A 72,089-nucleotide genomic window follows, 5' to 3' on the forward strand; every position below is an offset into this window, starting at 1 on the left:
GGTAGTCGTTGATGCTCATATTTTCTCTTTGCACATTGTGCAACTCTTGCTTGAGCTGCATTTTCCTGGCTTGCGTATTTGTGCTATACATTTTTGACAAAGTATCCCATGCCTCCTTTGGCGTACTTGCATCCTGAATATGCACAATCATAGAGTCTGAAATGCTGATAGACAGCCAATACATAACTTTCCTGGCTCTCTCATGCCATGCTTTAAATGCCTGCATTTGCTGTTGATTGGGAACATCAGGAAGAACTGGTTCTTCTTCATTTCCTGCAACAAATTCCCAATATCCTTTTCCCATAAGGAAATTCGTCATTCTAAACTTCCATGCCTGGAAGTTGTTCTTGTCAAGCTTTTCAGTGACAATCTGTGAGAGAGAATCAGATGCCATTACAGAATACTGCAAAAAATTCTGTCACTGCAAAAAACACAGCTTCACCCTCACAAGGGCAAATCTGCAAAACTGGCGAAAGTGGTATTTGACCACACAGTCACTTCCTAGTGACGATTTTGCATCAACAGGCAACAAGGATGATGAGCTCCACAAGTTTGCACACCTACACTTAGGGAATGCCCCACACACAAGGACCCAATCTATGCAAAGCTTGGAATGTAATTAATATGTAAGTGTATGTGATTACATAGATAAATGTGAGAACACTAATTTTAATTCTTCTAGCAATGCCAAGCTATAAAGATAATTGAAATTTCCTAAAAAGCTTTGCTACTTATATTTGTTATTTTTCCATGAGGCATGAGTAAATCTGTAGCACTCAATAATGGGAGATATTGTTTTCTCAACATGCCATGTAATGAACGGGGATCACGCGAATATGGCATGGGAACATACCAGTCACACTGATGGTATATAAGGTGTAAGAGGGTATTTTGAGGCATCACAGAAATTATCAAGAAACTCTCTTTTCACCTTCTCAAGCTTCCATGGCTTCCTCTTCTTCCTCCTCTCTCCCTCTTTCTCTCTCTTCTTCTTGCCTTTCTCTCTCCTCTCCCTCTTCTTCTGCAGTCCTTCTCTCTCTCTTTCCCCTTAGTTGGGATAGTTAGGTCTCCTTCATTACAAGTGGTATTAGAGCTTTGTCCTTGATCCTTCTCTTTCCCCTTAGATTTAGGGCTCTCACAGTTTCCCACAGTTAGAAAGCTCCAGTTACATCTCTTTCACAGGTACACAAGAGTACTCAGGCAGGCTGTCAGCCCTCTTGAAGACTGTGGCAGCCTTTCTTGGAGCTTTCCCAAGAACCATGGACAAATCTGGAGGCGGCAGACAAATTTGACAGGTCGTCACTAATTTTCATGCAAGTTTTTTAGGGTTTTGGGTAAAAAGGAGGGTAGCATAGTTAGAAAAGGCCAAAAACTCAATTACTTTTCAAGAAGACCTTCTCTCTCCTCTTCTCCCTAAGCTGCCATGGAAGCTCCAGCCCAAGAAACTCAGAAATCTTGCTCTCCCTCTTCTTCCTCATCAAGATTGTCTTGTCCCAAGGTCTCCCCCTTAGTTGGAGCAGCACATTGAGCAGCAACACCCTTGGTTTTCCCTGCTTGTGGCCCCCCAGGAGCAGCACGAAATTTGCAGTGCAAAAAACGGGGCAAGAAGGGCAGGATATGTAGTGTGGAATTGTTCTCAGCAATGAGTTATGGATGCAAAGAATGTATGGCTTTATGGGGCATTGAGAGCCACCATGGAGGCCCTGGATGTCTGGGATAAGACCCTCACCATTGGGATAAAGTATGCTCCTTGAGGGAGCCTTTGCAAGATATTGCAGACAGCCAGTCCTACACAGTCAGCCCGCAAGAATTGATTATAGCAAAGCCTTCTTGTGTGACTGAGCGCAAGTTCTATAGCTTGATTCAAAGAGGGCATATTCCCCTTCGATCTGAGGTAAAAACCTCCCCATTCCGCCCTATGGTTTGGGATATACACTCAGTTTTGTGCTCAGAGGTACTGTGGGACAGGCAGCAGTCCTACACAGTCAGCCCACAAAAACTGATTATATCCAAGCCTTCTCATGTGATTGAGTGTGAGCTCTATAGTTTCATTCGAAGAGGGTATCTTCCCCTTCAATCTGAGCTAAAAATCTCTCCATTCTGCCCAACGGTTTGGGAGATACACTCAGTTTTGTGCCCAAAGGTACTGTGGGACAGGCAGCAGTCCTACACAGTCTGTCTAAAAAAAGTGATTATAGAAAAGCCCTGATCATTTACTGTCGGAGTTATTTTTACATACTCTCGTAGAGGGGATCGAGGGCTTTCATTTGAATCAGAAAGTTTGGCAATCGGAGTTCCCTAGCTCAAGTTATCATCATTTCTGTAACAAGGGATCTGGTAGACTGCACTTGGGATGGAAGGCCAGAAGGGTAAAGCAAAGGCCCAGGAGGAATTTCAGCATGAAATAAGGGGCTCCCGTGCCTCAATGAATGATCCTAGCTTAGCCAGGAGGATCGTGAAGACTTGTTTGAAGAAGGTGCCCCCGAGATAGATCGTTTGTCTCTGCTCAACCAAACCCTATGCCAACATGCCGTCATGCTGAACGACATCGAGAGATGGAGCAACACCACACGGAGATGGAAACCTGCCAAGATCAGCGTCATTCTGAGATGATGGGCAAGATGGACTTACTCATAGAGCGCATGGGCGCCCTCATCCCCGCCATTGCCCCCCCCTCGGATCGACCCAAGGAGTATGTCCCTCCCCGTGAGGCTAACTGCCCTCCCCCCTTGGAGATCGGGTGCAGCCCACAAGGTCTTGGTGGTACCCATGGCATTCCCCATAGCACTTATGAGACGGGTGAGCCCTCCACTCGACATGATGAGCCCCTTCTTCCCGCCCCCGTTACGAATTCTTCCAGCCCATCATTGGCACCCCAATTCCCCCGTAACGGAAGCTACTTGCACACTCAAGGGAATGGCTCCAATGCAAACCTTGGGCAGCATGGAATGCATGGAGTGCATGGGCAGCATGCATATGGCAATGGGCAGCATGCACATGGCAATGGGCAGCATGCATATGGCAATGGGCAGCATGTATATGGTAATGGGCAGCATGGACATTTCGGACAGCAAGGTCCTAATGGGAAATTTGGTCCTCATGTAATGCACGAGCAGCATGGCCCCCATGGGAATTTTGGACAGCAAGGCATGTATGGGCAGCATGTAGCACATGGCATTCATGGACAACCAGGCCCAAATGAGCTGCGTGACAAGATTGTATTTACAAAATTCAATGGGCAATCCTCAAATGGACCTCTAAATTGGAAGCCTATTTTCTCATCTACCCCCGTACCGATGAAGCAAAGATCATTTTTGCCTCCCTTCACTTAGAAGGTTTTTCCCACACATGGTGGAGACTTGTTCAATGAGAAGACTAGCAGTTTCGTGATTGGGAAGAGTTCAAGATGCATATGATCTAAGTTTTGTCTCCCCGGTGGAAAAAGAACGCTTGGCTAGGCAATGGTATCAGTTTGATTAGCGAAATCTCACCATGAGGGAGTACATCAACTAGTTTATGAACCTATCCATGTATGTTGAGGCAGTTAGTGATGAGGCCAAATTGCATAAATACATTTATGGGCTGGATGCGCATCTCTTAGCTGATGTAATGGCTCAAAATCCAGGCACCTTGTTTGCAGCCATAGAATTGGCCGAACGCTATGGTCGAAAGTACCGCCGCAATGAGAGCACGCAGCCCATTGCAGGACAACAAAGATACCCTATTAGGCAACCCCCATATGCTAATAATTATCACAGCAATAATGTAAGGAATGGCAGCCCCAAAATTCCTACTTACCCCACTTTTAATGCTGAAAGGAAATATGGGAGTTTTGGGACAACACCACCCTCCAAAAGTGACCCAAAGTATGCTGAAAATAAGACCAGGAATGGCTTCGGTCCCAACGGTCAAAAAATTCATTCCTCCTGAAGTTGTCAAGGATAGAAAAGCCAAAGGCTTGTGTTTCAAATGCGGGGATAAGTACACGACTGATCATGCATCCAAATGCCCCTTTAAGAATGCCACTGTCAAGTTTAATAGCATGTATGTGCTGGAAGATAGTGGCAAGCTGGAAGAGGACATGCATGACAACTCTCAAATAATGGCACTTGCTGAAAATGCTGAATATGAGGAGGATATTGATCCCAATCAATTTTATGACTCACCGGGCGGGTTCCCTTTTGACCCCGGTGGCTGCCCCGTTGATGACATGCTTGGGAATGACCCTTGACACCCCTCATTCACCGCTATATCAGCCTGGGCAATCTCCATGGATGCATGGACCAGCTCTAGGAGTCCGAACACCTTACGGGTGCATGGTAACATTGATGGCAAGAGTGTATACATCCTCATAGATAGTGGTAGCACACACAGCTTTGTAAATAAATCAACTCTTAGCCGTTTGACATGTGTTCCCACTGAATTACAGCAACCCCTTCGGGTTCAAGTGGCCAATGGAAATGAGGAAGTGAGCTCCCATGTATGCACACAAGTGTCTCTCATGCTGACTGAAAATTACACAGCAAAGGTGGACTTGATTACCCTTGATATGGGCCCCATAGATGTATTGGGATGTGATTGGCTTCAGCAGTTGGGAAAAATTTCTATGGACTTCTCTCAGCTGTATATGGAGTTTGTAATGCATGGGCAGCTTGTACACTTGGAGGGAATCAAAGAAAATACAGATTTTCAGCTTATAACAGCAAGACAACTCAAAAAGGAATTCAAGAAATGCTCCCAAATCTTTGTCTTGCATTTGCATAAGGATAATGATGACCAACACACCTTGGGGAAGCAAAATGCAGCACTAAAAGCACTTTTGGCTGAATATGAGGACCTATTTCAGCCTCCCACTACCCTTCCCCCTAAAAGATTGGTGGATCACCCGATTGACTTGGAGCCCCATGCCAAGCCCATCAATAAACCCCCATATAGACTCTCTGAATGTGAGAGAGAGGAAGTAGCAAAGCAAGTCAAGGAGCTCACTAAGATGGGATTCATAGAGCCTAGCTCTTCCCCTTATGCCTCCCCGGTCCTATTGGTTAAGAAAAAGGATGGATCTTTCCGGTTGTGCATTGACTACCGTGATCTCAATAAGATCACCGTCAAAAATAGATAACCCATCCCTCAAATTGATGACTTGTTTGATGAACTCAAGGATGCATGCTACTTCACTAAGATTGATTTGCGATCCGGTTACCACCAAATCAGAATGAGGGCGGGTGATGAAGTCAAAACAGCCTTTCGGACTGACCATGGCTTGTACCATTTCCTTGTCATGCCATTTGGGCTCACAAATGCACCCGCCAAATTTCAAAGCTTAATGAACAAGATATTGCAGCCATGGCTTTTCCAGTTTGTGTTGGTATTCTTTGATGATATACTCATTTACAGCAAGTCAATGCATGAGCACTTGAAGCATGTCAGGCAGATTTTTTATGTACTAAGAGAGCACCGCCTCTTTGCCAAAGAAAGCAAGTGTGTCTTTATGCAAACAGAGGTTGAGTACTTAGGACACATCATTAGTGAAAAAGGCATCCAAGCTTATCCTAAAAAAAGTGCAATGTGTCCAGGAATGGCCCACCCCCACTACCACTACCTCCTTGCATGGTTCTCTTGGTCTCTCCTCCTTTTATAGGAGATTTATTCGCCATTATGCCACAATTGCAGCCCCGTTAACAGACAAGCTGAAAAAAGAGGCTTTCCTATGGGATGAATTGGCTGCCCGCAGTTTTCAGCAGCAGCTGAAAGACTTGCTCACTTCAGCCCCCATCCTCGTATGCCCCGATTTTTCAAAGGATTTTACTATCCAGTGTGATGCTAGCGGACAGGGTATTGGTGCAGTTTTGTTGTAGGAACATGGGGTAATAGCATTTGAGAGCCGAAAATTGGATGATAAAGAGAGAGAGTTGCATGTCTATGATCAGGAGATATTGGCAATCATTCATCCTATCAAAAAGTGGCATCACTACTTGTAAGGCAATAGATTTAAGGTGAAAAGTGGCCACCGTGTGCTCAGATATTTCTTGACTCAGCCCAACCTCACTCCCAAACAACGTAGATGGGTGGCGACACTACAAAACTATGACTTTGAGATTACCCACACCCGTGGCAAGGACAATGTAGTGGCCGATGCACTCTCTCGCATGTGGGCATGCAAGGTCTCATCCATCACTGAACTTCACCATGATTGGATTGAAGAGCTCCAAGAGGCATACTTGCTTGATGCTGAATTCAGCCCTCTTTTCTAGAAATTACAGCAAGGTGTCATGGATGACAATTCCCAATATTAGCTCCATAATGGCCTCATTTGGATCCATGGCTGTATTGTGATTCCCCATGCCTCTCCCTTTGCCCAAAGGATCCTTGAAGAGATGCATTCTTCACCGATTGCCGGCCACTTAGGGGTCTTCAAAACATATGATCGAGTTTCAAAAAGCTTCCATTGGAAAGGCCTATGGCGGGATGTAAAAGACTTTGTGTCTAGATGTGTGCCTTGCCAACAAAATAAAGATAGCTCTCTTAAACCGGGTGGCTTGTTGCAGCCTTTACCTATTCCCGAAGGAAAATGGACCCACATTACCATGGATTTCATCACTGGTTTACCTACAACCAAGAAGGGTTGGGATAGCATTTATGTGGTAGTTGACCGACTCACTAAAGCAGCCCATTTCATCCCTACAACATACCAGTTTACAGCATCCCAAGTTGCCACTTAGTTTATGGAGCATGTTTTTAAGTTGCATGGCTTGCCCCAAGTCATAGTACATGACCGGGACACCAAATTTATGAGTCAGTTTTGGCAGACCATTTTCAGCTCCATGGGGACCAAATTGGCTCCGTCTATAGCCTATCATCCCCAAATGGATGGGTAGACCGAAAGAGTCAATAAGTGGCTTGATTCTTGGGATGTATGGCTACACTTGGCTAAATTTTCTTACAAGAACTCCACTCATTCAAGCATTGGAGTCTCTCCCTTCAAAGCATTTTATGGTTATCGGGTGCCCCTTCCTACCGTGATCTTCAATGAAAAGCTCAACCCCTTGGGAAAAGAAGAGCTGGACCGCATGCAAGCTCTACTTCAACAATGCAAGGTAAACCTCAAAAGGGCTCAAGAGCACATGAAGCTCCATGCTGATGCAAAAAGAAGACCCCTTGACTTTCAAGAGGGGGAAATGGTACTCCTCAAGGTCCCCAAGTCCCGTTATGCCACGCTAAAGGACGGCTCTTGCAACAAGTTGGCACACTGTTACTATGGGCCCTACAAGATCATTAAGAAGGTCGGGGACTTGGCTTACCGCCTCCAACTCCCTCCCACCACTAAGATCCATGATATCTTCCACGTGAGCCAATTGAAACCTTTCATTGGCACTCCCAAAGATCATGTAGAGGAGCTCCCACCCATAGATGAGGAGGGCCTTATTCAGTACATTCCGAAAGCGGTCATTGGGCAACGTGAAAAGAAACTCCGCATCAGTTCCATACATGAATACATGATCAAATGGCAAGGCCTACCAATAGAGGAAGCCTCTTGGCGCCCAACATCTATATTGGATGAATTTCCACACCTCAAGGAGGCTGTGTTGGCTGGCACTTCACCATGACCCCTGTTTTGGGCTATAGTCTGCATCTGGATAGCCACCTATTTTGTACCAGATTTGGTCTTGGTCCATTCTCAGCCCCATCCTCCATACATGGGCTGAAAGTATACCTCGAGGGCTCCGTGTGGACACCTTACTTGCTCCGATCGGAGTTCCCTAGTGGAAGTTATGGTTGTTTTTCTCAAGCCATACCATCTGGGACTACACACTAGAAATTCCTGGACAGCCCTTTATTTTGTACCAGTTTTGGTCCTGACCTGATTGCAGCCCTACCTCACCCACATGGGCTGAAAGTACATCTCATGGGCTCCGTAACGACACCTCAATTGTCCCATTCGGAGTTGCCCACACAAAGTTATGGCTGATTTCCTACAGCACACTCTTACAGTCCATGACTACATCCCTTGTTTTTTAGGACAAAAACTTTATGAGACAGGATGGTTTGTAATGAATGGGGATCACGGGAATATGGCATGGGAAGATACCAGTCACACTGACGGTATATAAGGTGTAAGAGGGTATTTTGAGGCATCACAGAAATTATCAAGAAACTCTCTTTTCACCTTCTCAAGCTTCCATGTATTTTCCGTGTCCTACAACTCATTAAAATGGTTATAATGTAACATGCCTATTTGAGATCAATGGGCTATAGCTCCACCTTGATATTGTAATTCTCTTATAGCTCCATGCAATACACCACCCCCACTAGAAAGCCCAAGATGCACTCAACCCATTTTGCCATTCTTAGTAAGATGATGTGTATAGAAGGCTATTTAGTGATCTGGATGTGCAGGGAGATGGTCATTAACTATCATTCATTGTAACAACATGAGCAACATATACGTAGCTAGCATGGAACCCAATGTTGCATGCTAGGACAAAATACATTGAGGTGCATTAGCATTTTGTGAGAGAGAATGTACTTGTAAGAGAGATTGACTTGATATATATTAGCATATAGGATCAAATAGTTGACATTTTCACAAAGCCATTGGGTGCATAGAAGCTTCAAAAATTTTGAAGCTTACTTGAAGCTGTAGAGATACAATTGAGCTTGAGAAGGAGTGTTGGGATGGCAAGCTCAACACATATAGAAATTGATGATGGACCACCCGGTTAGATAGGTCTACATATCTACATTTAGCATATTGGTGGTCGTTATGATCCTCATATAGCCACTCACTTATTACTTATTATATTTGGTTTATTGCACCTACTTACATGTGGTATAGTTATAGTGCCAGTCGATTAGTATAGTCAGTTATGCATTGTTTGATTTAATAGGCCACTTTCTTTTATACTATATCTTATCTATACTTTGTCTACATTGTATTGTGTGTAAAAGAAAAAGAAAAAACCAGTAAGAAAATGTTTTGGACTCCATCTCTCTTCTTGAATTTTTGAGTCTTTCTCTTGTGTGTATGGTGCATATTTAGCATAGCAACTCAAGCAAGTCCCCCACCATACGATTCATGACATTATATCTGTGAAGACCTACTCCTTACATGGTGATGAGACTTCTCCATTCCTTGGGTGAACCAAATCAACAAACACCCAAGCTACCTTACAAACTATGGACCATGACTATAAATAATATGGTCTACATAAGAAAATAGATGTGGTTAGTTAAGAGCTAAATAGTAAGTTCAAGGCATAGAAAGCAAATAGTCAATGGTCTTCTTGAAGGTTAGGAGATCCTCCTTGGACCAAAGTATTTTATCACAATACATGAATACTGTAGACTTCAACTTTTCTGTTCCTTGCTCTGTCATCATCCCTATGGTCTTTGACTACATTGTGTAGCACTTTCCATTGTTATACTGAATGCGAGAAGAACCTTTTGTGGAATTTCTTTTTCCACCCTCACCATGGAAGCCTAAAAACCTTCTGGCCTTAAATCCACATATTTAGGGTTTCTTAAGAACACTATTCCTATTTTTGGATCTTTGAGAATCTCTCTCGATCACAACATGACCCTGATGATGACTAATGTCTACTAGAATCTTCTTAATAGTAGGCCTAACAACATCATCCTTGGTCTTTTGAGATTGCAATTTCCATGCAAATTCTATGTAAAGATGCACAAATTTTTTTACTATTCTACACAAGCTATACAATGTGTACATCTAAACATTTATTAAAGGAATAGCTAGAATGGCTTGAAATCGGTATGTCTATCAAGTGCTTTATTCCAACTCTAACACTGTTGCACTTCTTGGCCATAGCCATGCAGTAATTGTAAGGACTCTTAGTAGTAGTACATCTTGACACATTATACATGAACTTTGGTGTCTCTAAATCTATGGTCATGTGCCACTTCACTTTATGTTGCCCAAATCCTTCAACACCTAGTTCTTCCCTTGCTTGTTAATTAGTCATCGCCTCAAGTATAGAAGTTTGTTTAAACACTCAATGCCTAGAGAATTCATTATATATATACCCTCTATATCACGTGCGTTTAAGGTCTATTTATAAATATTCTTATCTGTGAATTTTTTCTTAATGAAATATAACTTTTTTCTATTCAATTTATAAATAACATATTTACATGAGACCTTTCTGTATGCAAAAAATGTGTAAAAATGATACTTTTAAAAATCCCTTATGTTAAACCCACGTGATACATACATATATTTGTGAATGATCTCCCAAGTGTATCTTCATCTAATGGATTATTTAGGATGGCTTGCCCCTTTTTTAGAACATAGTGGTGATGAGAAGAGAGAGTATGTGGTGATGACGTTAGTGGTGATGATGGCTCTCAGCGACACAACAAGGTGGTGTGGCACTAATGACAATGGGCACAATAGGTTAGGTTCTCCAGCAGGCTACATGATGAGAGCGATGACTTGAGCACTGCACCACACATGGGTACATGACTACATGGTAGGTGGCAGCAACTCGTAGCCACACGGTGGGTAACAACGACCAAGCTCTAGGCATGCACGTGGCTCATGGGCTAGGCAACACACATTGAGGGACCAACAAAGATCAAGGAAATGAATATTTCAATGCCTAGGGAATCCCCTAAGCCTATGTACATTATTGAGGACCTCAATGCAAAGGATAAGGAACAATTAATTAAGAATATTGGGGTGTTTTCATTTGGAACTACTCTGACCTTATGGGTATACCACTACAAGTTCTCACCCACACAATCTCTCTTAAGGATGATCCTAAGCATGTCAAGCAATGACCCTACCCTATGAATCCTCAATATGCCCATCATATTAGAGAAGAAATTGATAAGTTAAAAAAGATGGGATTCATTTATGAAATCAAGCATACCAATTGGATGTCACCGATTGTCATGGTACTCAAGAAATATGGAAAAAGTCAAGTATGCATCAATTACAAGAATTTAAATAGCGCAGCCAAGAGAGATTCTTATCCACTTCCATACACTTCTCATGTGATCAAACAAGTAGCAAGAAAGGAAACCTGCAACTTCTTAGATATGTTTTCAAGATATAATCAGGTATGAGTCCACCTAGATGATAGACCAAAAACTACCCTTGAATGGGGGGTGTTTGCTTAGATTGTCATGCCATTTGGGTTGAATAATGCACAAACAACCTTCCAGAGGCTCATGTGCACACTCTTTAAGGACGTCTTGTGGAAATGGCTTGAGATGTTTGTCAATGACTTGTGTGTCTACTCTAGTTGGGAGGACCACCTTGATAAACTTCATCTAATCTTTGAGAGATGCATGCAGTATAACCTATCTTGAATCCTCTAAAGTATCAATTCAAGATCAAGCATGGCATATCTTAGGAAAATGAAATCACAATTGACACTACTAAAATCAAAGTCATCATAAATCTCTCTCTACCCACATATCCAAAGGGGAAGCAATCCTTCCTTGGCCATACTAGGTATTATTGTCACTTTGTGCTAAACTACATGACCATTGCATGGCCATTCTATAAGCTATTGATTATGTGGGCTTAGACAAAGCAGATATAGTCCTATCTAGCTAATCAACAAAAAGTAACTCCTTTAGGGTTACTTTGGAATGTGGAGTTTGCTATTGTTGGTTCGGAATTTTATGTAAACTATTTATGTTAAGAATTGCATGGTGGGGGGACTTGCTTGAGCTACTGTGCCAACAAATACACACCACACACACAAGAGGAAGCTCACTCAAGAACACAAGAAGATAGAGGCCAAAATATTTTTTGTTGAAGAAGCTCTAAATATTTTTTTGTTGGTTTCTTCTTCTTCTTTCACACACAATATAATATACACAAAGTATAGATAAGATACAATGTGAGGAAAAGTGCCATGCTAAATCAAACAATGCATAACTAACTACCCTAATCAACTGGCACTATAACTATACCAACTATAGAGGTAGGTGCAACAAACTCAATATAATAAGTGATAAGTCAATGACCATGTGAGGATCATAATGACAACCAATGTGCTAAGTTTAAACGTGCAGACCATCTAACCAGGCAATCCATCATCAATGTCTGCACCTGTTGAGCTTGCCATCTCAACAATTTAGTGGTCAGTTCATCAGCAAATATTTCCTCATACCTTGTTTTTTTGGGATGGCCCTAGTTATACCGATATCTCTCTCTTTTAGTTTGTCTCTCTCGTTTTCTATTCTTTCTCTCTCCTCATCTCTATCTTCTACATCTCTTCTCTCTCTTCTGTAGTCTTGTCTCTCCTCTTTCTCTCTCTCTAGTCCTCTCTTAGACAAGTAGTATCAGAGCTACTCAACTTCCTGATCCAATTAGTCATATTTCATTTAGTTTCTTCTTTTCGGTCACACAAATCCAAGAACTTTAGGTACACAGGTACAGACATGGCATGGAGCATTGACTGACCAATGGACATTTCCAAGAATGAGATAGGTAGCATCAAAGAATTTTCAAAAAATCTAGAGGAGGATTAAGTCACAGTTAACTTTTGGGAAAGTTGAGGTTCTCCTTTCTCAAACTTTCAAGAGAGATTCCATGGATGAATCAACTCCCACTTCTCTGGATCTTGGACTTCTTTTCCTTGGCTACATCAATTGCCACTACCTCAACCAAATTTGGAGGCAGTGCATCCAAGTAAGCCAGCACACGTTTGATGTCATTCACCAGATGTTCAGTTAGTGTGCATCTGAAGTCTTCCCTAATCATTACCCTCAACAAGTTCACGTCCTGTGCCATCTATAGCCATTGTGTTTTGCTATGGTAGGATTATTGAACAAGGTAGTCTATGGCATTGGTCCATGGGACATGGTAGAAATCACCAAAATCAAGTCTCTACAGAGATGATGCTTAGAGGATGACTTACAACGCCTCTTGCCCTGCATTTGCACTATAGGAGGCATTCTACCATGACACCAACAGATTCTGCAAGCTAATAATATGCCACTATGGACAATCAAGCATGAAAACATGGCCAAGGATTAGCCATTTTTTTTCATGAAGATGTTTCTGTGCTTTGAATCAACCATTCTGATTGCCATTGTAGTATCCTTGTCTTAGCACTACTAGAGATCCAGAGGCTCCTAGCGCTTTGAAAGAAAATGAGCACGACCATAGATAAAGACATGACTATCTTGAACCTAGAGCTACTCTAGAAACTAAATGCTTGCTTTGAGATCCTGATCTATAGCTCAGTGCTTCTCCACCTGTGCTTCAAGTTGTTGATTTTTCAACTTCAATTGTGAAGATATTGATCACAACTCCTGGTTCAAAAAAAAAAAGCATAATGGGCTTGTGTTGATGATGTTATTACTGGGGGCCAAAACTTGACCTTCCCTCTTGGAAGGCCATTGAATCCAAAGAAGACATTGCTACATGCACATATTCTTCAGGATTTAATCTCTTCATACAATGGGCCGAGACTCTCCAAGATTGGATCTCTTGATACAACCATAGTGTCTAGATCTCGCCTGCAAAATCTTCCTGGACATGATGCTCTCTCTGACATCATGATCCCTCCTACCTCTCCTGAAATGATGAATGCATTGCGTCAATCTCATCCAGGGTTTTTAGCGGTGCAACTCTAGAATTTAAGCCCTCAAAGTCAATGAACTCAACCTCAAAAACATCACCATCTGAGTTGGAGTTCTACTTCTCCTTGTTCAATTCATCTTGCTATTTTAACTTCACTTCGAGGAGTTGTTGTTCAAGAGTTTTCATTTGAAGACGCTCTAGGCATATTTTTTCTCTCGAAATTCATATTGCTAAGAAAAGTTTTGATCCAAGCTTCTCATCTGGATGATCCAGAGAATCCTTGTAAAAAAATTGAACAGGAGAATGTTGTACCTTCTTCAAGCCTGAAGGAGGGCACACAAAGATCCATTAGGAGCTGAAAAGAGAACTTTAGGCTTCAACTTTGCCAAAGAAACTTTTGCAAAACCCATCAATTTATCTGCCTTCAAATTGTCTTCATCCATCACCTAAAGTACAAGTGCCTATGTTTCTTGGTTCTCTACATCAAACTCAAAGACCTTGTTCCATATTGGATTCAAGTTGTTCTTAATAGTTTCAGTATGATCTTTGAACAGAACATGAACATAGGCAATGACATCCGGGTCTGATTTCCCAATCATTTCTATGTTCTTTAATGAGAGCCCCTTCAAATATGTAATCCTTAGTCTTCCTTGAAGTTTTAGACTGTAACGTGCCTGCCTATCAGCTGTCCAAGCATGTTTTAGCAGTCCATTGAGAAACGATTCTAAGTGTCACTGCCTGGCACTCCCATGGAATGTTTCAGGGTTTGTCGCCTAGGGTTTCCCGATTTCGCCTCGCAACGGAATGTGCAAGCTGAACCCACTAGGATCGACTTCAAATTTGGTTTCCTAGAAGACAAGGTCTCCTAACAGCATTCTAGCGTCGGGTTTTAGACATCCTACTTATGTAGAGATATCCAATCCAAAGCAGATCCATACCACACTTGGTTCAAAGAGATTAAGAAGGTGAAATAAATTTGAGATGGGAGAGTGTAAGAGAAGATGGCTAAGTCGCGGATCGAGATAGAGGGAATTGAGCTAACTCTCTCCCTTGCAGCCTCTCGGGGTAACTATTCTCTCTCTTTCTCTCACAATCTCTTGGATGGGTATCCTTCTCTCTACCTCTCTCTTGCAGCCTCTTGGGGTCTCCTTATGCTTCATTGTGCCTCCCTTGTCAAGAATCGTGTGGTGGGGGGACTTGCTTGAGCTGCTGTGCCAAACACACACTGTATACACAAGAGGAAGCTCACTCAAGAGCACAAGAAGAGAGATGGAGACCAAAACGTTTTCTTGCTGGTTTCTTCTTCTTCTTCCACACACTATACAATGTACACAAAGTATAGATAAGATACAACATAAAGGAAAGTGGCCTTCTAAGTCAAACAGTGCATAACTGACTACACTAATCGACTGGCGTTACATCTTTGCCAGCTGTAGGTAGGTGTAACAAACTAAATATAATAAGTGATAAGTCAGTGGCCATGTGAGTATCATAATGACCACTAACGTGCTAAGTGTAGACATGCGAACCCATCTAGCCAAGCAATCCATCATCAATGTCCGTACATGTTGAGCTTGCCATCTCAACACTCCCTCTCAAGCTCAATTCTATCTCTGCAACTCCAAGTAAGCTTCGAAACTTTCGAAGCTTCTCTACACCCAATGCCTTTTTGAAAATGCCAGCTATCTGATCCTATGTGCTGACATATACCAAGTCAATCTCTCCTGCAAGTACCTTCTCTCTCATGAAGTGGTAGTGCACCTCAATGTGTTTTGTCCTAGCATGGAACACTGGATTCCTAGCTAGTTGTATGCTGCTCATGTTGTCACAATGAATGACAATTGGACCATCTCCCTGCATATCCAAATCACCTAATAACTTTTACAACCATACCACCTCACATGCTGCCATAGCAATACCTCTATACTCAGCCTCTGTACTCGATAAAGCAAGTGTAGGTTGCTTTTCGCTACTCCATGTAACTGTGCACTACCAAGGGAAAACATGAATCCACTTGTAGATCTTTTGTCTGACATGCTACCAGCCCAATCTGCATCTGTGTATCCAAAGACCTGTATGCCCTTACATGCCTCATAAAAAAGTCCATAATATAAAGTGGACTTCACATACCTCAATATATGTTTAATTGCATCCAAATGAGGCTTTCTAGGCATTTGCATAAACTGACTGACAAGGCCAACAGCATAGCTCAAGTCTAGCCTTGTGATAGTCATGTAAATCAAACTCCCTACTATCCTCTTGAACATAGTAGGGTCTTCTATCTTATCCCCAACATCAGCACTCAACTTCACATTTTGCTCCAATGGTACTGAAAGAGGCTTGCATGTTGTCATAACCGTACTTGGATAACATATCCAAGCCATACTGCCTTTGGGATAGCCATATACCATCATCACATCTGATCACCTCAATACCAAGAAAGTATCTCGGCTCACCCAAATCTTTCATCTCAAACTTCTTCTTCAAGAAGTCCTTAACTTCAGCAATCCCATTGTCACTGTCACCTGTAATAATCAAGTCATCCACATAGATGACTATGATGACCAAATCTGCATCTCCCTTTCTCACATAAAGTGAGTGATCAGCATCAGAAATACAAAATCCAATATTGACAAGATACTCTCCAATCTTGTCAAACCATGCTCTAGGTGCTTTCTTGAGCCCATAGAGCGCCTTCTTTAACCTGCACACATATGTGGAATGCTCTAAATCCTCATAACATGTTGGCTGCTCCATATACACTTCTTCTTGCAATTCACCATGCAAGAAGGCATTCTTAACATCCATTTGCTGCAAACTCCAACCTTTGGCTACTGCCAAGGCAATCACATACCTAACTGTTACCATCCTAGAAATTGGACTAAATGTCTCTTCATAATCTATGCCATATGTTTGAGCATAGCCTTTTGCAACCAGCCTAGCCTTATACCGACTAACTAAACCATGTGCATTATGCTTGACTTTGTAAACCCACTTACAACCAATAGCTTTCTTACCTTTAGTTAAGGGTACCAAATCCCAAGTCTTATTGGCTTCTAATGCAGCCATCTCCTCATCCATTGCTGCATCCCAATGAGCATAACCAACAACATCCTCAAAACAAGTGGGCTCAACATCCTCAACTAGTTTCACCATATAAGCATAATGGTGAGCTGCATAACCTTCAAAACCAAATCTTTTAACAGGGTATCTGACCCTGCTAGATCTGTGTACCATCGGATCACTCAATGGATCCTTTACATTACTATGAGCTCTCTGTATACCTGGTTACCTGTGACTGAAGGAATACCAAGCTCATCATCCAAACTCTCCAAACCATTAGAATCTCCATCCAATCCCAATTGATTAGTAGATGCATAATTACCATCCAGCACTTTCTTCTTTCCTTTGTCCTTCCCTGCAACACTTATAGATCCACCTGAAGATGTGGGACTACTCCTTAGTCTCCCAGACCAAGGGCTCACTATAGGTACAGTACCAGATGATGTTTCTGGTCCACTAAGACTCTGTGATTCTTGATTTTCTTTTTGCACATAGCTATCCTGATCATTATCATCATCTAATGCATCACCAGTAGGTGCATGCCAGCTGCCCATCTCATCAAAGATAACATCCCTGCTCACTCTGAACTCACCTGTGACAGGGTTATAACAGCGATACCCTTTCTGCTCTAAAGAGTACCCAATAAAAATAAAATTTTCAGCCTTTGGATCAAGCTTCTTCTGTAGCTCATCTAGCACATGAACATATGCAACACATCCAAATACCTTCAAGTGTGATACATCGGGCTTCTTGCCAGTAAAGCACTCTTCTGGAGTCATCCCATGAATTGCACTGTGGGAGTTCTGTTCATAAGGTAGACAGCAGTATGGACAGCCTTAGACCAAAAATGTTTGGGCATATTCTTTTTAGTCATTAATGCCTGTGCGACTTCTGCAATATGCCTATTTTTTCTTTCTGCAACACCATTTTGCTATGGGATATACCTGCAAGTAAATTGCCTCTTTATCCCATGAGTCCTCAAGAAGCCACTGAACTCATTAGAGAGGTACTCTCCCCCTCCATCTGATCTCAAGCACTTCACTTTTAAGCATGTTTCTGTTTCAACAACTGCCTTAAAAGATTTGAAGTGCTCAAACACATCACTCTTTTCCTTCATGAAGTATACCCATAACTTCCTCAAACAGTCATCAATAAATGTGACAAAGTATTTGTTGCCACCAAGAGATACATTTTGTGTAGGTCCCCAAACATCTGTATGCATTACATCAAGTATTTTTCTACTCACTTCTCTATCATGTGAGAAGGGTTATCTTGCCTGCTTACCAAACTGACATGCTTCATAGACTTTATGCAATTCTGCAACTCTAAAAGAAGGCAACCCTGTAACCAATCCTCTGGATTGCATTAATTTCAGCCTTTGCACATTTGGATGTCCAATACGTTTATGCCATATTTCAATATCTGCAACTACTCCTTTTCCTTTAGCATACATAGCAGCATCCATTGCAAGAATTCCAGCATCTAAAGTGAACATTCGGCCAACTCTACTTTCTTTTGCGACCAACTTGCACTTATCATTAAAGTCTTCTACAAAATAACATTTTGCATTGAATCGGACCTGCAACCCCTACTCTACCATTTGGCCAATAGACACTAGATTCTTTGTAATTGAAGGCACATGTAATACATCTGTTAGACTCTTTATCTAGCCATCATACAAGGACAAGGGAACCTTTCCAATGTGTGAAATTGGGTGGCATGAATCATCACCCGTCTGCACATAACCTGGATTTTGTAAGTCCTGAATCTCTCCAAACCATTCAACATGACTGGTCATATGATTAGATACACCTGAGTCGATATACCATACATCATCATGTGTCCCCTTTCCTATAACTGCATTCATCATATGCTGCATAATAAACAGACGCTCATTTTTGTCTTTATTCTGTCATGAAGACGATGCATAGTTTCCTTGCTGCAATTTGCCGCTGTGAATATCATCCTTCTTAGCATAACAACTGGCTGCAATATGTCATGTTTTGCCACAATAATGGCAAATAATAGCAGAATTTCTAGAGCTTCTGTTCTGCCATCCACCTCTTTCTCTAGAGCTCCCCCTGCCTCTAAAGTTTCCTCCAGAAACCTGCATTTCACCAAACTGTTGATTGAATCTGTTTTGCTGGTTATCACCAGCACATCCCATACCACGGCCTCTCGAAGAGGATCTACCACATCCGCTTCCTGAACTCGAGTAAAATGCTTGGACCTGATCACCATTTCTTTCAGACGAATCACCTTGCATATTGATCTCTTCAGTAATCATGAGAGAGATCAGCTCATCAAAATTTGAAAATGGCTTCCGTATATATACTGAAGTAACAAATGATTTCCATGCCTTCTCATTGTTAAGGCCACTCAGAGTGGATGAAACCAAATCATCATCATCCGGCATTGCATCAATCGCTGCTAAAGCATTTGCAATGCTCCTCACCTTCAACACATACTCATTGATAGACATTTTTCCTTTCTTCAAGGCATTCAACTCTTGCTTGAGTTGAATCTTTCATGGCTTTGTATTTACTGAAAACACGCTCTCAAAAATTGTCCAAGCTGCATGTGAAGTTTCTGCATTCCTGAGATGTCCTAGCATAGTATTATCAATGACTACAGATAGCCAGTAAAAGGCTTATTTGTAGAATATACAGTGATCTGCTCGCACACCAAATCTCACAGCAATATGAGATTTTTGCTCGACCCTACTTTCGGTGCCTCCACAGGCACTATCCAAGAGAGAGAGTGAAAGAACAGGAGAGCTTCTTACCCGTTGCTTGCTTGCTCGAACCTTGCTTCTTCTCCTTCACTTCAGCCTTCAAAATTAGCCTCTCTTAGTGGCCCGGCTCTGATACCATGTCAAGAATCGTATGGTGGGGGGACTTGCTTGAGCTGCTACGCCAAACACACACTGTGTACACAAGAGGAAGCTCACTCAAGAACACAAGAAGAGAGATGGAGGCCAAAACGTTTTCTTGTTGGTTTCTTCTTCTTCTTCCACACACTATACAGCACACACAAAGTATAGATAAGATACAACATAAAGGAAAGTGGCCTTCTAAGTCAAACAGTGCATAACTGACTACACCAATCGACTGGAGTTACATCTTTGCCAGCTGTAGGTAGGTGTAACAAACTAAATATAATAAGTGATAAGTCAGTGGCCATGTGAGTATCATAATGATCACCAACGTGCTAAGTGTAGATGTGCGGACTCATCTAGCCAAGCGGTCCATCATCAATGTCTGCACGTGGATGTTGAGCTTGCCATCTCAACATTCATATGTCTCATATTTATAATGAATTAGAGAAGAGGGGATGAGGCTAAGAACAAGAGTTCTTGGTGGAGGGACTCTTGGAAAACTCAGTGATCTGATGCTTAACTCATAAATCTGATGGTTCCATTGGCTCCAAAAGGGAGGGTAAAACCCCAAGACACTTGGTTGGAGAGCTTTCAAATCGCTCATTCTTTCTGTCCCTATTCGAAGTGATGTCTACTATCTATAGACTAGGATCACGGCACCGTGATTTTGCGAATCACTCTCTTTATCTTTTTTCTTTTTATAAAATCTCCAAAACTAACTAAAACATGACTTGTCTTTTCTTTTTAAATCACATCCAATTCTAGAAATCTCCATATCTATTTAGGATAATATCTAAAATATGCTATTTTTTGCCCAAAAATCTAATAATTTTTTACCATCCATACTATACATATTAACACTAGTGATTAATATGGCTCATAACTCTCACTCACGTTGTAACTTCCGTGAAGGGTGGCTATGGTTCTTGTTAATTCGAGAAAATAATTGAATTTATGACTCTCCATTTTTTTAAAATATATATTTTTAATTAAATAAAAATTATTAGTTATTAATGTTAGTTAGTTATTACCTTAGTTAGTCTTTATTAGTAGTTTTACTAACTTATTAATTGACTAACTAACTTTAGAACTACCCAACTAATTTTTAATTGCGTAGAAATATTACAACCTCCTTTCCTTAGAGAATTCGAGATGTCCTCATCTTGAGAGAAACCGGGGGTATAATTTTGGAACCTGTAGGTTATGGGCCCACCATGCTTTCAGTGCACTACTCTGATCACTTACAAGCATGCGGTCTTTCGAAACAACAACCTATTGTATCTGATATATCGAAGTCTAGCCAACTAGCTTAAGTTTGGCTATCATTGCTTGATTGGTAGAGGCGGTTCTTGAAGCAAAGAAATAATCATCCATTGACTCAATCCATATCTCCGCCTATGTTGCGATGCCTATTCCTCTCCCATCAAACTCGGGTGCCTTAACTTGCTTGAGAAGGAATTTCTTCTCTTGCATGTCAGCATTCGTGGGTGCATAAGATACATGGCAATCAAGCCATACCGCTTAGGTTATTTTGTTTAGGATATGTCTACGAACCAAACATTAATCAATCATGTAGCATTACAAAGTTTCACTCTAATACCAACTGTAATGTGCCCGCCTATCGGGTGTCCAAGCACGTTTTAACAATCAATCGAGAAACGATTCTAAGCGTCACCGCCTGGCACTCCCATGGAATGTTTCGGGGTTTCTCGCCTAGGGTTTCTCAAGTCCGCCTCGCAACGGAACATCCACAGCGAACCCACTAGGATTGACTTCAAATTTGGGTTCCTAGTAGACAAGGTCTCCTAACAGCATCCTAGAATCGGCTTTTGGACATCCCACTTTACGCAGAGATACCCAATCCGAAGCAAATCCATACTGTACTTGCTTCAAAGAGAATGGGAAATGAGAGGGATGCGCCGCTCAACCTCTCTGCCCGTAGGGCATAATCCCATTCCGGTCCCCTAAAATGACATGAATCGGGTTCCAACCTAACCATACCTAAAGGTCAAATGACAATAAAACCTTGTGAGAAGCCTCCCAGTTCTATAATGAAGCAAATTATCAACATGAGAGTTAAAGCCTATTCCAAGTATAAAACTTTGTAAATACTTGAGCCTAGAAAAGAGAGATTAGGTTTTAGTATAAAAGGGCAAGAAGTGCTAATGTAGCATCATTCATTGGCATTATCCAAAATTTCATCATTCTTGTCTCTCATATTTTTCTTGTACTTGGATGACAGTCCATGGCTACATTGTGCTATGGTAATGGAAGTTTTTCCATGGCATGGCCATGCTCGAATCTCAGTTTAGTTCATTTCTTATCATTTGTAGCTTAGAGTATTTTGATTTCTTGTTCATTTCCATTGTTAGATTAGTCCTTCTTTACATTGGTATCGGAGCATTAGTTTAGATCCTATCAGGAGTCATTTTCATGCAATAGATTTAGTTGCAGTGACTAGGGAGTGAAAACCGCAGTTAAAATTTAGTCACAGGAGTTAGTTCTTCCATAACCGTGGTCTAACATGGAGATCTCTTACAAATCGAGACTATGATGGAGGTTCTTAGCATGAATCAATGGACAATGGCGGGCTCCAACCAATTTGGCAACTCGTGACCAAGTTTTGGACCAAAAATTGGGGTAAATTGGGCAAAATGAAGGTTACAAGACTTAGTTTGGTTCAAACTTGAGTTACTTTTCAAGAACAGGGGTTTCTTCCTTTTCCCTTCAAGCTTCTCTCAAGAATCCATGGCCAAAGGCTGAGCAAGATCTCTTGCCCGTGACTTCTATCATGCAAAAGGACTTCATAGCCTTGTCCTCCATCCCTCAAGCTTTCTTGCTAAAGATGAGCTATGGAGCTCAAGTTGCTTATGATTCATGCTCTGAAGCACTTGACAAGTGATCTCCTTCAAGCTTTGGCAAGATTTCTCTCTATTGTGGACTCTCCTCTTTCCCATGGAACCCTGTTATTGACAGTCTTGGACAGCAACTGAAAATCTCTGATTTCTTGAAGCAAATGAAGGGAGTATTGGTGGCAAAGCACTCCTGGAGCTTGCTTATGCACGTGGCTTCAATCCATTGTTAACATTGAAGCATCCATGGGCTTATTCTAATCTATGGAAGCTTTGGACAGCTTGTATCTTCAATGTCAGTAAAATTCATGGTTCTCTTGCCAATAATTGGAGTTTTCAGCTTGTATTGGAGTTATTCTCTACTATCTTCCAAGTTCTTCATCAAATAGAAGAAGATTATTCCTTCATCAACCATTCTTGAAGTATGGAGCAACAATGGAGTCCAAATGAAGTTGCGAGTCCATATGAAGTTGGGAGCTTATGCTACATTGAAGCTTGCTGAAATTGGGGATTTCTGTGGATTTTTATAGCTAAAGACAGTCTATTTTTGTGTGAAGACTCTACATCAACTACATTCATCAATCACAAGCATATGAGGTACTTTAAATCATCTTTAAACTCTCCCTTCTGAATCCAATTGTTGAGTTGATCCAATTGATGAATGAGGGATTAAAATGATTCAGAATTCCAATTATTCTCTTAAAAGCACTTCATGAATAATTCATTTAGCAATCCTAGTGATTAATTTTTGATTGATCACTTACATTCATTGAAAATAACAATTTCCAATGCTCTAAATTCTCACCCATTCTTCTCTAACCTGACATTGAATTGTTTTCCTTTTGTCTCATTGCCTTGAATTAAAAAATGTTGCCCAATGGTAAGTGAAATACAATTGTAAAGCAATGAGTCACTGCTACAGGTATTCCTTACCTAATCCCACTTCATTTTCAATTCAACTTCTTTCAAGCTCATGCATATCATGAAATGACAATCAAATCCTTTCCAATACATGCATTTCATTTTGTTTTCTTAATCTAGCATTGTCCTGCCATGTATCTACCCACGAGGAAAAGTGGATGACGGGTGAGTTGGTAGGACAAAAGAGAGATGACCCTCCCCTACTGACAAGGACCCTGAAGGGGAGCACAAACCATCTTGAGAGGGAAATTTGCATAGCCCTCAAGTCTCGGATCCTGCGCATTTAAAGTTCAGGTGTAGGTACCACTCAAGGGAACAAGAATTCAGCCTTCAGCATGGTATATTTGGCATGGGTTACATGATGCAAAGGCAAATGTATGGCAACATAATGCAATGCAAGTGGAAAATAGGGACAGAGTTATGTTAAGCATTATGAATGCTATTGGTGGCATTTGTTAATTGGGTCAGTAATAAAAGAGATGGAACGGGGTTTTCAAGCAAAGTTCCATTGATTGGACTCTTCTTTTGCAGCATACAGTGGGATTGTTCAATCCTTGGTTTGTTGCAGAGGTTATTTTCAGTATTGGCAAATGTATGGATTTCATTTGCAGGTCTACATGTTGGTACATGCATGAAAATTGATGGTACAAGTCATTGAATAACCAGAATAGAGCATTCCTAGGTTGCAGGAAATTCTAGATAGCTACAGTAAATTACTTACAGAATTTTCTATACTCAACCATTTTCAAAATTGATAGCTCATTTGAAAGCGGACATCCTAAGCTTTATACAGATCCAAGAAGTTGGTCATTTGGATCATTAGAGCTCAAGTTATTTGAGTTTTCCTTTTGCTATATACTCAGGAGAGGACGTCACCTATGACCAAAAATAAAAGAAAGGAACCTATTATGGATACCATTAGTGAAGGATTAAAGGATTTTCAGTTGGATAAAGAGCATGAAGCTTCACAAGAGGCTATTTACCTTTAGAACCATGGTAATGAGGAACTAGAGATAAGTTCAACACATGTTGCAGTAAACAAACAAGTGAATGGGGTTGGCACTACTCATGTGTCTACTGATTCTAATAGTTTTCAACAACTCTCCAACAACATTAAGGATATGAAATCGGGCATTGAAAAGCTTGTAGCTCTCTTGAGTGAGAAGATATTACCTACATCTAATCCAAATGCTCCAAATCTTCCCATTGCCCAAGAGCAGTCAAAGTCCTCAAACCCCAAGGTTATTGGGCACTTTGAAGTTGGAGAGCCATCAAGAGCTCAGCCCTCTCAGGTTCAGCCTCAATTTCAGCCCATAAATCAACCCAAGTCCTACACTAGCCCTCATGGACAAGATTTGGAAGATAAGGCCCAAGTTAAATCAAGGCTTGATGATGACACACATGGATGCCATCCTTTTTACAAGTCTTTTTATGGACAGCCTTCTAATATCCCTAAATCTACACATGAAGAGAAAGCTGAAGAACAAAGGTCCTATCATGGTCAAGCAAGTGGAGGAAAAAATTCTCATGGACAGCACCCATACAATGGACATGGTCATGTGAATTCAATTCCAAATTCTTATGGACAGCAACATCATGTCAATAATAATCATGTATATAATCAGCTCCCTAAACAAGGCCCTCATTCAAATAAGTTTTGGTCTCATCAAATGAATGGACAACAACCACCAATGAATATCACACCAAATATACACTCTCCAATGTATGGACATCAAGTTTATGGATAGCCTCATGTTGTTGGCAACTCTTTCTCTCTGCCCAAGGACAATTTAATCAGCCAAATGGGTTTGCAAATATTCATGGATAGCAACAACCATTTATTCATGGAACATGGAATAATGATGCTCAAAGACAAAAAAAATTGGTCCAAACTTTTATGGACAGCAACATAATAATGGCCAATCTCATCAATATGAGTGGGAATACGAGAAAATAACCATTTCTAATTTCAAGGGTGAAAATCCATCCCCTACTGAATTAGAAGAATGGTTTGACAAGCTTGAGATGTATTATTCTTTGTATCCTAGACCAGAGAATGCCAATGTAAAATTTGCAACCCTACATTTGGAAGGATATGCACACACTTGGTGGAGGTACATGTCAAGGATTGGTAATGAATTCTTAACATGGGATGCATTAAAGTGGGCAATGAACGAAGTTTTTGTGTCTCCTATTGAAAAAGAGAAGTTAGAGAAGAAATGGTATGCTCTTGAGCAAAGGGGATTATTCTAACCAATTCCTTAACCTCTCCATGTATGTGGGTGGAGTATCCGACAATGCCAAGCTAAATAAGTATATATTTGGGCTTGAATCTTCTCTATCATCGGAATTGGGAGCTATGAAACCATCCTCTTTACAAGCTGCCATACAATTGGATTAAAGGTATGGTAAAAAATACAAGAGTCTTCAACAAAGAACATCACAACATTTTCAGTCAAACCAGTCCACTAGAATAGCTGCAAATTATGGGCAGTCAAAGACTGAATTTCAGCAAGAAGGAAAGCCAACAAATAGCTACAGCAAGATCCCTACATTCTGTTGAGAATCAGCAATCACACTCAAAACAGCCTCTTTGTATGGAGTCTCAGGGTCAAGGATATGCAGGCTAACTTATCCCATATGCACAATGGTGCCTACTGCAGTTTCCTACTTTCCTATAAAGCATTGTACTTGCTTCCTTTCTTAATGCAATGATAGTACTCTTTTCATTTCAGTAAAGTGTCAATGTCATTGTCCACATACACAAGATTGTGTTTATGAGTCCAAGTCTCAATCTTGGAACCTAATTCACTTGTGTAACAAACAGTGTCCTTTCCATCATGAGTCTACACTTCTTTTTCCATCCTCCATAGCTTCCGGTTTTTGCCATGCTCTAGATCCCGCATTTCTCACATGGTATCAGAGCCCAGTTGGGCATGGCATTGCTTGTCTAGCCTCTCTTGATTCCTTTCAACCTCAGTCTAGCTCAATGTCAGCTCATGACTTCATCTCCCAACTCTACTCTCACTGAAGCTTCCATGGCAGCCATAGCCAGCAGCACCCTGTCAGATTGAACTGCTTATATCTCACTCCACAGGTCAAATCTCTTGGAGATTCCCTCTGGAAAAGTATTCCCCAACTCATAAAGCTTCCCTGTATCACATCAATCCAGGACATTGGACCATCTGGAGCTCAGCATTGTGAAAATCCCCAATCTCTGCTCTGTGTCTGCCATAGCCAGACAGGACCTACCTTGCTTGGAGCTTCCATAACTCTTCAACCAGGCCATTTCAGCCCACGATTTCTTCTGGAGAGTTGTTCCTCTGATCAAGGCGCTTCATCCTAGCACGATAATCGATGACATTGCTGCTCCCTGGCTTCAGCATTGCGCAAATCGCGGAATCCTGTCAGAAATGCGCCTGCTGCTGTTCGACGTGCCTGCGTGCTGCATACTGACCACGATTTTGATCATCATGATAGGGCTTTTGTAGCCCATGAAATCAGCTTCCTAGACATATAAAATTTTTTGAAAATGATCCACTGTAGCTCCTGCAATCAGCAAAAAACCAGGCCCCTGTCTCAGAAACCCTAATTCCACCATAGCCAAAGCTTCAAAATCTTGACATTTTTCACTGTTTCTTTCACTGAAGTTATCAACAGTGATTTTAATCACTGAGCAATACTCTCTGAAGTTCATTAAAGTACTGTCACTCAGATCTGAAGGCATCAGCATCAAATCAAGAAGGGGAAGATCACTTGGATTTTAAAAGAGTAAAAGACTTTTTGCAGATCTGGTATTCATTGACACTCAGTTAGTGCTTTTTAGCACTTGTGTCTCTCAATCAATTCTTCTGTTGCTCAAATCAAATAAGTCTGAAGTTGATTTGCTACTATTCCCGTAAATCTAACATGGGCAAAGACTCTCCAAATGCTCGATTCAAAGGAGTCAGGTTCCACACTTGGCAAACCCGCATCAAGCTCATCCTGATGAAGAAGGGTCTCTGGGCCATCACAAATGGCAAAGAGAAGAAACCTCGGGACGCGGACCTTGCAACTACTTGGCAAAAGAATGATGACAGAGCTCAGGCCATTATCAAACTGGAGCTAGACGACAGTTATATCCATCATGTGGATAACTGTGAGACCTCACAGGATACATGGAAAAGACTTGACACCCTGTTCGGTGCACAATCTAAATCATCAAAGTATGGTCTCCTAATTGAATTCTTCAGGCTTGAAATGAAGTCCAGCACATCACTTGCCACACATCTCAATTACATGGAAGGACTCCTAACCCAACTTGTAGGAATCAACATTAAAATGGATGAAGATGTTTGCATCGGTGTTCTACTTAAGAGCTTGCCTCCTGAATATAATAATCTATCAACAACTTTAATCAACATGCCAAATCCTGAACTTGTTGATATCCAGGCATCACTGTTAGAAGAAGAAAAGAAGCTAAAAACTAAAGAAGAACCAAGTACCTCTAGAGATGAGCATGCATTATATGTTGGCAACAGGTACAAAGGCAAGAAAGATCAGCTCTTTTGTGACTTTTGCAAAAGGACCGGACACACCGAGAAGTTCTGCCACGCAAGAAAGAGATCCCAAAACGCCTATCTAGTCGCAGTCAAAGAAGAAGAAGAAAATGGAGCAAAGGAAGAAGATGAAGATGAAGATCACCAGGATCGGAAGGACAAGACTCATCAGTCCTTGTACTCTCATAATTCTGATAGACTGTTTTAATAGCCTTGTATTTTCCTTGCCCTAATGCTTCCTGCCATAAGCTTTGTAAACTCCTTATGTAACTTGGCATTACAGTCCCTGTACACTTTGTGAGGCCCCTATTACAGCCTCTAGATGTCCACCATGTTTATGGTACCCACACTTAGCTTTTTCTGCGACAGCCTCTGGTGTTTTGCCATGTCTGTGGTATGCCCACACTTTGCAGGTGGTTCTCATTACAACCTCTACACACTTTGTGCCTTTTCTAGTTGTGATTGAGGAGGGGTGTTGAGAATCAGCAATCACACTCAAAACAGCCTCTTTGTATGGAGTCTCAGGGTCAAGGATATGCAGGCTAACTTATCCCATATGCACAATGGTGCCTACTGCAGTTTCCTACTTTCCTATAAAGCATTGTACTTGCTTCCTTTCTTAATGCAATGATAGTACTCTTTTCATTTCAGTAAAGTATCAATGTCATTGTCCACATACACAAGATTGTGTTTATGAGTCCAAGTCTCAATCTTGGAACCTAATTCACTTGTGTAACAAACAGTGTCCTTTCCATCATGAGTCTACACTTCTTTTTCCATCCTCCATAGCTTCCGGTTTTTGCCATGCTCTAGATCCCGCATTTCTCACACATTCCCTACTGTTTATGGACCAAAATAGGGCAGTAATTTTAGGTTTAATGCTGAAAACATATCAGATGGAAAGAGGACTAAAATTAGTGTAAAAAATTCAGTTCCTATGCAAGGAAAGCATGTGTCTAATGACAAGTTGAAGGACATGTATGCGAAAGGTTTACGCTTTAAATGTGGGAAGAAATGGTCTCCCGATCACAAGTCAAAATGCAAAGCCAAGAATGTTAAAGTGAGCATGATCTTTGAAGAGGAATCGGACGTTGAGGCAAATGAAGGCAATCTATCACAGTTTGATTGCTTACCCACTCTTGAGGAGACGCATGACCATGATGATGATTGCCATGAAGAATTCTATGACCCTATGGATGGTTTTTCATTTGACCTGGGTGGTTACTTCATGGATGATGCTTTGACAAATTTGGATTCATTGAAGCTTTGTTCCATCTCCCTTGATGCTTGGAATGGTTCCAAAGGAGACAATACATTACGTCTTAAAGGATACATTAATGGAAAAATTGTTCATATTCTTATTGATACTGAGAGTACACATAGCTTTGTTAATACAAGGTCTCTTGATGGGCTGAAGTTGTATACACAAGAAATGTCTTCTTCACTTAGAATCCAGTGACTTTATCATCATCTTGTATCACTTCGGTGAATCTTATTGCCTTGGAGATGGGTCCCATTGATGTCATACTTGGCTGCAATTGGATGAAAAGTATTGGCAGGTTTACCATGGATTTGAATAGGCTGCAAATGGAATTTCAATGGCATGGACAGCAAGTTACTCTTCAAGGGATTGAGAAGAAGAAGCTAGAGGTAATCAACACCAAGAAGATAAAGAGAGAGATTAATGCAAAGGCATGTATATTTACCCTTCTCTTATCAAAGATTGATGAGGATCATCCCTTTTCTAATCAGCCCTCTACTCCTTCAAAAGATATGGATCCTTGTCTTTGTAAATTGTTGGAAGAGTATGATGATTTATTTCAACCACCTACTTCTCTTCCTCCAAAGCGTGAAGTGGATCATCCCATCGACTTGCTTCCAAATATCGAGCCTATCAATAAACCTCCATATCACCTTTCAAAGGTGGAAAGAGAAGAAGTTGAGTGCCAAGTAAAGGAGCTACTTGAAATGGATCTTATACAACCAAGTCAATCTCCCTTTGCTTCTCCTGTTCTTCTAGTCAAGAAGAAAGATGGTTCATTCCACATGTGCATAGATTATCGGGATTTGAACAAGGCCTCTATCAAAAATAGGTATCCAATACCAAGGATTGATGATCTTTTGGATGAATTGAAGGATGTCAAGGTCTTTTCAAAGATTGATTTGCGATCAGGATACTATCAAATACACATGAAAGAGGGGGATGAATACAAGACTGCATTTAGGACCGAGAGGGGATTGTATCATTTCATGGTTATGCCCTTTGGTCTTTCAAATGCTCTAGCCACATTCCAAGCTTTAATGAAGAAGATACTTCAGCCACTTTTGTTCAAGACAGTTTTGGTGTTCTTTGATGACATATTGATATATAGCAAGGACAAAGAAGAGCATTTACAGCATGTTAGAAAAGTCTTTGATATATTGAGGAGTCACAAGTTGTTTGCTAAAGCAACCAAATGTACATTCATGGCCAAAGAAGTAGAATACTTGGGACATATTGTTGGAGAAAATGGCATCAAGGTTGACCCGAAAAAGGTCCAATGTGTGAAAGATTGGCCTACTCCAACAAATACCACTTCATTGAGGGGTTTTCTTGGTTTATCTTTTTTCTACCGAAGATTTATCAAGAATTATGCTTATGTGGTTGCACCATTAAGGGATCAGTTAAAGAAAGAAGCTTTCTTTTGGGATGAAATAGCTGACAAAAGCTTCAATGAGCTGAAGCAACTCCTCATTTCAGCACCCACATTGATTTGTCCTGACTTTTGTAAGGTCTTTATGATCTATGCAGATGCTAGTGGGAGAGGATTGGGGCTGTTTTAGCCCAAGAGCATGGTGTCAATGCATATGAGAGCAAAAAATGTGATGAAAAAGAGAGAGAAATGCATGTTTATGAGCAAGAGATGCTAGCTATACTACATGCAATCAAAAATTGGCATCATTACCTCTATGGAAGTCACTTTAAAGTGAAAAGTAACCATAGGGTGTTGAAGTACTTTCTCTCGCAGCCTAACTTGTCTCCTAAGCAAAGAAGCTGGTTAGCAACTCTTCAATCATATGATTTTGCTAGAAAAGACAATGTAGTGGCGGATGCACTTTCTAGGATGTGGGCATGTAATGTATCTACCGTCTCCACTATATATAAAGATTGGATAAATGATATACAAGAGGAATACATGATGGAGGAGCATGCTGCCACAATAATGCAAAAATTACAACAAGGGGTAAATGAAGAATATCCAAACTTCAAATGGCATAATGGACTTTTATGGTACAAAGGAAAGGTCTATTTGATCCCTCAATGCAGTTTTAAGATAAAAGTTCTTCAAGAGATGCATTCTTCACCCTTGGCTGGCCATCTTGGTCTCTTTAAGACTTTTGACAAAGTGCACAAGAGTTTCTATTGGAAAGGCTTATGGCGGGATGTGAAAGAGTGTGTTTCTCATTGGTTGGAATGTCAACAAAATAAAGATTCTTCTTTATTACCAGCCAGTCTCCTTCAACCTTTACCTATCCCACAAGGAAAGTTGACCGACATTTCAATGGATTTCATTACGGCCCTTCCTACCACAAGGCATGGTTGGAATAGCATTTTTGTTGTGGTGGATAGACTTACCAAATCAGCCCATTTTATTCCAACCAAGATACAATTTTCAGCAAAGCAAGTAGCCAGTCAATTCATGGAAGGAGTGTTCAAGTTACATGGTATGCCTTTGAGGATAGTGTCGGATAAAGACACTAGATTCATGGGAAATTTTTGGAAGGGTTTATTTACTTCCATGGGCACTACTCTTACCCCTAGTACGGCTTATCACCCTCAAACCGATGGTCAAACCCAAAGGGTTAATCGATGGGTGGAAGTGTACTTAAGGCATTTTTGTCATGACACACAATTTATCTTGGGATGATTGGTTGCATCTTGCTGAATTTTGCTACAATAACACATATCATATGAGCATTGGGATGGCTCCTTTTGAAGCACTTTATGGATACAAGGTTCAAATTCCTTCAACCATGTTTCATGAAGATGTGAATCCACAAGCAAAGGATGTGCAATTAAATTCCCTTAATACATGAACTTTGCAAACTCCATCTTTCAAATATGTGAGAAGAGGCCTATCCCTTCCCATGACCTATTCTCGTACATCATAGTATGGAGCCTAATGTATCTCATGCGAGAATCAAAGCAAGCAAATCAATTTAGAAATACATTACTTACAACAGGAACCACAGTTGGATTGATAGTGATGCCTTCACCCGAAGCTTTGTTGCTGGTTGTAGGATTGCCATCCGCATGCAACATTATTCACTTGGAGGCCATCATCCACAAGTAGACTCAAGAGATTAAGAAGGAAAAATAGATTCAGGATGGAAGAGTGTAAGAGAAGATGGCTAAGTCGAGGATCGAGATAGATGGAATTGAGCTAACTCTCTCCCTTGCAGGCTCTCGGGGGTAACTATTCTCTCTCTCACTCTCTCTCTCTCTCTCAATTTCTCGGAAGGGTATCCTTCTCTCTACCTCTCTCTCGTAACCTCTCGAGGTCTCGTTATGCTTCCTTGTGCCTCCTTATGCCTCATATTTATAATGAATTAGAGAAGAGGGGATGAGGCTAAGAACAAGAGTTCTTGGTGGAGGGACTCTTGGAAAGCCCAGTGATCGGATGCTTAACTCATAAATCAGATGGTTCCATTGGCTCCAAAAGGGGGGGATAAAACCCCAAGACACTTGGTTGGAAAGCTTTCAAATCACTCCTTCTTTCTCTCCATGTTCGAAGTGTTGTCTATTGCCTGTAGACTGCGATCGTGGCGTGTGCAATTTCGCCAATCACTCTGTTTATCTTTTTTTAAAATAAAATCTCCAAAACTAACTAAAACATCACTTGTCGTTTCTTTAAATGACATCTAGTTCTAGAAATCTCCATATATTTTTAGGATAATATCTAAAATATACTAGTTTTTTGCCCAAAAATCTAATAATTTGTTTACCATCCATACTATACATATTAACATAGTGATTAAGATGGCTCATAACTCTCGTTCACATTGTAACTTCCGTGAAGGGTGGCTATGGTCCTTGTTAATCCGAGAAAAATATAAGATTTATGACTCTATTTTTTAAAATATATATTTTTAATTAAATAAAAATCTGTTAGTTATTAATGTTAGTTAGTTTTTACCGTAGTTAGTCTTTAGTTAGTAATTTTACTAACTTATTAATTGACTAACTGACTTTCGAACTACCCAACTAATTTTTAATTGCGTGGAAATACTACATCGATCCAAATCACTCAAATCAAGAGGAGTCTGAGCAATTGGTATTATTATCCTGTGAGGCCATTCCAAGGTGTCAGGTACGGCATCCTCAACAATATTTTTGATTACATCTGATATACTCGGCATACCATATAGACTTCCACCAATGAGTTTCAATGTGTATCTTATCTCATTTTGGCTCAACTAAGAGGGCCACAGTTACATCTGCAATACACGGCTTTCAGGAATCTTGTCGATAGCGTCTCCAAGCACCTGATTCTATTTAAAGATTGAACATAGCTGTCCTAAGGTGGAGCATAGTTGTTTAGGGCTGGGAAAATTTGTTGCAAGCTGGGCAACATTATTCCTAGCTGCATGATGCTTTCCTCAGACCTTTTGAAGGGTTCCATAGTTGTTCTATGCTATTTTTTTGAGATTAAAGGCTTTTGCAAAGAGATCTATCACAAGATCTAGTGTCCAACAGATTAGTATTCTTGTACCCATATGGTATTTTAAATATTTAATTCAAATTTGGTGCTTTTGATCTTGGCTAGTGAGATCAATAGGGTCTACACTGATATTAGAGCTTCTTTATAAGAATTGGGAGGCTGTACAAAATGACCTTCTATTGAATGAGTCTGAGCTTCTTCTGTTGCCATATTGGATGACATTCAACTTGGTTGACAATAGGGATGATCTTGTTAGTTGACAGAGATGAACCAGCTCTGGTATAGGGGTTGCCTTTGCCTATTTTATCTGATCAAAGGAGCCTTCCATCTCAATATTTCTCAGATTTGAATCTAACTCATGCTCTTTGACATCAAGCTAGAGGCATCAATGCTGAGCTTACTAGTTGACATAGCTTATTGATGCAATTCACCTTGTGGAAGACAAGAACAGAAGTGGAGAAGTTATGCAACTTTTCTTATGCTCATCAAACAAGAAGGTAAAAATTCATGAAATGCATTACCCTGGTACAATGATGCTAGAAACTCTATACACAAAAGTTGTTCTAAGAATCAGAAGCATGAACTAGTATCTTAGAAAGCACAAGGGTAATTGAAGCCACTAGGAGTTGTCACTGTCTCTTCAATTCCTATTGAGTGCCAAGAGAAATAAGGTGCCTCCAAGGTTGGCAATATGTTGACACATGAAATCATGCGGAAAAATCTGTTGTATTTGGGACCTTCTTTCTCTTGTATATCTGTTGGCCTCCATTGCCAATACTTCCATTGTATGACAAAGCCATCATACCAGAAATCATAAAAATGGTTGAAGTGGCTTGAGATAGCACAAGATTAGCCAAAGTACTATTAGGTGATGGAATTATAGCCAAAGGTCACCTGTGCCACATGTTTGGTGCCCTATGATAATCTACAGTCAATTACAGAGCCAAGAGGTACCTTGGGTAAGTTACTCATGAATATATGTGTGCATCACGTGGGTTCAAAATAAGGTATTTTTAAAATACCATTTGTATACATTTTTTATATATATAAGGGTATAATATGAAGGGATTATTTACAAATTGAATAGAAAATGGTAATGTTTTATTCAAGAAAAATTCATAGATAAGGATATTTATAAATAGGCCTTGAACGCACCTGATGTAGAGGATATACATATAGTAACTTCCCTGAGGGAGATACCCTGCATTCTTTGAGGATTCGTGGTCACATGATACTACTATAGTTGGCTTTTGCCATGCTTTGGAATGTGAGATTTGCACTCTTCTTTACTCTTATTGGTCTCAGATTGTGAAGCCTCCCTTGGTCCATGGACTGGATGGTTAGCCGACAAATTTTCTGCTAACGAATTTTCCTGTTGTATTTGATGTTGTCAAACACACCTTGAGACATTGATCTTGTCATCATCTCTAGTTTGCTTGCTTTTTCAGATTCTGAAAACAACTTGATTACAATGACAACTAAGATCAATAGTTCTAGCTCTATTGAACAAAGTTGGCTTCAAACACACACTAATATTGGTAAACTTGGAGCTTTAATTGGTCGGTATATTGCTCTTATGAAGTCGGATAGAGAAAATAGAGCAAAACTTAAATGAAGTATGGATTTTCATCACCCTAGGTATTATTATCAATAGCATGATGAGTATTCTCATGGGCATTGTGCACCTGATGCTTATGCTTATGGACAATATGGATATGCTGGTGGTACACACTATGATCTGCATACATCTTATGAATATGGGCAGCAACACCTGTGGGAGCCCTCGCTCAACCACCAAGACCCACGGACTGCTTATTGCTTCAAGAGTTCCAAGCGAGCTCTAATGGATACCTCTCACATAGCCGATACGCCTTCAAACCTACGAATTTAGTGAGCTTACCTCAATGCCGAAATGAGATGCCTCCTCCTTCATGCATACCGGTAGCTCCACGATCCTTGATGCTAGCTCAAGCACCCTCAAGCCTCCTGCATCAAGCTCCATCCACCATGGCCGTGCTTGTGCGAGCAAGGAGAAGAGAGGAGAAGAAGAGAAGTGGAGATGGTGAAGAGCTTCATCGTCTTGATCCCTCACTCCCACACACTCACTCCCTCACAGTCTCACACTCCCTCCCTCCAGAGCACACACACACAAGCAAAGAGAAGGGAAAAAAGCAAGAAGAGAGGTCTCTTGTTAGCCACACACTAAAGAATGAGCTTCCATTCACTTTTTGAACTTTATATATACAAGCCCTAAAATTCCATGGGCGCCCGTCCTTTTTACATGACCAACCTTTGTGGCAAGGTCCTTTCCCCTATTCCCCTTTTCTCACCTCATGCCTTAAACCTACACCAGTCTATTCCTTTACAAATGGGACAGGAGGGAGCCTGGCTCTCTTTTACAAGAGTTTTTAGAGTTTTTTGAGGCGCCTTCTCTTTAAAATTGCGCTTTTTCCTCCACTTAGTATTTTTAAGGGCCGCCTTTGTGCCCTTGCTCTTTTTCTGTTCTTTTTTTGCTTTTTGCTTCATTTTTCTGTCATCTTGAATTGAGATTAACATTACCCCCTTTTCCAAGATGAGTGTCAGTCCCATGGCACTTCAAGGTCTCTTTTTTGGAAGGGTGGATTCTGGGCAAGGGCTGGGGGACTCGTGCGATTGGGAAGCTTCAAGAGCAATTGGGGTGGAGAATTAATGGGCGTAGAGTGGATGATGGGGCCTCCGAAGTTGGTGGGTCGTAGAATCCTGTTGTACTTGGAAAGGGAAGGTGCTCGACCTAATGGGGGTGTCTACCTCGCCATGTAGTGTTTGATGCTTGTGTTGGTGGAACAGGGAGTTGGGTCTAACCCTCCTAGGTGATGTCCCACACCTGAGAACCCTATTCGTGTAAGGAGAGGTGCGGTGTGTGTAGCTTAGGGTGACATGTCTAACCCGAGGGGCTGGTGTCAGCTCCTTAGGTGTATCATGCCCTTGGGGTGACCTAAGCGTGAAGTGGGGAGGAAAAAAGGGCTAGGGGGTTATAGGAACGGGGCTGGCTGACCGAGGTCACCTGACGTGCCTAACTTAAGGACCCCTAAGTGTAGGGACTGTGAGCCATGTGCCGCAACTTGCGTGCGAATACGTTTTATTTTTTTTAGGTGGGGTTCAATAGTAGGGAATTATTAGTCCTCGTCCTCAAGAGGGGGTGGTGAAGGAGATTTAATGGAATGGCTCAAAAATCTACTACTGTGCATGAAATTCTTAAGGTTCAAGCAGATCTGGAGGGGGGTGGTGGAGAGGAATGGATTGCTGCAGCGAGTGAACTAGCTGTCACTCATATCTTCAAGAACAGTGAGGCAGAAAGAAGGGAGGAAGTTGGCTCGCATCATCAGGCAGGTCATCACATAGCTATCAATTGCGTTAGGATCAAAACAGAGTGGGGAAAGGCCGTGTTCAATCGGGGTGGGATCCTGCCTAAGTAGGATTTTTAGGAGCCTAAGATAGTTGCAAGCGGTAATGAAAGCGGGATCCAGACAAGAGGAGAAATCAACAATAAAGCGTGTCATGGTAGCATCTAAGCTATCGAAGGTGAAGGTGAGGGACTGGGCTAAGGTGGTAGTACAGGGGTTATATATGACAGGAAAGTCGTAACAGCCATGGGTGTTTGCATCGAAGTCTACTCCTATTCTACGAGGGTACGCCATGTAGGTAGGGTTGTTCCTCTTCAAAGGGAGAGTGTTACAAAAGGCCATCCATGCGAATACGTTGTCGTCATAGATGCGCCTCCACCACAGTGGTATGCACTCATATCCAGGCACAAACCAAGGCACTCCAAAAACTTTATTTTGCCAGTATTTCGCATCCTCGATGCCCCAGAGGGTGGGATTCTTCTCTTTTTCCTTCAGCCACCACTGTTGGCTTAGCCAGCTTCTGATGTTGATCATCTCGTCCACTATTTTAGGGGAAAGGACTCCGTGCAGGGCATTGGTGATGAGGAAGCTGAAGTTGAAGGGCTGCTTCTCCTTTTCCTGTCTCTCCCAGATTATGAGCTCTGCATGAAAACTAGTCGGCATGTCATTTGGGCATGGTGGGAGGGGTACAAATAGCTGGGCCATAGGGTTAGCCCTCAATCTTTGTCTGGCTTCTTCCACCAATTTCCCCCTTTTCTCTCTCAAGATTGCTTTCCTTTTCACAGATGCGTCTGCAACTGCCCCTGCCCTTCAAGATGGGGTGAAGCGGGTTGTGGGACCACTTCTTCTTCAAATCCGCCTAAGTCGATTTGCAATTCAGCCTCACTCCTTGGGTGCTCTTGCTATTGTACCTCTTCTACAAACCCCAGAGCATCAATCTCCTAGGGAGTTAGGCTGGCCGATAGCAGGTGCCTACGTTGTTCCTCCAGGCTTAGCCCAACTGCAATGGGTTGGGAGGGCATGTGTAGCCCTACTCGCAAAGCTCTGCGCGCTATGCTCAGCTTCTTTTTTACTACCTCCAAGGACTCCCCTTCCTCTGCATGAGTGGCATCTATCAGGTTATTTAGGAAGATCCATTGTTGAGTATTGAAGGCCACTTGGGCTGCCTCTGCTCTGCCTTCTGCTAGAACTTTCTCTTTTTCTACAAGAGCTAGGTACACGCCAAGGTCTTCACTCTTTGCTCATTTTGGCCTGCCCACTCTTCAACTCTCTTTTTCGTTTCCTCCATGCCTTCTCCTTGTCTTTGCACCAAGGCCATGAGCCTCCACTCCTGGTCTTCCAATTCCCTGTTCATTCTCTCCTGCTCCTCTCTTTCGAGGCTCAGCCTTTCGGTCATAGTTTCCATTTCTCGGTGGTGTTGCTCCTCTTCTCGCTTCCTTCCTTCCTCCCCTGCGGTAAAATCTTTCATGCCCCATTCGATCTGACCTATTTTTGCTGTTAAATCCTCGTGTTGCATGATCAGAAGCTTATACTCTCCTTGCATCTTCTCGAGCTCTTGATTTTCATCTATGAGCTGTCGCTGCCAGCTTTGCTCCTTTTCTTCTTTGGTTTTTAGTTCCCGTTTTTAGGTTGAGAATTTCCTTTTGTTGCATAGTGATTTGCCTTGTCTTTTCGAGCTGGAAGGCAGCTACTGCCTCCTTTTCCACTTCCAACTGGGCCACCGCTATCCTCCTTTCCTCTCTTGCCCTTTCTAACTGAGAGAGCAATTCATCAACATACACGTCATGGTTTGTGGGTGGCGTCATAGTGGTGGGGATTGGGGTGGTCAAGGCTTCCATTTTTTGGCATTTCGGATCTTGCCTAGACTCGACATCTGTAGTTGGCCTTTTCTGCCCAATGGCTATGGTCTCCCCGCTCTTTCCTTGTGGTAGTTTCTTATTGATAAAGTATTGCATCTATGCCACAAAACTGTTCACATCGATGAGAGCCGGGATGCTTGGGGTGATAGTGGTTGCTTTACTGGCGGGCACCAAGAGGGGCGGGATGGGATGGATGGAGGCCTTACCCTTGCCTTCGATGACCATGGGCAGCATGGCTACAGGTACTTGAGCACTTGAGCTGGGTCTATCTTCCCTAGGCAAACATAAAGCCCCTAGGCCATCAAGTCGGCTCTATTGTTCTATGGACCGGAGAGTTGCTTCATCCATGTCTTCCTCCTCCTGTCTCCTCAACTCTGCCTCCTCTTCCATAGCTCTTCTTTCTCTCTCTTCTTCTGTTTTCCTTGCTTCCTTTGCCAACTTTTCAGCTTCTTCCTTCTCCTTCTTTTTCCACTCTGCCGCCTCTCTTAGGGATTCCTTTTTGGCTCTTTCCAGATCTTATTTTTCCTGTTTCCTGCCTGCCTTTTGTTTCTTCTTCTGAGTTGCCTTCCCAGTGGACACCTTTGTTTTTCTTCTTCTGGATTGAGCCTCCCACTCCTCCTTCTCTGTCTCGATTTCTGTCGTATCACTCGATTGCTCATCCTTTTGATGGGTCGATGACCTGTCTAGGGTCTCATCCGCTCCTTCATTTCCTTGTTGGGCTTCTTTCACAGCCTCCTGGATGATGGCCCTCAACATGCTTCCATACCTGATGAAGGAGGCTTTTGAGGAAGGTTTCTTCCTCTCCCTATTCTTAGAGGCTGGAGATTTTTCGCCTGCCTGTCTGTTGCCCAGGGCTAGTGCTTTGGCTGCTTGGTATATTGTCTTGCGCACGTAGCCATTCCAATCCACCTCATCTAGGGTGTGAGCTGCCACATTCTCCAACACATGTACATTGATCCAGTACATGAGGGAATTATAGCGTTGGTTGGAGAAAAGGGAGTGCACCAACTTTTCCTACATGCGGATCTCAGCATTGGGGATATCCTGTATCCTGATGCCGTCATTTGTCAAAACCTCTTCCCTCTTCATCTTTAGCAGAGCACACACATCCCTCTTACCTTTTTTCTCCACCTTAGGTTCCAGCCCCAGTGCCTTCTCCACCAAGGCGTGGTTTAGTGGTACCTGCATCTATCGGGCATTGTCCCCCCTTCCCACCGTCATTGTTCTGCATTCTTGGTCAGGGTTGTACATTCTCAAAAATTCTACACACTTCATGTGGTCAGGTTCCTGCACAAACTTCTCTAGGTACTTGTGGAGGTTACACGATTTCACTATTCTCCTTGGGGCTTGCTCCTTGGCCACCACCTTCTCAAGGTTGTGAATGCTGTGGGATTTCAGGTGACTATAAGCTCGATTTTCCAAGCTGATGCCAACTGTGCTCTCTCTTCCCCCATGAAAGGGAGATGGTAAGTGCGATCTTGCTGCAACATCTTTTGTTCCTGTCATAAATCATCATTCCCATTAGTGCTTGCGAAAGAGCTACTTGTTGAAAAGAAAGGCTTTGTGTTTGTTGAATGAAAACATTTAAGCTCCAACATAAACTTTCCTTTCAAACTTTTCTGCACTTTAATTCAACTTTTTCGTGACATTTTTCCTCACCTGCAAACTAATATGTTCATTTTCTTCCCGTGTTTAAATGTTGACTAAGGTTTTCACCGCAATGTGGCTTTTTCTCACATGTTTATGTGTCTGCTTGATTTTGATTGGTTCCCTTCCTTACCTTATCCCCCTTCCCTTTTGGATCTAGGGAGAATCCTTCCTAGGATTGAAAGCTAGTAGACCCAGGGCTGTTAGCTTACGTCGAGTGTTTACCTTCGCACGAGCCAAGCGTAGAAGTCTAGATTGTACTCTAGCTGAGCATTGCGGTCCAGATCAAAGGGTTAAGTACCTACGTGTGTAATGTAAGTAAGGACATCTGTGAGGACGTCCCCGGAATCAATGCGACTAGCAATATGTAACTCTTCCTCTATCACGAGGTGGTCAAGGTAAAGGTGTCCTTTGATGTGCTCTTCTAGGGGTCGTTTACGAATAGTGGTTAACACCCTATACGAGGTAGGAGCGACATAAGTTGGGTCATATTCTAACGTCTTGATGGCTTGACGGTGCTCACCGTTGGTCATTATTTGGCATCCCTTAAGTTCCCATTACAATCGAAGGGTGTACCAGCTCCGTAGGAATGGGGATTTGGTCTCAGCAAGCCTTTTTAACTCCTTGAATTCTCGATCAGTGATGGTATAAGAGGCTCATTTATCGTATGACGAGTTGAGCCGTTGTTTGATGGCTTGCTCTGTAGATATCTCAGTGTAGAGCAACTCTACACCTGAGTGGGGTGCTTTGATGAATGCAAATTCCAGTGTGTCCCATGAACAAGGCATTGTATGAATTTATGTTGCAAAGAGATCTTGCAAGAGGTTTAGGTCCAAGCGGTCATAACTCAGAGCCAGCGACATGAATGTGGCATCTAAGTGTTTGAGGCAAGCAATGACATCATCCCCCGTGTCCTTGGCTAGATCCACGGCCAATGACAAGAATGATTTCTGCTCATAGGAGAGTCTAAGGCTTGTGGGTGGTTGAGGTCTGATCGAACTAGAGAGTTGGGTAGTAGGTAGTTGCAGGCTTGGTTATTCCTGAGATTGCAGTTGGGTCGCTTGCCCAGCGGGCTCAGATGACTGGACTGCGATTGGGATGTCCCTACTTGGGGGTCTGGCCTCCTACGCCTTGATTAAGTCACATGAGACTGGTTTGGGGACAGCATGCTGAAATTTGGGCCAGTAGATTTGGTCAGTCTACGTGTGCATAATCCGTTGCAAGTCAACGTGCTTGGTGACTCGAGTCCTTTGCGACGTTAGGCCTTGACCCGTTGCACGGTGGGGTATGGTTACTCATGGGGGTGGCACTTGATTGGTGCTCTAGGTTGCTTTATAATTGGGGATCCATATCCGGGCATTACCCTCATAATAACCTTGTGCTTGCAATAGGGTCTTAGGAACCTAGCATGGCTTGACTACCCATCGTTGTGTGTAGCTTTGTTTTGGCCTTCTAGGTTTTGGGGCTATATTGTGAGCCTTGCGAAGGCGTGGCAAATTGCATTTGGGTGGTAGGATCTGATGTTTAGGCACCCATCTTAAGTGATGTTCATGGGCATCGACCGTGGTTTTAGTCAGTTGCTGGCATAGAGGCCTAGAAGGGTACAACAAATCACAACACTCCTCCTTGGACTTGGCTGGCTGTGTGTTTACTAGTGGCATTGCGGGTCTGGTGGGGGTCCTGTGGCCCTTGCTGAAGGCTACCACTATGCGGACATTTCCAATGGCTAAGTGGATACGTTGCGACTCATAATCGACATTGCACTGAGCTTGTTTTTTAAAAGTTCGACCCAACACAGATTCTGTGCCTGCGTTTTCCGTGTTCGGCAACACATAAAATGTCATTGGTATGCTTGCAGACTTGATAGAAATAGCGACCCTGCATTTCCCTAGGAGTATATGGGCTTAGTTTGGCGGTAGTGGGCTATAGTTGTGGTTTGCCAATATGGGTCCAACGATCGTGGGTTAAGACATTGAAGCCTACTCCATCATCAACTAAAGCACTGACAATGCAGGTTTGCTTGGGAGTGATGGTGATGCGGAGGTACGAAAGTTCTATGATTTTCTCATTTTCCTCGTCAATCTTCGTGATTGTGGCTACCCGTACTTTGACTAGTGGTTCTAACATAGGCGATCGTGCAAGGGGTGCATGGGGGGATAATACTTCTTGATGTGGCTGCCATTAAAGAAGCCTACACCCTCACCTTCCAAAGTCTCGAGTTCGACATTATCAATTCGGTTGATGACACGAACCTTGAAGGGCCCTAGACCTCTAAACTTCATTTTCTTCTTATGCCCCTTAACGGAGTACAGGAGCACTAAGTCACCTTGTCGCGCTACTTGACATGCTTGTCAAATCAGCTTTTGCATCATGCTTTCTCGCATATGAGCGCATGGGTAGCTAGGAGGCGTGTTTTTGAGAGGCGCTCAAGTTCAATTAGATGTTGCATCCATGCTTCCTTTCCTTCCCATCTTTTGTGAAGTGCGATTCTCAAGCTAGGAACGAAGAACTTGACATGTAGAATTGCTTCCATTCCATAGGTCAACCTAAAAGGTGTCTGGCCTATGGCCATTTTGTAGGCTGTGCGGTAAACCCACAAGGCTACCACCATTAGCTTTTTATCCTAGTCGCTGTGCAACGTAGAGACCACCTTGGTCAAGATGTTGACTAGAATTTTATTAGTGGATTCCACCTGGCCATTTTCCTTAGGGTAGTTATATGGTGAGGATTTTCGATGGATAATCAGAAAGGTGGCTAGAAGATACACGATCACTTCATTAATGAAGTGTGTGCCTTGGTCGCTAACCAATTCGATGGGCAGCCAAATCATGAGATCACCTGCTCCCATAGAAACTTGGCAGTTGTTCTTGCATCATTCTTTCGTGTAGCCTGTGCTTCTCCCCATTTTGCTAGATACTTAGTGGCTACAATGATATACTTGGCTTGAGAGTATTGTGCCACATGACTAATGGGTCCTACGAAGTCAACTCCCCATTTCTCAAAGGGTTGTCATGCAATCACTAGGGTTAGCTCCATCTGATCCTTGCGTATCAGGACCTTTGTTTGTTGACACTCGTCGCAGTGCTTAACAAACAACGCCACATTGCAAAAAAGTGTGGGCCACCACAGTTGAGACTGCAACACCTTGTGGGCTGTTGTCTCTCTGCTAAAGTGTCCTCCCACGATTCCAATGTGTGCTTCTAAGAGCACTTATTGCATCTCATATTCGCATACACATCTGTGCAACAAACCGTCTTGCCCTAGCCTATACAGCTGACTTGCTATCAACTGATAGGGTTGGATCTTAAGGATAAGCTATCTAAGTTGGTCTTTCTCCATTGGTTGTTTAGGTAGTTCATTCTCCAACACTTGGACTATGTTGTCTGCCCAATATGGCATCGAGTTGGCTCAAAATAACTCTCTCTCGCTCGACAGCCTAAACAAGTGCGCGTTTGGCAAATCATCTACGATGCCTTGTCTAGCGGCCTCTCCCGTGGAGATGTGCAACATGTGGTCAGCCATGTAGTGTTGTTTCAGTTTTCATACAACCACGGAGAAGTCGAATTCTAGAAGTAGAAGGAGCCATCGGGCTATGCGGCCTGTGGCACAAGGTTTGTTTACTAAATGTAGCAAGGCTTGATGATCCACAAAGAAGGTAAAAGGAGTGGCCAACAAATAATGCCAAAATTTCTTCACGGAAAACACATGGCCAGACCTTCTCTTTCTGTTGTTGAATAATTCATCTCAGTCTTGGTGAGTTGTCTACTAGCAAAGCTTACTGGATAGTCGAGATTGTGTTCGCTCGGTTGGCACAACACTGCCCCTACAGAGAATTTAGAAGCATCATTATGCACATGGAAGGTAATGGTCCCCCAATCTGGGGCTCGCAGAATCGGTGTTGTGGTCAAGGCTTTTTTTAGCTCCTCATACACGCGTTGGCAATCTTCAGTCCATTCGAATACAATCAATAGCTTGTACAAAGGTCTAGCAATCAATGCATAATTCAACACAAACCGTCAATAATACCCTATATGACCTAAGAAGCATTGCACTCCCTTATAGTTGGTTGAGGGTGGAAGATCAATAATGACCCTATCTTTTGAAAATTCTGTGGCGATGCTGTTCTTTGACACCACGTGCCCTAGGATACATCCATGCTTTACCTAGAACTGGCACTTTAAAGGGTTTAGGGAGAGGCGATATAGGCGACACTGTTCAAAGACCACTCGGAGTCTATCTAAATGTTCTATCCAGGTCGAGTGAACACACAAGTAGTCTACAAAGACCTCCAACCCTTTCCTGAGCATTTCTTTAAATATAGTGCACATAAGGCAATGCAGTCTTATGCCTATCATCGGGATGCACATGCACTTGATTGTATCCAGAGAAGCCGTCCAGAAAACTGTAGGCCTCCTTGCCTGCCACTTTCTCGAGCATGTGCTGGTGTATGGCAATGGGTAGTTGTCCCTCTTCGTTGCAGCATTCACCTTCTTATAATTGACACATATCCTAATCTTACCATTCTTCTTCATTACAATGACTATATGTGATACCTAGTCTGTACGCTCAATCTCGTAGATGAACCATGCTCTCATCAGCTTGTCGATCTCTTCTTTGACTATATGAGCGTGCTTGGGATTCATGGGGTATGGTCGTTGCTTGGCCAGCATTGCATCTGGCATCATGGGTATGTTGTGAGTTACTACACTTGGATCTACCCCCTTGAGTTCTTCTAAGGACTAGGCGAATACGTCTACATACTCTCGTAAGAGGGCAACGAGACGTGTCTCCTCCTTATCCGTCAGGTCATCGGCAATGTCAAGGTGTCTCCCCATCCAGGGATAGGTTCACCTCCTTGACCTTGGCGAGCCCTTCAATGGGTTCACTTGTTTGCCCTTGACGTTTAGCACCTAGCAGGATCACTACCCTATCGCCCTTTTTGAATCTCGTAAACCTTTTGGGGAGGTCATGTGGTTTTCGATGTTCGTCTGCTCTTGCATCCTTAGACTAGTCTGCCCTTTCTTCTTTCAAGCGTCTACACCTCAGGTGGACAGGCAGGTCCCCCTTGGTATGCCTAGTCTTGGAATGCCTCAGTATTTTCGGGTTGCTTTCTGAGCTTACTTCTGACTCGAAATCAAATTCTTTGCCTTTGCTAGGTGAGGTAGTCTCCCTCGGTGGTCGCAACTTGGAGGGTGACTCTATTTTAAGCACTGGTGTGTTACCTGGTTGGGTTAGGCCTGATTGTTCCAAATCTATGGCTCTTACATGTTCCAACCAAGCGCGGTCACAATCCACGCGCATGACCCCTTACTCCATCCCGAAGGTGTTCTTTCTCTTCGGCCTGGAGTCTGCCCATATATGTTCTATCACTTGTCCTTCAGTGTCGTATTCTATGGTGTCTACCTCGTCCTCACCCTCGTTACTAAAGCAATGAATCAAGGCCCAATTGTACCTAAGGTTTAGGTCATGCACCCTAGCCCATCGCCACCTTGGTTCATTCAAGAGATCTTGGAGTGGCTTGAAGTTTGCTACTGGATTGCCTGCTGGCTTGCCAGTCAAATACTCTACAACCCCCTGGAGCTCCCTTCAGTTGGTTGGCACTTGAAAGGTGATAGGGTTGGGCCTTTCGCGAAGGTTTCCTACCATCATGCAGGTTGGCACTGAGGGTGCACTCTTGGATTCATCGATTATCTTAAGGGCTTGTTCGTACTCCTCGTCATTCGAGAATGGTAGGTTGATGGTAGCAAGCACATGCATCTAGTATCACTCGTCTTCAGGACATGGGATATACTTAGTTAGGGACCCATAGGATTTACTAATCTGGATACCACCCTTAAGCACTGCGGAGGTGGCGTCAAGGTCAACTGGTGTAGTTTCCTAGGAGTCCATTTCTACCCTCATGGCTGCTATTCTATTTCCTAGGAAGATGAGACCATTCCCCCAATCTTCTATCACTCTAGCATTGCGCATCGAGGATCGACCCGATAGGACATCGTAGTCCACTCCCTTCATGACTATAAAGTCAATTGGATTCCAGCAATTCTTACCTACCAATTTTTTAGCACCCCAAATGGCTTCACTTTCATTCTATTAGCTAATGTGACGTTGAACCTAGCAGTCTCGACAGGTGGGTTGCCCCAAGTCATAAGCACTGCATGACTCAGTACACTGACTCCCACCCTTGTGTCTACAATCCCCTTCCTTGTTATGTCGCTTAGGGCTGAGATCGGTAAGACTGCCTTTCCAAAAAGCATTAATGTGCAAGGATTTGGGCACTGCATGACTCAGTACACTGACTCCCACCCTTGTGTCTACAATCCCCTTCCTTGTTATGTCGCCTAGGGCTGAGATCGGCAAGTGCGTGTTTCTCAGTGCCTTTCCAAAAAGCGTTAATGTGCAAGGATTTGGGCACGGAGTGTAATGTCAAACTCGATATTTGCGTATATGCATCATGTTCTTGTAGGTCTGCATCAGCTTGCTCTTGTGACCCTTCAACCCACTGCCTCAAGTCCTACCATAAACTCGATTATTGCCTAAGCATATCTCCTAGGTTTACCATCACCGGGGTGGTCACTAGAGTGGTAAGGAGGTCATTGGCTACATGTCCTTCTCCTATTCCGGATCGTCCTGGCCAGCACCCCTGGCTGGGTTGTTGGCCCATAGAGTCAAGGCCTTGCCTAAGCAGTACTGCTTGTGGCACTGCTGCATCCCTCGGTTTTGGCGAAGGGGGTGAGAGCAGCATGTGGATGATAGAGAGATCCTCGATCTCATCCTCCAAGATGGGCTTCGCATCTTTCAGGTGTTCATGAGCCTCCTTTACCCACTCCTTCACCTTCTCAATGGTCTCTAGTTGGCGCTTCGGGTCGAGGTACTCCCCTACCTTAGCGCTTCCCTTTCCAGCAGTCTTTCGGGCTGATGTCTCTGTTTCAGCATCAGTGACTTTCTTTCTAGTAGGTAACATTGTGGTGCTCTCAGTTTTCAGCATGATTTTAGCTTCGGGTCTCTTCTTCCTCTGCCTATGGCTCTTCTTCCCTATTGAGGCTGCGTCAAGATTGCTAGGACCTGGCAGTGATATGCCAGCCTGCTTTGTTTGTGCATAGGTCATGCCATGCAATGGTATAGGTGTAGCTTCATTGTCCAAATTTTTGACACCAAACAGCCCCAATGGGACAGATGGCACATTAGCTAAGTTTGAGGGTGTTTTTTGCTTTGGACAGTCAATGAAGAGATGAGTGATTCCACACTCAGGATACCTTAGGTCAACCTTGTCTCTATTTTGTTGCTCTCTTTTGGGACAGCGTGATGAGATGTGACTTGAGTGGCCGCAAGACCAACACATGATTGATTTCTGGGTCTGCCCTCCTAGGCCTCTACCTTGTCCCCTACCTAGCGCCATCACTGGTACTAGTCGATAGTCCATAAGGACTGCATTGCCCTCATCGACGTGCGAGATCTAAGGGTATAGGTAAGGCTCCTCCTCATTTGGCTCTTCCACGTAGTGGATTGGCGCATCGCTTGGCGGATGTGTCACATAGGTGCCCAGTGGTCTAGATATGCCAGTAGATTTATATCCATTTTAGGAACAGTCGGCTTAGCATCGTTTGGCACGGGAAGGGCCAATGGCGCTCCCCTTCCGAAGAATTGTTGCGGTTTGCTTGCTAGGTACGGCTGACTGTACGGTTGTGAGTGCAGAAGTCTTCTAGGCAATCTACAATGCACACTATCGTGACCAAACCTACCATAGCTAGCACAAGGCCGCGACTTGGGGTCTTGACACTCGGTCGGCAAGTGGTTCCCACCACAGTACACGCATTGGACATGTGGTCGCGTTGGTCGTCTTAGCATTTCCTGCATCTTGGCTATTTCCATTTTCATGTCAGCTAATTCTTGGTTGATGTCTGCAGCCTTTTCCTTATCTTGGGTGCTTGAGCCTGATCACTCGCCGGATGCTGAAGCTCTCTCCAAACTTCTCGAGTGGTTCTCGTCTTGGGTCAAGTTCCTAGAGCTCCTCTCCTTCAATTGATTGTCGACCCGAATGGCCTCTTTGAGAACCCTTGCTAGCGTGTCTCATTGCATGCTCGAGTTGCCGGCCAGGGCTTTATACAGCTCTTCATTTTGTATCCCACTGATAAATATCGACAGCTTAGTTCGCCCATCGGGATTCTCTTGAAGAGACTCCTTACATGGGTCACATAATCACGGATGTCCTCTTTTTCCTTCTGGTTGACATTCATAAGGTAGTAGGTTATCCGAGTATCCGGGCTCGAAAAATATCTTAATGAAGAGTTTTTTCAAGCCATTGAAGTTTAGTCGCTCCGTGGCATCTAGACTCGTGTACCAAGTCTGACCCTTGTCTCCCAAGCAAAGCTCAAATGCTTGAGAGCATTGAGTCAAGTCGGTGAGACCATTGGCCTCGCAAACCTACTCGAACTACTCTATAAAGCCATATGGATCGCATCCTCAGGCTAGTACTTATCGAGCTGCTTCGCGACCACCAATATCTTAGGCTGGCTCTTGGAGCCTTGGTTCACCCCCAACCCTGCTAGTAGTGATGTGGCCAATGTTACAGCGCTCTGCTCTACTGTTGTGTTGTCTAGCAATCGCTTTGTGAGAAGCTCACTTAGCATCAAATCTCCTTCTAGTGCTCTCTCCTGGTCAGCTCAATTTCTGCCTGCTAGGTTCAGCACTCGCTATATCTCTCTCATCTCCGTGTTTTACCTCAAGCTCCTAGTCTGCTTGTCCTGGTTGTATTCCATTATGCCTTGCAGTGCTTTGTGGGCTAGTTTTCTCTCCTCCTCTAGGTCAGCTATAATGGCTTCTGCTGCTCTACCACGGTGCTCACACCGAGTGTGAGAGTCATAGCTACTCACCAACTGCTGGATCACTTTTGGAAAAGCTCCTAAGTCAAATTCCTCGTTCTCCCTGTGGTCTGAGCTTTCCTCCTACATGATTAGATTCTCTTGCTCCACTAAGCTGTCGATAAGTCCAAGGAGGTCAGATAGATCCAAGTGTTATGTTGTTATTTGCTTAGTCCTACACTGGGCTCCAATTGTTCATCTACGTCTCCACTAGCTCTCATTAAGGGGCGTTGACTCTCTCGATAACCTACTCTAGTTGCTAAGCAGCTGCATCTTGTGAAATTGTCTATTCGTTGAGCCAAAATCGAGTTCCAGTCTCATCGGGGTGGCTCACAAAGGTTAGTGGTGTTAAGATCTAGATGGGTCTAGTGTAAACTTCCACAAGATGTGCAATAGTCTGACTCGGCCCAACTCGTCCAAGTTACAGGGGCTGAGTGATGATGCTTGGATGGCCGAATAGATATGTTCGAGGGCCGAGTGGGCCGAGGGCCAAATGATAAAAGTGGACCGAGGGCTGAATGAAAAAAGTGGCCTAAGGGTTGAATACAGGACATCGGGCCGAGGGCCGAATGACAAGTTGGTCCGAATGCTTGATTCGATTGGGCCGAGAGAAGGGTATCCGAGTACAATGGGCCAAGTGGTTGATTCGATTGAGAGCCGAATGGTAACTTGTTTAAGTGGGTTGGCTGAAAGCTTAGTGTCTGAGTGGGCCGAGGGCCGAATGGTCCAATTCTGGGACTCGGCCCAAACCCAATCCACTCGGATGGGCTAAACCACCCACAACGACGGCCGTGCCAGGGATGATCTCGTTGAATCTAACAATCCGCATGAATACCAAGCACGCTGCCTTCCAGATCACAACAAATACATAGCAGGGAGGTTCTGATGTACCTGAATCATGCGAAGAACTCCCCAATGGCAAGGTCGAATCGAATCAATGCTGGAAACACACATATACACACACACACACTCTCTCTCTTTCACTATAGTCCCTTGGCCCTTAAACCCCTTCTCGAGTAGGGTTTTGGCATCCCCAATCACTCCTTTGCTGATATGAATCATTCCAACCACTCTTTTTTCCCATTCACCCCGATCTGTGCCTTTTTTTCCCTGTTTTACAGAAGTAACCCTGTGCTTCTCCAAACCGATTTCTGAATCCTATCCTATGCTAAATGCAACCAAAATCAAAAGCAAATGACTAAAAGGATCTCCCCTTCTTTCCCAATCATTAGGGAGGCTAGCGCTCTTTTACAAGAGTTTTTAGAGTTTTTTGAGGCACATTCTCTTTAAAATTGCACTTTCGCCTCTGCTTAGTCTTTTTAAGGGCCGCCTTTGCTCCCTTGCTCTTTTTCTGTTCTTTTTCTGCTTTTTGCTTCATTTTTCTGTCATCTTGAACTGAGGTTAAAAACATCATGCAAATGAACATGAGCAATGTGCAAGTACATATGGACAACATGTTAATGCTTATGGATATGATGTGCCATGTTATAATGCAGAGTATCATTCCATTGAGCCTTGGTAGCAAAATGGCTATTATGGGGGCAACATGCCTATGCTTTTGATCATCCATCTTTTCAGCAACATAGTCATGATTATACCTATGAATCTTCCTTGATTTAGCAACCTAGTTCTTATGGACATAATGATAATGATCATGCTTATCTGTACTCTTTTAGCTTTGATCATCAGCAAGTTCATAACTACCATGGTATCCTATATCCGAATTAGTTTATACCTCATGATCACCCAAATGTAATGATGAGTTCTTTTCAAGGTGCTGATGATGAACAAGAGAGGATTGAGCAAGCTAAACAACAAGAAGGGGATAATGAGAAACATGATCAACAAGAAAATGAGCAAGAAGAAGATAATAACCAAAAATATGTATAAGAAGGGAAAAATGAAGAACAAGATCTACAAGATGATAACATATTAGTTGAAGAATCACATGAGGCACTCACAGATGTGGAGGGTTATGTTGAAGGTTTTAGAGTCTTGGAGAAACCCAATGATGATCTTATTGAGCATCATTTAACACGTAATCAAGATAAAGATCATGAAGACCAACCATATGAAGAAGACCCAAGTAATCATCAAGATGATCCTCTAGTAGAAGAGAATGTATATGAAGATCACTTGGTAAGTGATCAGCCTTATGAACCATTTGAGGAGGCCAAATATGAGCATGTTGAAAATGAAGACTCTGAAGTTCTTAATCATGCTTATGATGGATTAATCAGTTGAGGATATGCATCAACTTACACTCAATCAAGGTCTACACCAACTAGAAGATGAGTGTTATGCATATGATTATGGTTATAAAGACTTGGATAATGATTTTGATCACTAGTATGCTGATAATGAGGATGTGCATGGGACTCATGATGGCTATAACTTGATGGATGATGGATATGGTTATGGTTATGATTGTGGGGATCTTTCTTCCTACCCATTTGACTGGGGTGGTCAAGATTATGAGTTTGATTATAGTAGGAGGTTATGGGCAAGATTTTGCACCTCCATTAGACCAACATCCATATTGGGATCCAAATGTTGATCTTTCAAAGGTTTATTTGGCTGAAGACTAGTCATTTTATCTCTCATTCTATTGTAGACAATTTGTAGACAGCTCTCTATTTTGGCTCAGCCTTGATTTTGATCTAATTACATAGGAGTCACACCTATGTAGGCTAAAAGTATGTTTAATGTGCTTTCTTTTGACTCATACACACTTGATTTGGATGTGGCCATCAAAAGATATCTCAATTTTACTACAACATGGTCTATAGTAGACAGCAAGCTACCTATTGTTTGTAGGTGTCCTTCTTTGGAGTTATGGTGGTCTAGTTCTCAGTTTTATCATTTCAAATGGATGTTCATATGGTCTATTTGCTTTTTCACTTTTGATTCTATCCATTACTTAGTACATATTAGTGCTTTTCCTATTTTTGTAGCCACTTGTAACATAGTAGTACTCTTATTCCCTTTACATTTAGCCATTGTAAATAATACACCAATGGTTTTTAGGACAAAAACTTCTTTTGAGTGGGGATGGAATATAAGAGATGGAAAATAGGGTACATAGGGGCTGGTATAAAAGGTGAAGGTACCAATCATTTTGTAGCCAGTTTTCACATAATACAAGTCTTGTTTATCTTCTCTCTTTCTCATCTCTCATTGCTACCATCACTCTCTTTTAGTTTGTCTCTCTCCTTTTCTAGTCTTTCTCTCTCCTAATCACTCTCTTATGCACCTCTTCTTATTTCTCTTCTATAGTCTTCTCTCTCCTCTTTCTCTCTCTTTAGTCCTCTCCCTGATAGAGAACTTGTGTATTGTGGATTCCATCATGTGTTCTTCATTCAAGGAAGCATGCATTGCAAAGTTTTTCTTGAAAGTGACAAAGAGTGGCTCCAATGCTTGCAACATGCCAGTCAAATACAAACAGGGGTGCAACTACGAAATCTCTTTGCTGTTGTTTTGGTATTTTTAAATCCAACTTTCCATGGAGAATTATGGGAGACATTTGAGGTGGCACTTGTTGAATATATTTTGTATGAATGGCTGCAAATATAGGCTCAAAAGGAAGTGTTGGCACATGTGCAAGGTTTGTTGCAGCAACATGGGTGTAGTTTGGAAGGTTATGAAGATATGCCATGGCCCCTTGAAAATTCCTCCCAAATGCATGGAAATCCACTAATGGAGGATGAGTTCATATATGATGTTTGTGAGGAGGCGAGACCAGCTAAAGTTATGAAGACTATACTTAATGATGCTCAAAATTTTGCATTTTTGACAATTATGAAAGTCATTGATGTAGGTACATGGAAAGCTTTTTTCACGGATGGCCCTAGGGGGTTTAAAAAGACATTTCTTTATCATTTTTTTCTTGCGAAAATTCAAGGTCAAGGGCGATTTGTATTGGCTATGATAGATGATTTTTTATGCCAAGAAGTGCTTAAAAATAGCCAAAAATTCCAAATTTTAGGGGAAAAATAGACTTCGTCAAAGGCGGCAGTTGCAATCAATACGATTTTAAGCGCTAAGGCCCGAAAGTGCTTAAAAGAGCCACTGGACGACAGTTCATGAATTTTCATAATTTTTTGGCATGTCAGACTAGACCTCGGGAGATGCCCGATAGTGCAGGACTTCAAGACGAAGTGCCAGAATTTTTCAAACTTCAATTTGGATACCAGACGTAGAAATGGGAGTGCCTAGGAGGCCAAGACCCAAGGTTAAGTGGGAATGGACTTTAAAAGTCCCAAAAGTCATGCCTTTTGGGGGCTCCCTTTGGAGCCCCAATTAAACTCAAAATCGTGCCAGGGGGGAGGGGGAGCATCGGTTTTTTTCGGGTGCAATCAAAAGAAGGCGCCATTTTTTCATTGGATGGAGAGATGGGCTATGGGGTCTACAAACAACCCCCCAACTGATCTCATGCCTAATCTACATCCTATCTTCGCTCCCTATCACTTGCTTCCGCTCGTCAAATGGCTGCCTGGTTGTGGAGATGCAGTTTCAACTTTTCTCTCTCCTGCATAGAGGCACTTCATGTGGCAAGAATCAAGAAGAGAATCGGGAGATGGATGCTTGTCTGGGAGGCACCGAATTGTTCCAGGAGGTTGAGGAGATTGAAGGCTGAAGATCTATGCTAAAATCCATGGCTAGTTGGTCAATACATAGCCCCAATTAAATATTCAATAAACCCAAAACACGCAAAAAGGCGATATGCTCTATTTTATGAAAGAATTTTGCTTGTTTTTTATCATTCATATTCTAAATGGTGTGCACATGGGCTGAAATTTTACTTGAATGTTCCTTGCATTATTTTTGAGGACTACAATCATTGTTATGCAAAACCCGCATTGATTTACAGCAATTATAAATTTTCAAAACCCGAAAAAACACTAATTTTGATGGAAATTGATAGTTTCTTTGACTTTGAGTGGGAAAAAATGAGTGGACATGGAATAAAATGAGAAAAAATACTAAGTTTCAGTTCCAATGATCAATCATTTTAAAAAAAACTAGAAAATACCTATTTTCTATTAAAAATAAATAGGAAAAATAGAGAAACATGGAAAAAATGGATTTCTTACTTTTAAAAAAATGAAAAAAATGAGATCTATGTATGTGAATGCCTGATGGGGCTAAAGCATGAGGTTAAGCCTCAGTTTGGCCCTTGTCCTTTGTATTAAAGACAAAAAATGATATAAAAGAACCTCTACACCTATGCACTGCAGCAAAATTTAAACGTTGAGGGGGAGGATGATGTTATACAACAGTTTAAACGCTGAAATAATAAAAAGTCCGATTGTTCTCTTTATGTGTAACATTTAGGATGCGATTTATTTAGAAATAATGGATCTAGTAGCACGAGGTTTGCCTTGGTGCTAGGTTCCTGCAACGAAGCATTGCGTATTAGCAAAAATTCATTAAAAGGGCTATTTTTGCACGACACATATGCTGATTTTAAACCATAATTGTTTGTGCACACAATAAGGCATACACCATTGCATGAATTATACACATGGTATCTATTTCTAGCATGCATAGCAATTGGTTATATTATAAATGACCCACACTGGAGAGAGTAAGGCACCCAAGCTATAGGTCTAGACGGTGGGTCCAAGGGGACAAGTAAGTGAGGACTAGTACATTCCTGGAGCGATATAATATTGGGACCAAGAGCGGAGTCTATTTCGTATGTGTTAGCGACACATCGAGGGGCCAATCCCCAAGATGTAGGATGGTCGTAGTGGGGCCGTGGCAATCAGCCAAGGGGTGCCTCCTATGTTGTTCTACGTGGTGAATTACACCAAAATGTGTAGGGTCTCCCTCTGAGGAGTCTGAGAAGGTTAAGGGTTGGACTATAGAACACGATACAAATGCAAAATGTACGTATGATAGCAGGGCAATGTGTCTTGTAGACACTCCTGGTTGCGAGGCCGTGGGGTTGTCTTGTGCATGTTAGAGGTTGGGCTAGTGCTATAGCCAGTGCCGGCCCATTCTAGATCCTATCAGTGGTGCATCTACTGGGAGCCGCCAACAAGTGGTGGTTCTCGAATTTAGGGTTTTCAAGGACCAAATATTCGGTTTATGTACTCTGACAAGGACCATCAAGCCAAAATAAAAAAAGCAGAACGTGCTGAGAGGGCTAGACGGCAGTTGGAGATTGTAAGACACTATTCTCCTCAAAGGAGCAACCCGTTACGCATAAGTGGCAGTGGTTCTAGTAACCTAAGTGTTACAAATAGCTCTTCGAGTACAAGTGAAAGTCTCAGTACTTCCCTTCTTCCAGTTAATCAACCCATAACAAGTGGGGGTGTAGTTGCACCTACACAAACTCCCGTTGTCAATCCGGTTGTAGCCATGGCACAACCCATCGCAATTCTAGTAGGGACATCGGATTTACCGGCATTAGGAGCACCTTTGTCCATTTTCCATGGGTTAGCAAAAGAAGATGGAGAACTCCATATTAAGGAGTTTCAAACGCTCATGTTCAACTATTGGATCCAAGACGAAGGACACCTAATGATGCTCTTCAACATAGTGTTAAAAGGAAGAGCGGCAGTGTGGTATCACAGTCTAGAAGCTGGAACCATAACTAGCAGTGCCCAATTCTTCATGAGAAGGGTGGACAATATTGGTTGCGTGTCTTGAATTTAACACGCTAAGAGCTAAATGAGAATGTCCAGACCTATGCCAAGAAATTAAAGCAAGTTCTTCATAAACTTAATACTTATGTTCCTATTCCAGTGGTTGCACAGTTGCAACATTTTCTGCATGGATTGGATTTTAATATTTGAGTGTAGCTTAGTAATGTCACTTTGGCCGACATTGACACTGCTATTACCCAAGCAGAAGGAGTGGAGCCGCGCTTGCGAGTGGCTTATGCAACAAGGATAAATTAGAATGGTAATAATTTAGTCTTGACCAATGGGAGTCAAGGTGACCCCATGTCAAACGCGAATGGGAGAGGGAGTATCATGTCGAATTTACCTATGTTACCAGCCCCTCCTAGTATGACTATACCTATGACTAGTCAGGCGGCCTCACTAAATAGTGGTGGAAGCCAAACAATGAATCCTAAAGTTGTCCCAGTAGGTCAGCAGCCAGTTCCTAATCGTGGTTAGGCCGATGGGACAACAGATAGATGATCGCGGCTATGAGTCGAGTGCCTCTAATGTCCTTGGCAAAGTTAAAGACATGATGAAGCACTATACCGATATGATTTCTAAACAATACAGACAAATAGCTGTGGACGTTAATTTTCTTAAGAAGCAATAGAATTTGATAGGGAGTCGACACCCTGAAGAGGGTGCCCCCTCAAGATTCAGCTGTAAGTGGTATGGTGGCCAACATTTCCCTAGGAATTGCCTAAATGTCAAATGCGATATTTGCGGAAAGTTTGGCCACTTAGCTGCTACTTGTTGGAGTAAGATCGGTTCTCTCCAACAAGGGAGTAAACAACCGGGTCCAGTTAACCATCGCACACAAGGGAATAATCTCCAGCAAGATGAGGGACCAAGACAAATACTGCAATGAGGAAAGGCTACTATAGAGGAGTTGCCTCATGGAAGTGGAGTCAGCCTTATTGAGGCGGTATGTGTCAATGATGCTGAAATTTCTAATCTACGAGCCGTTACAAGAGGTCAAAAGATCAAAGAGGGTGAGAAAGAAATTGTAAAACCCATCGGGGGAAGCCCTAAGCAAGATGCTAGGGAAAAGTGAGTCGTGAATCCTGATATGGAAGGTGGACCTTTAAGGCCAGTTGGTAGTAAAGTTGATCCCGAGAAGGATAAAGGATTGCCAAGAAAGAAGGTGAAGGCTAAAAAAGAGGCATCAAAGCCGATTGAAAGACCAAAGGAGAGAATGGTTTAGCACGAGAAGAGAACTTTGGCTAACTACCACAACTTTGGCCTAGCAAGTTCTCTTTGCGAAGTTAAACCAGAGGTAAATCTCCTACAATTGATTAAAATTTCTCTAGGAGTATGCAAGGAATTCAAGAAAATCATGCATATAGGGTATATTGTAGAACCTTTGGGCATAGCTAGAGTGGGAGAAGATTGGTTCGATCATGCTGAAAAGCATCGCCCTAGGGTTCCAGTGTATGTGGATGGAATATTAGTGGAGCACACTATCATGGACATTGGATCCCCCATCAATATCATGAGTTCAGATTTAATGGAGAGGTTAGGTCTAGAGATCCAAAAAGACGGCTCCACACTTCTTAGGATGGGTGATGATAGTCTAAGACAACTAAAAGGTTGCATCACTAAAGTCCACGTTACAGTTGCAAGCGTGGAATGCTATCTAAACTTTAGGTTGATAAGGTTTGCAGGATGTCCTAGCTATCGAGTTTTGTAGGCAGGCCATGGATTCTATGGACAGACTGTCAAGTCGATATACCCGATGGTCGAGTGATTCTAGGTTGAGGTGCCCATCGTGTAATAGTGTATGTACCTTGAGTCTCCTCAGAGTGAGAGAGGTGCCCATCGTGTGATTCTAGGTCGAGCTGCCCATCATGTAATAGTGTATGCTTACCCTGAGTCTCCTTAGAGTGAGAGAGCTCCATTATCCTCCACTGAACTAGAAACAGTAGATGATCCAGCTAGTAGTGAGACATCATTGAGCGATGGATCTAAAGAAGGGTCCACTACGGAGGATATTTATCAAATAACCTTGAATGAGCCGATAGAGCCTCAAGATTTAATAAGAGATGCAGACGTTATTGAGTTGGACCTTGGCACACCTAATGATTCGCGGTCAATCAAATTAGGTTCCATGCTTAGTTTGCAAGAGAGAGAGGACTATGTGTCCCTGATTTAGGAGTTCCGCAACATCTTTGCTTGGAGCTATGATGAACTCAGGGGTATTCCTCCCAGTTTGGCTGTGCATACCATTCCTGTAAAGGAAGGTATCCGCCATGTACTTCAAAAAGTAAGGCGTATGCCTTTTGAACTAAGGGACGGGCTGTTTGAAGAGCTTCAGAAGTTGCGAAAGGCGGGTTTGATCTTCCTAGTTCAACATACTAAATGGTGTTCACCAGTTGTGATTAGAAAGAAGAAGAATAATCAAATCTGTCTTTCTGTAGACTTTAGAGAGCTAAATAAACAAACTGTTAAAGATTACTACCCGTTGCCATTTATTGACCAAATTTTGGATTAATTGGCGGGTAGGGAAATATATTTGTTCATGGATTGCTTTGTAGGGTATAACCAAATGGCGATTGCTGAGCAAGACAAGATGAAAATGATATTTATCACTGTCTTTGGTACCTTTGCGTACCATGTGATGGCATTTGGGTTATGTAATGCGCCTAGTTCGTGGCAAAGAACAGCCGCCGACAAGACCTTTGGTGACATCTCCCTAGAGGAGTTGAAAGTATTCATTGATGACCTGGGGGTAGCCACCGTAAGAGAAAGACAGTTGATCATTTTGCGGAAGTGTTTTGAGCATTGCAAAAAATTTTGCATAGCTCTCAACCTGCAGAAGTGCGTCTTTGGAGTGCCTTATGGGCTATTGTTAGGCCATGTGATCAGTTCCGTAGGGACTGCGACTGACCCTGAAAAAATCAAGGTCATAGTCGCCATGAGTCCGCCATGTATCCGGGCCCTATTACCCCGTCATCTACTACTCAGAAAGATACATTATAGTAGCAATTGATTACTTTACAAAGTGGTCAGAAGCATGGGCGATGAGGTAGAACAATGAAAAAGAGACTGCTAGTTTCGTACTTGAGCAGATCATCTGCCGTTTTGGTCCACCAAAGGAAATAGTATCAGACCATGGAACCCATTTTTTGAACAAGGTAATTAAAAGCCTGACTAAAGCATGGAAAATTAAGCATAATAAGATGACCCCCATAATCCGCAAGCCAATGGACAAGTTAAAAGTACCAATAAGCAGTTGGTGGGTATCCTATCTAAGATAGTATCTGAAAAGAAGTAGAACTGGGATACAAAATTATATGTGGCGGTATGGACGTATAATACGACGTTCAAGCGAGCAACTGGCCACACTCGATTCAAATTAGTTTATGGGGAGGAGTGTGTTTTGCCCTTAGAAATTGAGTTGCCAACCATAAGATTCGCAATCAATCATTCGTTGGGTGATGAAGATGCCCTATTTTAGCGGTTTATGACTATAGCCCACTTGGATGAGCTTAAATTGCAGAGTTTGTTGCACTAGGAGGTGGCTAGACGTCGGATGAAGAGGTTGCATGATCTAAAAGTGAAGAAATATACCTTTAAAAAGGGGCAATTAGTTCTATACTATGATGCGCGTAGGGAGCTATTTCTAGGAAAGCTGGAACCTAGATGGGATGGCCCTTACAAGATAGTTCGGTTAGGTAAAAATAAGTCCACTACTTTATTAGTTGATCTACATAGAGTGGAATTTAAGAATAAGGTTAATCTTAATTAAGATTAAACCTTATTATTTCTGAATATGCTAATGTGCTAAATGCATTGCAGGTCTATGATGGGGTTGATTTGAGATCTGCAGGAGAGCTTAAACTAGTTGATGGGGCGGTTAATCCCTTATTTGGAGCACCCATATCTCGAGCAAAGATATCATCAGGGGAAGCTTATCTGGTGGAGCAAGGGATACAACGTGATTGAGCAAGAAGACGGTACCTTTGTGTGGGAGATCAAAGTTTTCTACCATCACTATTTGCAGATTTTGACAAGCATCCCTGTTGAGTTTAATGAAGAAGGTGGGATGGAGCCGTCAGTTCATCCTCTAAATATGTTGAATTTTGACTATCATAATTACGATTAGAGGAGTTTATGATGGTTGGCTGTGTAAACCCATTATGACGTACACGTTGTATTTTGATGGAGCGTCTTGGGGGCCTAATAAAAAAGGGAGTGTAGGAGTAGTTATCCGAGATCCCCAATGTAGAGTTGCAATGAAATCAGCTGTTTATCTCAGGGTAGGATTCACTAATAACATGGCAGAGTATAAAGCCTTGATTATGGGATTGAATATTGCCAATAAAGGTGGTATTCAACAGTTGTTGGTAAAGGGGGATTCCCAGCTGATCTTAAATCAACTTAATGGGACATATACAGTCCAGAATCCTATCCTTCGTATGTATCATTGCACTCCTATAACCCTACTTGATGAATTTGAGAGCGTATCTCTTCAGCTCATTCCACGTTATTGGAATCAGTTTGTGAATTCCTTAGCTAATTTTGCTTATGAAGAGGACCTCTTCTTCAACTGCGGTCCTAGTCCGGATCGCTCTTGATAATGAGACAGGACCTGATCGCTTGTGGGGAATGTTATCAGACCACATGTTATATGGCAGGCGATGGTTGATATGGGTAATGCAAAGAGTGGCCGAGACCCATCTATCACTATTATCTTAGACCCATAGGTTGATCAAACGACATGTTATGCGTATGCCTCTTGCTATATATGCAGGAGGTATGGGTCACAACTTGATGCATTTAGTTTAGGGCTGAGAGCCCTAATTTTTCCCTTGGAATGGAGCGTATTTTCATATATCCGCCTTCTTCCAAGGAGGGATCTATATGAGCTGGTTTGCTTGATTTCTTTAGGCCAAGAGGGCCAACTAGTTTGCAATGAAATGTGCTATTTCTTTAGGCCAAGAGGGCCATATGTCTGTTTGGTGCAGGTACAGTTAATGGGTTTTTGTTGTAGTGATTGCATCATACAGGTTGACGAAGTCGCTGGAGGGAGCCTTTGTTGTGAAGGAGCTTCTTGTGGCCATTCCAGGTGGTTTCGTCCCCTTTCTGATTCTTTTCCCTTAAGCAATTAATGATATATGTGCATGTAAGGGTTATTTTCTTTTGTTTTGTTGGGGACCGGCACTCGAGGCATGAAATCCCAGGTTTAGGCTTTGTATGTCTGGGGGAGGTCTGAGTAGTCATTGCCTCCTGCAAAGGCATTGTCACGCATTGAAAGACCTATTTTAGAAGGCAATTCTAGTGACCCTATTCTGCTGACCTATTAGGCGGCCGTTCTAGGATTTCCTCTTAATTGTGAGGCAGTTAGAGAAACCTACTAAAATAATGATGAAAATAGGCAAAACCCTAAATATCTGAAAGACAATATATGAATATACAGAGGTGTGTAAAAAGGGGTTCTAACCCCTATAAAAATAGAAAAGGAAAGAAAGAAAAAATCCTTGAGCTATTGTTTATCGCCTTGCGAAGGCCTAGTAGGTTCTTGGGTATCGAGATAGGACCTGAGATTGATACACTGTTCTCCTTAGGTCACTATGCTTAGCTCCCTCCTTTTTACACGCCTGAGTATGGAAAATAAGAGGCTAAAAGAGCAATGTGCTAAAAAAAACTATTTCTTGATCAGGCTATAGGAGTTCTCTCCTAGTAGAAGCTCCGAGTTGAGTTGTCCTTAGTTAGGTAGGTAGTTCAGACCACCACTTAGGATGACCTCTTTGATAGTTATTTTTAGCTTGGCTGTGTTGGAGCACTTGGTTAGTGACTAGCGTTGGGCTTTCTGTCAGATTATGCTAGGCCTACTCCTCATGGATTTCATGCCTTCGTTTTGATAGGGGGTATGGTGAGAGCTGTGATGTGTTTTGATGTGTATCTTTTTTGTATCAGCTTGATGCTATTTTTGGTTGTGTTTATGTGCAGATTTGTTCATGGGATTCGAGAGTTGAGTCGCCCTATCCCATGGTTGCCAATGACAGATGATTGTTGATGCTGAGAAGTACTTAAAAATAGCCAAAAATTTCGAATTTCAGGGAAAAAATAGACTTCGTCAAAGGCGACGGTTGCAATCAGTACGATTTTAAGCGGCAATGCCCAAAAGTGCTTAAAAAAGCCACTAGATGACAGTTGGTGAATTTTCATAATTTTTTGGCATGTCAGACGAGACCCTGGGAGATGCCCGACAGTGCGGGACTTCAAGACGAACTGCCAAAATTTTTCAGACTTCAATTCGAATAGCGGACGTAGAAATGGGAGTGCCCGGGAGGCCAAGACCCAAGGTCAAGTGGGAATGGACTTTAAAAGTCCCAAAGTCATGCCTTTTGGGGGCTCCCTTTGGAGCCCCAATTAAACTCAAAATCGTGGGGGGGGAGGGGAGGGGCGTCCATTTTTTTCGGGCGCAATCATAAGAAGGCATCATTGTTTCATTGGATGGAGAGATGGGCTATGGGGCCTGCAAACAACCCCCCAACTGATCTCATGCCTGATCTACATCCTATCTTCGCTCCCTATCACTTACTTCCACTCGTCGAATGGCTTCTCGGTTGTGGAGAAGCAGTTTCAGCTTTTCTCTCTCCTCCCTCTCTCTCCTACATAGAGGTACTTCATGTGGCAAGAATCAAGAGGAGAATCGGGAGATGGATGCTTGTCCGGGAGGCACCGGATTGTTCCAGGAGGCTGAGGAGGCTGAAGGCTGAAGATCTATGCTGAAATCCATGGCTGGTTGGTCGATACATAGCCCTAATTAAATATTCAAAAAACCCAAAACACGCAAAAAGGCGGTATGCTCTATTTTATGAAAGAAATTTTCTTGTTTTTTATCATTCATGGTCTAAATGGTGTGCACATGGGCTAAAATTTTATTTGAATGTTCCTTGCATTATGTTTGAGGGCTGCAATCACTGACCAAGGGACAAGTGAGTGAGGACTGGTACATTTGTGGAACGATATAATATTGGTACCAAGAGCGGAGTCTGTTTCGTATGTGTTATACGTGTTAGCGACGCATCGAGGGGCCAATCTTCAAGGTGTAAGAGGGTCGCAGTAGGGCACCAATTAGCCGAGGGGTGCCTTCTATGTTGTTCTACGTGGTGAATTACACCAAAATGTGTAGGGTTTCCCTCTAAGGAGTCTAAGAAGGGTAAGGGTTGGACTACAAAACACGATACAAATGCAAAACATACGTATGATGGTAGGGCAATGTGTCCTGTAGACGCTCCTGGCCGCGAGGCCGTGGGGTTGTCTTGTGCATGTTAGAGGTCCAGCTAGTGCTACAGCCAGTGCCGACCCATTTTAGGTCCTATCAGGCTACCACATCATCTAGTATTGGTGCACTTCTCATTCTTCCTAATGGACGAATAGCCCACTCCAAGTGAAAATTTCTATTGCAACTAGAACCACAATTGATTTGCAATATTCTAGTGCAAAGCATTCTTACGTTATTGTCGAGACATACATATCTTACTTTATGGGAGGAGTCTCCCATGATGCACCATTTTTCTTTTTAGGTGTTGGACAAGACACTTAGGGATATTATGTGGTTGTATAAGGAATTTGGGGGAAAGGATGCACATGGTGTTAAAGGATGCAGATAGAGACATTGTGAATGCAGCTTTGTCTTTGTCAAAGTTGTGGGACAATATCTTGGTTTTGAGATTGATATAGAATATGTGAGTCATGTTAGCTGGGTAAGGGCCACATAGGCTGATTTTGTTAGTTGGATACAAGCTATTGGGGATTGTGCAATGCTAGATGTTGACATTGACAAGGTGAAGCTCTTGTTTGAAATGGTTTTGCAAAATGGGACCATTCATGACCTCATTGCATCTATATATGGTGACATGTCTTTTGTGCATAACTTTTCAAGGTTTTTCAATGATAGAGCAGCTCGTGCTCCTTAGAGTAGTGAAGTGGATGTGCTCAATGGAAAAGTTTTAGACATGATGCCTAGATATATGAGGAAGTACTTTAGTGAAAATAGTGTTACTAAGGATGATGACAATTCATTCCTTTACAGTACAGAGTAGTTGAATTCGCTTGAACTTGTGGGTAGCTTCCCTTTGCATTTGTTGCACACTTCAAACTCTATGCCCCTATCAACTTGCTTTGGAATCTGGACCCATCTAAAGGTTTGTGCAATGGTATAAGACTTATATGCAAGGGATTCAATAGTAAAATTGTAGAGGGTAAGATAATCATACGGAATAATATTGGCACAAGGGTGTTCATTCCAAGGATCACCTTCATTCCAAGTACATTCAATCCACCTTTTAGTATGAGACGAAGATAATTTCTAGTGAGGCTCACATTTTCCATGACCATCAATAGGGTATAAGATCAAATATTAACATTACTAGGATTGCAACTCAAAAGTCTTGTCTTCATTCATGGGCTATTGTATGTTGCATTGTCTTGGGTCAAATCTCCACATGGTTTAAATGTGTTACTAGAAGACAATGAACATCATTCAGCTTCCACCACAAATATTGTATTTAAAAAGGTGTTGCAAAAAATATTATAGTGATTGTTTTGTTGCAACATTTCTTGTTGGTGAGTTTTTTTCAACTTTGTTAGAGTTTGTTACCATGGTGATTGTGTTTATGTGAGACTTATGTGCTCTTTTTTCATTGTAATATTTAATCCTTTGATTGTGACATGTTTGATAGATGGCAACTCCTACTTATGGATATTATTGTGCTTCTAAGATTCAATTGGCCTTGCAATAGAAATTTCACTCAATTGCTTCAAAGCCTAAGATTAGTTGATCACTTGCGCACGTCATTGAGCGACTCGAATCTTTGCCTTTACTCATGGCTTATAAAGGGTTGTTGATTGAAGTTAGATATCATGGCTATGTTACATGTTTCTTTGTTCCTCCTCCACTTAGTGCCCATACCTCGTTGCATTCACATGTGAAGTGGATTCCTTCTCATTGGAAGTGATGGGAATGCCATGAACTTTGTTGTATAGTTGTATTGCACCAACTCAATATGGGCGATATAGAATATTCTTAACTTTTTTTCCCTCATCCATGTATGTGTTATGTTCTTTCATATTGATGTTTGGATGTGCATGGTGTGTTTTTTAAATTGTTCATACCTATCTTTTTTACTAGCAACCTTATTTTGTGAACTATGTTGTAGATTTCACTAATTGCAAAAAAACAAAGTTTGCAGTACAATTGGTTAGAACATCACCCATTTAAGGGCTATGCATGGGTCCCAACACATGTGGTTGAGGTAGAAAAGATTGTTTTGATAAATTTTCCTTTTGAGTGGAAATTGATAGGAGATTCTTGATGATATAAAGTTTGTTCTTTATTTCTTGGGTATGTGAACCTGGCTGCTTTATTATTTTTGCATGGGAACGCAAGAAAAAGTTTTTGGTGCCTTTGCACATTAGCCATTTCCACAAGAGCAAGTGTGTGCAAAATATAATTTGTTGTCATTGTATGTTAGACTTAATGATTCACATAGCTATGCTTTGGTGACCAAGGGTGGCAGCAATGTAGACACCATGCGTGCACATTGCACTGTGAAGCACTCATTTCCTTTTGGACCCAACACCATGGGTCATGGAACACTAGCACAATTTGTATTTTTTTATGTATGCATGTGTATTATTGTATATTGTTCATTTTATGTATGTGTGGATATTAGTGCATGCGTGAATGTTTTGATGATCCATATTAAGCTCATGTATATACATGTGTTATATGTCTAGGGAGGTGTGAATATCAATATATACTCTTGGTTTTATGGATGTTTGTATATTAATGCATGCTTAAATGTTTTAAGTATGCACATCAAAGGTGTGTATGTATACACTTTATATGTTTTATCTATATGTCTATATTAAAGCTTTAATAGGGATCATATTTATGTATATGTGTATGTTATTGCATGCATAAATGGTTTGATTATGCATACTAAGGGTGTATATGCATATGTTTTATATGTTTAGGGTTGTGTGTATATTAATGTATACTCTTGGTTTTATGTACACTTGTATATTACTACATACTTGGATGTTTTGATGATGCATATTAAAGATGTGTATGTATACGTTTTATGTATCTTATGTATGTGTGTATATGAATTCATGCATGAATGTTTTGATGATGCATATTAAAGGTGTGTATATATATGTTTTATATGTTTAGGGTTGTGTGTATATTAATGTATACTCTTGGTTTTATATATATATCTATAGTAATGCATACTTACATGTTTTGATGATTCATATGAAATGCGTATATATATACATTTTATATATGTTTATGTGTATTGCATTTAATAATGCTCCTCTCTCTCATGATTAGTGAATGCATGTATATTAATACTTTAACCTACATGTGTACTTTAAAGCTTCAATGTAGAGCATCTCTCTCTCTCTCTCTCTCTCTCTCTCTCTCTCTCTCTCTCTCTCTCTCTCTCTCTCTCTCTCTCTCTCTCTCTCATGATTATTAGGTTTCATATATGTTTGTATATTAATCACATAAGATAGAGTTGAGGATATCTATATGTGCTTTAAAATTTGCATAGGTGAGTCTTTAGTATTATCATGTATATACATTAGGTTTACTAATGAAATATGTGGTTTCTTTTTGCCTTATGAATCTTGTAATTAACTTTCTGACTTGTGTGCTTGTTCTCTTAACTTAATTGTACCTTGACAGATACCTTTGCCAAAGTCCCCCTAAGAGATGGGGAGAAGCTTTAGTGCACCTAGGTCATAAAATGTATTCAATTGTTTAAAGAAAATATACTCTCTCTCTCTCTCTCTCTCTCTCTCTCTCTCTCTCTCTCTCTCTCTCTCTCTCTCTCTCTCTCTCTCTACTTTGTATTACCATGGTAGTATGGAGCATGATGAGACCTCAGATGCAAGAAACAATCTCTGTGTACCAAACACTGTTCTGTGCACTCCCAATGCACAAATCAATGTGCGTAAAATCAATGACATGGCAAGGAGGAAGACAATTTGATGTGCCCCTAAACATGTCAAAGGACACAATGATTGTGTTGTAGCCCTTAAGCTCATACATCTCTTAAATGCTTGAGAAACAAATGAAAAGTCTATACAAACGTCAAAGAGCTTCAATCTCCCTCAATCATCAGAACTTTGGTGATAGTCTTCAAAGGATCAAAAAAGCATTGGAAAAAAGATATAAATGAGGCATGGCTAATGGGCTAAATTTAATGGAAGAGATAGATGAAATAAAGGGCTACATAGGAGAAATATATGAGTTTATTCAAATACATTGGGCAACTTGGGACTTGGAAAATCATGAAGATAAGTTGCAAGACCTTGTTAAACACAACACTCATATAAGCTCGGGGGGGGGGGGGGGGGGGGGATCACTCACGAATATATGTATATATACCATGAGTTCAAAATAAGGGGTTTTTAAAACACCATTTTAATACATTTTTTACATACAAAAGGGTGTCATATAAAGGTGTTACTTACAAATTGAATAAAAAAGGGTTGTGTTTTTTTCAAGAAAAATTCACAGATTAGGATATTTATAAATAGGCCATAAATGCACATTATATAGAAGATAGATATATACTAAACCCCCCGAGCATATAAGAATGGAGTATCTAAGTTACTAGCTCAGAAGAATGATAGCTTCATGTTCAAGTCACATCTTTGAAATTTTGCATGAATAGATTCTTTCTAATATTAAACTAGATAAATCACCACATGGGTTCATCATCGAATTCATAGTTCAATGAACATATATTATTTATTCAAGACTTTTTATCCAAATCCTCCAATAAAAATGTTCATTCCATTGTTGGATTAGAGAAATTTCAAATTATTTGTATTGGTACTGGGTATTGGCTCAAATTTGGATGAGAAGTACCAAAAACATTCAAACAAGGCAAAACAAGGTTGTGAGGTGCCCGCCCATCGGCGTTCCAGGCACTCTTTTAGCGGTCTATCGAGAAACAAATCTAAGCGTCGCTGCCCGGCACTCCCAAGGAATGTTCCGAGTTTTGTCGCCTAGGGTTTCCCGAATCCGCCTCACAACGGAACGTTCACGACCGAACCCACTAGGATCGACCTGAAATTCGGGTTCCTAGTTGTCAAGGTCTCCTATCAGCATTCTAGCATCGGGTATTGGACATCCTACTTTACGCAGAGACACCCAATCCGAAGCAGACCCATGCCGCACTTGGTTCAAAGAGAATGGGAAACGAGAGGGATACGTTGCTCAACCTCTCTGCCCATAGGGCATAGTCCCATTCCGGTCCCCTAAAACGGCATGAATCGGGTTCTGACCTATCAATATCTAAAGGTCGAATGACGATAAAAACTTGTGAGAAGCCTCCCAGTTCTCTGGGACCACCCTGCCATAGGACGGACCCGTCGGGGATTTCGCCCACCCGCTTCCCTTAATAGCTTTAGTTTTCTAATTAGGTCCTACCACATTTATGTGTGACACTTAAAATCAGCTTCATTAATTAAGCCTTTTAGGGAACAAGGTTCGTTCGCGTAAATTATAGCACAGACACGAAAACAGAGCAAAGCAATCTATTGAAAAACAAGATCAAACAAGTTCCTTAACTTATCTTCAAGTTAATCTTTGTCTCCCGCCCATACAGGAGAAATTATGTTTCGCTTCTGTCCAACAGAAGTATCCCTTCTGCCATGCAGAAGTAACTGGTCCAATTCACATGGCACCAAAACTCAATCCTTTATCTAGAATAGGATCTCCCAACATGCCCAGATGTTGGGGGCCACGGAGGTCTTCAACTCCATTCTTGACCTAGCAAGGGGTGTCCAGAGCTCCAACTGACCCACAAGCTGTCTAGGAGCGAAACATCATACCCGTGGTTGGCCTTTTCACCACTCGACCTTCGGCCGGTGAATCGAGCAGTGCCCTTTCGGGTTAATACGCGGTGCGACCATGGAGGTGATCCACCCGTACAATATATCCTTCCTTAATTAAATCCTTTAAGAATCAAGCACAAACAAGGCAATCAGCCTAATATCATTTTCCAAGAAAACATTCCTTTAATCCCATGGCGACTTTGTCATCACAGACCCTTGCCATGCATTTACCATAAATCACAAGCACTTGGAATAATCATCCAAACAATAACTAACAACCAATTGAATGTGAAAACATTTAGGATGTTGTTCGATCAATCAACAAAACCAATTGCATTCTTTCCAAACAATGCAAGAATGGACGATATAACATTTCCATCGTATATTTGCTCTCTCCCTTGGGATCTAAGAGCAATACCATGCAAACATGTTCTTAACACTTCCTTCCTTCGGCTAGGGCATATGTTAAGGGTTCAAACACTATTCATGATGTAAGTTCTATAGGTCACTTACCTTGATTGATAACCCATCCCTGAATTTGGATTAGCAAAAGTCATCGTTATCCGACGGATCTCAAGATATCTTAGTTTTAACCCTTATGATTAATTTCTTGTACTAGCTCTTAGTCAAGTCATGAGGCAAATAGAAATTTATCCTCATATATCAAATATGTTATAGGCATAACATATAAATACTTGATAAGATAAGTGTGAGATGATTTCAAGTAATTAGACTCCTAGGCTCTTAGGCTAAGTACTTTTTGAAGTATCTAAACTTTAAACTAGTACTTCTCTATTCATGATTCTTAATGTCATATTCTCTTAGCAATCATGCTAGTTATAACCCTTGACTATACTTTAATCTAGTGCTTGCATGCCCAATCTTTTAATGTCGTTCTTTTGACGACTATGCCATTCATAACGCTTGACTGATTCTTCCTTGTAAATGCCCTACTAGCAAATACGTCATATGTAACTAGGTGCAATTATCTTCCCTTGATATATGCACTTCGCAAACTCCATCTTCCGAATAGGTGAGATGAAATTTATCCTTTCCCATTACCTATACTCATGCAATAGTATGGGGCCTAACGTATCTCATACGAAAATCAAAGCAAGCATCAATCAATTTGAAAATACATTACTTACGACCGAAACCGCAGTTGGATTGACGGTGATGCCTTTGCCCAAAGCCTTGTTGTTGGTTGCGGGATTGTCATCCGCACGCGACATTCTTTGCTTGGAGGCCATCGTCCGCAGGTAGACTCAAGAGATTAAGAAGGTAGAATAGATTCAAGATGGAAGATCGTAAGAGAAGATGGTTAAGTCGAGGATCGAGATAGAGGGAATTGAGTTAATTCTCTTCCTTGCAGCCTCTCGGGGTGACTCTCTTCTCTCTCTCTCTCTCTCTCTCTCTCTCTCTCTCAGGCTCTCTTTCAAGCTCTTCCTCACAATCTCTTGGAGGGATATCCTTCTCTCTACCTCTCTCTCGCAGCCTCTCGGTGTCTCCTTATGCCTTCTTATGCCTCTCCCATGCCTCATATTTATAGTGAATTGGAGAAGAGGGCTTGTGGTTGAGAAGTGGAGCTCTTTGTGGAGGGGGATCTTGGAAAGATCAGTGATCTGATGCTCAGATCATAAATCTGATGGTTCCATTGGCTCCGAAAGGGGGGTAAAACCCCAAGACACTTGGTTAGAAAGCTCTCAGTTCACTCCTTCTTCTTTTCTCTGTTTCGAAGTGCTGTCTACTGCCTGTAAACTGCGATCGCGGCGCGCGCGATTTCGCCAGTCACTTTTCTTTATTTTTCATTTTATAAAATCTTCAAACTAACTAAAATATCACTTGTCTTTTCTTTTAAATGACATCTAGTTCAAAAATCTCCATATCTTTTTTTTTAAAGGATAATATCTAAAATATACTAGCTTTGCCCAAAATCTAATATTTTTGGACCTTTCAAACTATACACATGAACTTAGTGATTAATATAACTCATAAGTCTCATTCACGTTGTAATTTACGTGAAGGGTAGCTACGGTCTTTGCCAATTCGAGAAAAATATCGAATTTACGACTCTTGATTTTTCTAAATAAAATATTTTTAAATTAAATAAAAATTATCAATAATTAATGTTAGTTAGTTTTTACCTTAGTTAGTCTTTAGTTAGTAATCTTACTAACTTATTAATTGACTAACTAACTTATGAACCAACCAACTAACTTTTATTGTGCGGAGATATTACATCCTGTAATATCTCCGCACAATAAAAGTTAGTTGGTTGGTTCATAAGTTAGTTAGTCAATTAATAAGTTAGTAAGATTACTAACTAAAGACTAACTAAGGTAAAAACTAACTAACATTAATTATTGATAATTTTTATTGTGCGGAGATATTACAAAGGTGTTGTCTACTGTAGGAAGACCTAAAGAATCATTTCTAAAATGGGGTCTAGATACAAAATAATGAAAAAATGACTCCTAATTGAAGGTAGACATTGTAGGCTTTGATTGAAGCCATCAAACACCTCATTCCGATCAGTATTTCTCAAGTTATGGCCAAAACAATGCAAATAGGTACTTGGGATAGGGTGATGTCTACTATGGATAGACATAGTAAATCATTTCCAAAATTGTATTGGAATATTTTAATGTGAAACACGACTTTTAATTGGTACTAGAAATTGAGGGCTTCTCGAGTGAAGCCATCAAGCACCTCATTTGGATCAGTATTTCTCAAGATATGGCCCAAACTATGCAATTAGGTACACGGGATGTTGGTGGATTGAGTATTGCAAGCAACTATTGATGGTAATGGTTGCTTTGACTTATCGGAACACACGGATGTGTCTGAGGTTTCACCACTATTAGGAGAGATGGAAATGGGTTCATTCTTCGGTGGACCCAATGCTTTATTCCTCAGCTCTTCAGCACTCTTGGTCTCAATCTTCTTGGCATCTACAACTACTTGTAACTGCCATTATTTTCGTTGTTTTCTCCTCTTTTTCTTGGGCAATTGGGGTGTATCATTTAAAATTCTGGACCCTGAACTAGGTCAGCCATTGATGTGCTTGGTTGGGCCTCAACCCTCTCTTTCTCTAATGTGTCCTCATGGGACGCATCTGTGACCTGCTGAACAACCTCGCTAGGTTGTGAGGGTACAACTGCCTCTCCCCTTGGAGAGCCTAGCTCTTTAGCTAGTTCTCTTTTGTTTAGCCCCTCATCCATTTGCACTGGTAGTTGCTCTTGGTCGGGTGTTTCCTCTAGACTCTTGTCCTTACCCATTGGAACAT

This window comes from Lygodium microphyllum, chromosome 11, assembly GCF_053477565.2.
Source record: "Lygodium microphyllum isolate KBCC chromosome 11, Lygodium_microphyllum_v1.1.10, whole genome shotgun sequence".
Lineage (NCBI taxonomy): Eukaryota > Viridiplantae > Streptophyta > Polypodiopsida > Schizaeales > Lygodiaceae > Lygodium > Lygodium microphyllum.